At 32.5% G+C, this 50,496-nt stretch overlaps 2 protein-coding genes and 1 pseudogene across 2 annotated transcripts; all 3 read right to left on the bottom strand.

The window, feature by feature from the left end:
- Nucleotides 1-7,824: 7,824 nt before the first annotated feature.
- Nucleotides 7,825-15,506, bottom strand: LOC117922163 (pleiotropic drug resistance protein 1-like). The gene is made up of 24 exons (XM_034840199.1): nt 14,907-15,506; nt 14,587-14,707; nt 14,405-14,493; nt 14,196-14,280; nt 13,934-14,093; nt 13,741-13,817; nt 13,370-13,423; nt 13,178-13,268; nt 12,774-13,075; nt 12,385-12,666; nt 11,971-12,287; nt 11,702-11,862; nt 11,498-11,601; nt 11,256-11,412; nt 11,115-11,177; nt 10,879-11,006; nt 10,435-10,767; nt 9,777-10,067; nt 9,608-9,691; nt 9,373-9,506; nt 9,017-9,244; nt 8,759-8,930; nt 8,420-8,674; nt 7,825-8,319 (listed from the first exon to the last, which is right to left on the bottom strand). Exons 1-24 carry the CDS (start codon nt 15,230-15,232, stop codon nt 8,059-8,061), a joined length of 4,275 nt encoding a protein of 1,424 aa, XP_034696090.1. The 5' UTR covers nt 15,233-15,506; the 3' UTR covers nt 7,825-8,058.
- A 19,392-nt stretch (nt 15,507-34,898) lies between these two features.
- On the bottom strand, nt 34,899-42,090 carry LOC117922166 (pleiotropic drug resistance protein 1-like). The gene is made up of 24 exons (XM_034840201.1): nt 41,572-42,090; nt 41,274-41,394; nt 41,090-41,178; nt 40,880-40,964; nt 40,604-40,763; nt 40,413-40,489; nt 40,138-40,191; nt 39,946-40,036; nt 39,532-39,833; nt 39,153-39,434; nt 38,748-39,064; nt 38,479-38,639; nt 38,274-38,377; nt 38,029-38,188; nt 37,835-37,948; nt 37,568-37,731; nt 37,145-37,477; nt 36,673-36,963; nt 36,502-36,585; nt 36,266-36,399; nt 35,912-36,139; nt 35,654-35,825; nt 35,315-35,569; nt 34,899-35,213 (listed from the first exon to the last, which is right to left on the bottom strand). The coding sequence occupies exons 1-24, from the start codon at nt 41,910-41,912 to the stop codon at nt 34,953-34,955; spliced, it is 4,380 nt and encodes a 1,459-aa protein (XP_034696092.1). The 5' UTR covers nt 41,913-42,090; the 3' UTR covers nt 34,899-34,952.
- A 5,210-nt stretch (nt 42,091-47,300) lies between these two features.
- The window catches only part of LOC117922164, a 3,451-nt pseudogene continuing 255 nt past the window's right edge, over nt 47,301-50,496 (bottom strand).

Raw genomic sequence — 50,496 nt, forward strand, 5'->3', positions numbered from 1 at the left:
AAAATAAAAATATTTTTTTATATTTTTTTTAAATAAATCAAACATAATAAAATTATTTTTATTAATATTTTTTTTATTTAATCTTTAACTTTATTAAAAATTATAGAAAATTTTATTAAGTTGAGATAAATTTGTTCTTATTTTTTTTTTTTATCTCTTTCTCTCACTCGGGCATCAAGAAGCCCTTTTCTGAAGTTGCCCTCCAGCCGGGAAAATCCCCTTCTCTCACTCTGCCACTCTCAATCCTCGCAGGTACTAATCTAATCAAGAAGCCCTTTTCTGAAGTTGCCCTCCAGCCGGGAAAATCCCCTTCTCTCACTCTGCCACTCTCAATCCTCGCAGGTACTAATCTAATCATGTTATTATTATTTTTTTTCAACCTCCGTTTGATTCCCAAGAAAATCCATGCCCCATTCAATTTCCGAGAAAATTCATCCTCGTTTGATTTCTGAGAAAATCCATGCAAAACCCCCAAGAAAAAAAAATTGCTTTTCTTTTGCTCACTGTGTTTTCTGGATCCGTTTTAAGGGTCTCCTTGCTATTGTGCTATTGGATTTAAATTTCATGAACCCTGAATCAAAAATGAGAAACGGGAAAAATCAAGAAGAGGCAACGGGACTGTGCTAGAGATGAGATGAGAACGGGAAGGAAAAAAAAAACACGGAGAACAAATGATTTTTTTGTTGTTTAATTTGTTCTGTAAACAGTAAAAAAACGGGGAAAACAACATTTTGTTGTTCTCTAAACAGTGCCATTTTGATAACACGGGAAACAACAAAAACAAAAACGACTCTCTCAACCAAACGAGTTTTTGGTGTTTTTTGTTTTCAAGAACAGAAAACAGTTCTTGAAAACACTAAACAAACAGGCCATAGTTTTTTTTTTCTTTTGTTTTGGGACCACCTGGGATAGAGATTTTCGACTTTTTTTTTGAAGTGTGGGAGACCCCTTTCTGCATGAAATCAACTGCATCGGACGTGTAGCTAGAGAGGATGGTTGGTCATGGTGGTGGGTGAGGATGACGGATTGGCGGTATGGTGCATAGTGGAGTGGGTAATGGCTTGCGGGAGAAGGTAGGAACAGGGAGGAGATATTCAGCTAAGATTTTTTTTCCTTTGGCGAGGAGGAAAGAAAAGAGGGAGGCAGACAGGTCTTTCGGGGTGAGCTTGAAAAGGAAAAAAAGAGGCAGACTATGGATTTTCGAAGAGCTAAGAGGGAAAACGAGGGGACTTGTTGGTAAGAGTAGGAGGGGATATCATTTTTTTTTTTCTGGAGGTAGCAGAGTGAGGAGAAACGAGTCGGAAGGTGAGTACCCCGGGAGTCGGACTTTTTCAGGTATGATTGCTATAGACTCCTTGATTATTTTTGGCTGTTTGATACTCTTCTACATCTCTTGTTGATGTTTGAATGTTGTTTGATTTTCTTGGGGTGGATAATGAAGGTCACTTGTTGCTTGTTGAGATATAATCTTGAACCCATGTTTGACATTGTTAATCTTAGCATGTTTGTGAAATACCAAAGGATTATACCCGTGGTTGCACTTAATATGGTTCTTTTTTTTTTTTTCCCACCTAATCAGAGAGCTCACTAATGATCCATGAAGTGAAGCCTCTGAAAGTTTTTTTTATCTCACTCGTTTTCTTTTGTGCTCTGTTTTTTTTTTCATCTTTCTCTGTTTCTGGTACCTGTTCATGGAGTGCATTATTTTCTCTCACTTAACTTCTACTCCTCATCCCGCCATTCACAACCTTTGTCTTCATATCCATTTTTCAAACCTACCAAAAACATTCAGCCACACGCCCATTCTTCATACTACCCATATCCATCCTTCATGCTACCATCACCATGTCAATATTTTCCTTGCACTCCATACTTTATCCCACTACCCATCCAACTAATCCCCTCTCATATCTTCATACCCATTGAAACACTCCCCTCACTACCCAACAAGCCAAACTATTCCATCTTCCATCATCTACCAAGCTCATCATACCCCCACATACCATTTCTCTCACTACCCAAGCTTCATTCTTCCCAAACCCACTGCCTATAGCTGATACCTATCTCACCATATTCCCCTCATTTTTCCAAATCCATTAACGCACTCCTCATACCCTTTCTCGTCCATTCATTGCACCCATTTACAGTAGCTAACTTCACCACCATACCCATGTCAACCTATCTTCCATTACTCATCCCCCATACACATATCTCATACCCTCCCCATGTGCATGCAATTCACGTACACAACCCTCTCCATGCATGGAAAATATCCAACCCTTTCACATTTTGCTTCCAAGCCCCATTCATATCCATATCAATACTTAATCTACCCATATTCTCATGCACCACACGCCCATCACCACCTTTTCTCTCTCTACACCACTCCACATGCCCATCACCACCTTTTCTCTCTCTACACCACGCCATGCACTCCATTTCTTCCCACCTTTGTATGGCCATGCATGGCCACATCTTACCCATGTTCCATGCACGCCACAAGCATGTATATACTCATCCCACTCCACCACCTCATTACTAAACCCGTAAACCCATTTTCTCTCTCTATACCACACCACATACTCATTCTCTCTTCAAATGCCCTTCAAACTCACTCCCTTCACCTTTGCATGGCCATGTTAACCTCCATACCCGTATCACCCATCTCGTCATCCATCTCATGGCCCTCTACATCCTCCATAATACCCATGCATATCACCACCCTTCAATACCCAATTTCCTCATTCTCTTTCCTCACCACCTTTTCTCTCTCTACACCACATCATATACCCATCTTCGTTCATGACCACTACCCATCCCCCGCACCATGCAAGGGTCATCCTAAACCCTTCCCCGAGCCCTCCATTCGCATCCTTTTTCCGTCATATCTAAGCCCCGAGTAGCGTCGCTCCATTGGTGGTGAGGGGAAGACCTAAGGGATCAAAAAGTGGGGAGTTAGAGATAGGAATATATGCATGGGCACGGACTGCAAGATGTGTTTGATGGGTTTTGAAGAAGTTAAATATTTGAATTTGAATTTTTGGACGTTGTACTGGGCTTGCAAAGGGGAGTGTATCATTTGGATATATGAATATTGAAGGAGCCTGGACCATGTTGAGCTTCTTAGGCAAGCAATGGGCCTTCAGCCATGGGCCGTTCCAAATGGAGGAAAACTGATATGGATAAGTCGCGAATCATACATTAATGGTGTCCTTTTCGTTTTGATATTCTGCCTTAGGCCCGGTCTAGCTTGCATGGTCATCCTCCTTGGCCCATCTTCAAAGCCCACAAACTTTAAAAATTGATTATTGAAAATTTGGCTTCTAAATAATTCAAGTTCACAAGTCTTTTCACCGTTAAATTTTTTTTTAGGCTCTAAATTCAATTTCTCAATTTCCAAAATCCCAATTTTTCGTATTTATTTATTTATTTAATCATCGCTATTTTCATTATTATTATTATTATCTCATTTATTTATTTATAAAATTTTATCTCTAAATACTTCTTCAATTTTCCAATCTCTAAAATTTCACTATTCACCTTCGATCGTTTAAATATCATTTTGGTCATTATTATTATAATTCCATTTATTTATTTATTTATTCATTTCTTTTAAAATTTTCAATCATTAAAGTTCAATTCTCCAAAAATCTAACTTCCAAAATTAATTTTCAAATCTCAAAAATTCCACTATTTAATTCCGTTCGTTTAAATATTATTTTGATCATTATTATAATCTCATTTATTTATTTATTCATTTCTTTTAAAAATTCAAATCATTAAAGTTCAATTCTTTCAAAAATCTAACTTCCAAATTTAATTTTCAATCTCAAAAATTCCACTATTCACGTTCATTCGTTTAAATATTATTTTTGTTATTATTATTATTATTCCATATTTATTCATTTATTTCTTTTAAAAATTCCAATCATTAAAATTCAACTCTTCAAAAATCTGACTTCCATATATAATTTTCAATCTCAAAAATTTCACTATTCACATTTATTTGTTTAATGGTTATTTTCGTTATTATTATTATTTCATTCATTTACTTATTCACTTATTCATATATTTAAAATCTCATCTCTAAATAATCCTTCGAATTCCCAATATCTAAATTCAATTTCCAATTTCTAAAGTTTCATTCTTCATAATTATTTATCCAATCATTATTATTTTCGTTATTCTATTCATTTATTTATTCACTCGTTCATTTATTCAAAATTTCATCCCTAAATAATTCTTTAAACTTCCAATCCCTACGTTCAATTTCCAATTTCTGAAATCTTAATTTTCGCAATTATTTATCCAATCATTATCATTACGTCATTATTATTATTCCATTCATTTATTTATTCACTTATTCACTTATTTAAAATTCCGTCTTTAAATAATTCTTCAAAATTCCGATTTTTAAATTTAATTATCTAAAATTCCAATTTTCCAGTTTTCGAACTTAATTTTCAGTTTCCAATATTCCAATTCTCGCATTTATTCCTTTACTTATTTATTATTATCATTTTATTCGTTTATTTCTAAAAATTCTGTCTTCGAATGATTTCCAAGATTTCCAATTTTTATCGTTTAATTTTCATAGTCTCTATTTCTCAAATAATTTTTAATTCTGATTTCTTTCAAAATTTAATTTCCGAAGTCCCAATTTTCGTAATTTAATTTTTTAAAAATCCCATACTCTCAAATAATTTTCACAATTCTGATTTCTTTCAAATTTAATTTCTAAAATTCCCATTTTTATATTTAATTTCTAAAAATCCAATTTTCAAATAATCTCTAAAACTCCAATTTTCAAATAATCCCTAAAACTCCAATTTTCAAATAAATTTCAAAAATCCAGTTTTCTCTCGAACAGTTTTAATCTCTGTTTGGTGATGCATGTGATATGTTTTGTGATCTTTATTGTACACTGACCCCATTTTTCATGATAGCGCATTGCTCGTTCGTGGCCTAGGTACGCATCCACTCCCATTTTGGTCATTCTCTATACATGTTTTGATTTTCATATGTGCATGAACGATTTGAGTATCCATTGATTTTCCTATTGATTGTCACGTCAACTTCACTTTATTAGTAGAGACTCGACTTTAGGGACTTAGAGGGGTGCTACGGTTTTTACCGTACCTTCCCGATAAGTAACCTGACTCCCGAACCCGATCCGGTTTTTCACAAACCACCTTTTCCAAAATAAGGAGTCACACTTGGAGTTTTCTTTCTTATTTTGTTTACCCTTTTAAAAATAAAATAAAAATAAGTGGCGACTCCAAGTCATTTCTTTTTAATAAATAAAAATCATTTTCAAATAAAAATCGAGCTCGCCATCGAGTGGAAAACGCATGAGCCGAAATGCGGGGTCCACACTATGATTATCAAACTACTTCAAAATCAAAATCCTTAATAGAATCAAATCATCAAGATGATGTTAGTCTTTTTCAAAACATTGAAGAAAATCTAAGCCAAAGTTCCAATGACCAAGAAATATGCATAAAAGATAGTTGCAGGCTAAAGACCTTAAATGTAATCACTAAGGAATAAGAATTAATTTTAGAATTATTTATTAAGGTTAAAGATTCTTCAATAAAAACATAATTATGTGAAATTTGTAAGAAATCGATTTCTAAACTAGAAATGAAAAAAAAAACTATAAAACCTTATAACTTCTATGAAATCTTGACAAGATTTAACTATAATTCCCTAAAAAAGTGATTATTAAAGATCTTCAATAGGAAATAAGATGATGTTAGAAGTTAAAGAATTAAGACAATACACCAACATATGTTTAACAAACCTTCAAGAACAAATTAATTAGATAGTAAGTAATAAGAATTAATATATCCTAAAATCCTTATAAGTTAATGAAGATTTATCACACTTATATCTCAGTGTTATAAATAGGGTCATCTTTAAAAAATGCAATGTTTCCCTAACAGTTGTGATTAACAATGAGTTCATCGCTAAGATTAATTGTTGTCTTAATAGATTCAGGAGTAGCTTCTTTATGGCATGCTAATAGGTCAAACTTAAGATTAGCTACAAATTGTCTAAGGCTCATATCAATAATCAAGGGATATGCACACAACATTTAATTTGGTATAAGATTTAGGTGAAGAAATATTCTTGGAATACCCTTTTTAATTGTCTGCCCTATCACTAGAGTAGATGGTCAAGGTATAAGACTAAACTCTTAAATCAAGAGACTCTTTTTGAATTTGCATATCCTTGAAAAAGAAACCTAAATAAATTAAGATCCTTGATTATTTCTAAAAAAATACAGGTTAAGGATAATCATATCAATTTTTTAGTTCAAGAAGTTAGATCTAAGAGAATTGAAGAACAATTAGAAGTTAAAAAGACTCAAGATGCTATCCAATAATTCAAAGAAAAGTTGGCTAGAGAATCCCGTCCTAAATTCCATAATGTATTTTGGCATAGGAATGAACATGTTATAGAATTACCTTACAACCTAGAATTTAGGGAAAATGATATTCCCACTAAGGCAAGACCAATTCAAATGATTAAAAAACCATTGAGATATTATGAAAAGGAAATTTAAGAACTCTTTGATAAAAAATTAATAAAAAATCTAAATCTCCTTTAAGTTGTGTATGCACAAATTTTGTGAAGTCTTGCAAAACAACCTAAAACTATAGGAAAAATATATGTGATCAAAACTTTATATTAAAATTAATTGATTGTGCGGTATAGACTCAAATATAATATTCTTTACAAAAGAATATTTTTCCTTTGATTCATTCACTTTGATTACAATCCCAAAGATGATGACAAGAGTCTTTTCTTGAATTTTGAAAATCAATCCAAGGCCTAGAATGATTTTTTCTCGAATGAACTTGTTAAATAGTGAAAAAAACGTATATACTTTTATTGTATAAAAGTATTAAACACTTTCACATTTATTTTTATAATAATTATATAATGTAATTAAAAATAATAATACAAATTAATTAATATAATAATTTCAAAATAATAAAATACAGAAGACATGCATATAAAATTAAATAGTACAATTTTTTTCATTTTATATATATCTTTATATTTAAATATTATAAATGTTCTATTTAATAAAATTTAAAATATTAATATATATTTATATTTCTCTTCATCATTTAATTTGACATGTCAAATATAAAAATAAAATATTATTAAAATTTTTAATTATATATAATTTTAATTTCTTATAATTATTTAAAATTTTATATAATATATAAATTATTATTTATAATGTTACCGAGTCGACCAAGGTCCGACCAATGAATCATGGATTAGTAACTTTTTTGGTTCAATCACCAATCACATTGATCATATGACTTGAGTAATACAAAGATTCATGGCCCCACAATTGATTTTTTTTTATTATTATTATTTTAACCATGAAATGTGGGCCCCCATGTTGTTCTTAAATCTTAAATATCAAATAAAATGATGAAATATTTTTAAAATTTTAATTATTTATATATATTTTTTCACTTATTATAATAAATTTTAATTTTCAACCGCGATTCAACAACCATTCAACCATTGAATTATGAATCAATAACTCTTTGGATTCAACAACCAATCCAATTTTGAAAGCATTGGTAAATATAGGCATAAAACTATCGGAAATAACTCCCGACTTTCCAAGGAAGGCCTAAACTTCCCTTCTTGCTTGCTGAATTCTAAATTTAATAGCATTGTAAACGCTGCAGATTAAAAACACAGGTCTAGTTTTTTATAGTTCCTAAATTTTCATCCTATTATCATGTCTTTATGTCTTTGGTACTTAGAGCAGAGATTGAAAGTGGAGGCCCATACTGTTAAGTTGGTAACCAAGGATGAAAGAATAGCTCAAGGTTCTATTACTGTCTGGAATTTCAAATTACATAAAATTGGGACGACAAAGAAATTAAAGAATTTAATATCCTAACATCCTACGTACACAAAGAACAAAACCTTTTTTTCATCTTACAATCAAATGTTGAACTGAAAGGTTACATACATAAAATAACCAACCACCCTTGAAGAACTTGTGCTCCGAATGACTTCTTATCGCCTTTGGAAGTTAAATGCCTTAATGGCGTAGGCAAAGATGAATAAGAACAGCACCACAAACCCAACAACCACAGCTGCAACCACTCCCAGGAAATCATGTTTGAATCCAAAATAATCATCCAAGAATTGTTCCACCGTTTGATTTTTGTCAAGTAGTGTGTCCTGTATATCTCCAAACTGTGATGTAACCAATCCATACAAAGTCCATGCAACTGGACATATCCAATAGTACCATCTCCACCACACCGGAATTCTCTGTATTCATCAAGGAAGAAATGCAACAATATGAGTCATTTCTATATCCATGTGGTAAGGAAAGTTGCAATTTAAAGAATCACAGGTTGAGAGCACTTACGTTTCGTGGGACTATGAAACCTGAAAAGAGGTTCCATAATCCATAAAATGCCGCAGCAACGATGGAAGCAATATGTTGATTTGGCGTGGCAGCCACAGCCATCATGCCATAGAAGGTGAAGTACAACAAAGTGAAGAACATGAAGAACAGATACCAGAAGAATTTAGCGGCAGTCCATTCAAATCCAATCATTGCATAAACTATAACACCATACACAACAGCTTGTGCAAAGACATATGGAATCTCAACTAGAGCCTGCAACAAGAGAAGAAATTCGATTACTAAAATGCAAAACATATTATACATATACAAAGTCTATAGTGTAAGAAAACTAGTTACCTGTCCAAAGGCATATGGCAGGGCTGAATACATTCCTGCAGCTCTTTCTCTGTAAAAGACTGTTCGTTCAACTACAACGACTGGCTGGACCGATTGGGCGTTCTGAACCCCAAGGAAGAGAACAGCAGCATACATAGAACCCATTGCGTTTAACAGATCTTGTTGCCTTGTCCTGCAATTTACCACGTCAAGTATAAATTAAAGTTGATATAGAGAAACATACTGAGTTCTCAAATTTTTGAACCGACATCAAATTACCTTTCAGTGCCCAGATCCCAGAACATTGTCCCAAACATCAAGGCTATGAAAGTTGTGAAGAGAAATCTCACTGCCGTGTATGGTGGGTTGCGCCAGTATGACCAACGTTGTTTCCATAAGCATGCCAAAAATTGGGTGAAGAAGGGTTGGGAGTATTGAGTAGCGAAATAGAGGTCTTTTGTACCAGGGGCAGGTTGGCTCAGTTCTTTAATTAAATCTTTGTTTCTCCTGAAACATATCCCACTTGTTAGAAAAGGTTTCAACTACAAATTTAAGCTTTTCATGAGAAACATTAGGATGGATGTATATGACTTTTCAATCTTATAATGCAATTAGATAACCTATGGTTGAATCACCTGTATAGGTCTGAATTCTTGTATATTTCAGTAAAATCGACCCCCAAAGTTCCTTCTTGTGCTCCGGTGGTAACTTCCAGCATCCAGGTTGCAGGGTTATAACCATCTTTGATTTTACTGACTCCTTCAATTCCCTTTATGAAAGCAAGTGATATGTATTAGTAACTGCTTAATATGAATAACTCAAACTGAAGTATTCACTTCTTATAGCTTCTACTTTATCATGGCAGCTTACCTCAAAATAATTTATCAGATGGGAAGAATGTCTACCCAGTGGTCCCACATATATCTCTTGCCCTCCACGCTTCATCAGGAGCAACTGCAAATCCATTTTAAATATTTCAGTGCCTATATGCAAAGAGAACAGAAGAGAAACTATAATTCTATCCCTTAACATTTCCTACCTCATCGAAGGCCTCAAATATGTCAATACTTGGCTGATGGATGGTGCACACAACTGTTCTTCCTGTGTCCACAGTGTTTCTGACTGTTCTCATAACAATTGCAGCAGCTCTTGCATCTAGCCCTGAAGTTGGCTCATCCATGAATATTATTGAGGGATTTGCCACAAGCTCAACTGCAATAGTCAGCCTCTTGCGCTGCTCGGTTGAGAGACCATTTACACCTGGCAACCCAACCAGTGCATCCCTCAATGGGGTCAGTTCCACAAGCTCCATGACTTCCTCAATGAACATCTGTAACCATTAGCAATGATTATGAATTGTTTAAAAAACGTTGCAAACCATAGTAGAGATGGTAAAAAATTTGACACTGCTTGTGACTCTTCTGTTAGCAGGTTGTGAAGAGGTTTCCCTAGTCTTACTAAATGGATCGGTTAATAGATGCAAATGCTCAATAACACTCATTAGCTTCCATGAACTTCACCCAATTGGATTAAAAGTCAATGAAACTTGAACCAGCACTTTTTCCCAGGTGAAGGTCAATCCAAACTTGAACCTGACCTTACCTCAACCAAGTATGAAAAGTCAATTCTAGGGCTTTGCTTGTTTAGAGCACTAAATTGAACAAGAAAAATATGGAAACAATTAAGAAGACTCCTACCTTTCTGGTTTCAGAATTCACATCAGAAGGCAACCGCAGCCAAGCTGAGTAGAGCAAGGACTCGTGGACAGTAACATGAGGAGAGTGGATGTCATTCTGCTCACAGTATCCAGAAATTCGAGCAAAAGTCTCTTGCTTCTTTGGGTAGCCAGAAATAGTGATGTTACCCTCAATATATCCACCGGTTTTCCGACCAGCCAGTACATCCATGAGAGTGGTTTTACCAGCACCGCTAACACCCATCAGAGCTGTAAGAACACCAGGCCTGAAAGCACCACTCACCCCTTTCAGAAGCTCCAGTCTGTCTTCAAGGGCACCCTGACTTTTCATTTCCTGCAAGTTCATTTCAAACAACTCAGTTCTCATTTCTGGTTTATAGTACATTATGAAAAAACTTCAGTGCTGCTAAAACATATGTCATCATTTGAATAAATATGACTTTACCTCTGGCATGTCAACTGAGTATCTAATATCATCAAAAGTGATTGAATGTGGTTGGAATGGAAGAACCATTCCTTTCTTCTTATTATGATTAGCCTCAGCAATGGCTTCTACCATTTGCTCTCCCCGTTCTGCATGTCAAGTTTAAATTCAGTGAGCCATATAAAACATGTAGTTAAATGACAAGAATTGAGTCATACAAAGGCATGCATGCATGCACCATGTATGAGTTTCATCACCTGTGGTTGCAGTTTTGGCATTGTCAGACTCTTCTGTTATAACAGCTTGAGGCTTCTCAAATGCTGCGCAATTTGCACAATGTTAGTACACTAAGCTCATATTTTTAGGAGTTTCAATGCAGAGAAGGTACAGATACCCACGATTTAGGTAATTAAGGCAGAGAGTGTAAAAGATGTTGAAAACAAATATGAATCCCAGCAGTGCCCCAGCTCCTATCCAGTACCAGTGTGCGTCTGTGAAGAACCCACGAGACTTCAATACTGTGACTCCAAGGGATTCTGTTGAATCAGTGACATTCTGAAAAATGGAAATAAGTACAATCATCAGTTACTGACACACATAAATAAACACAAATATTCACATGGAACATTCGAGAACTTACTTTGCTCCAACTCTTCCCAAGGAATTCATTTACCACTATTGCATTCTGTGCATACATCAGAGGGGAAGACCAGTAACCCCAAATCCACCATTTCTTGACATTATCTGCAGCATTGACCAAATAAAAAAGTAAACAAAAATTCATTATCAGGGGTTATGCACAAGAAGGTTCTACGTTTCCTAAAAAAATATTTCCTCATCATACCATATGACAGGATAAAACCACCCAATGCCAAGAGCATAAGTAAAGCAAATGCCCCAAATGTGTTTGCAACAATCATGTTTCTACCGGCTGCTGCTATAAATCGAAATAATCCAGATGCCATCTGATTAACAAGCAAGAGGAGAAGATACTGTCTAAACAACCTGCAATAAGGAGATTTGTTTATTCTGCATTGATCATTTTGGAACAGAGAAAACATGTAAAAGAAATCTGGATAAGTTTCTGCAACTTCATAACTTTTTAACTTTTACCTTTCCACATTTGGATCAAATCCAATGACATAGTAAGTGATGAACACCCAAACACCAACTTCAACAAATGTGATGGGGATCCTGAGCACCCATGTGGGAAGAGCATATGCCCATGCAGGATAGAAGAGAAGGTCTCTTTGCTTGTAAAAGACAGGAAGTTTTGCAATTGCCATGGCAAGTTCTGCCATTCCATTAAACATGATCATGACAACGGTGAAGAACAAAGCACCCGTGTAAATGTTTCCATCATCTGTTGAATTTTTGTGCATCTCAGTTCTTAGGAAGAGTGTCATTGCAATCACTGCCATTACTGCAAGCTAAAAATAGAAATAAAAATAATAAATTACAATCACATATACAAAATTAAAAGCCATAGTTATAAGTAGCAATAATAATAATAATAATAATACTCACTTGGGTGAGTTTGAATATATAAACAAATGAGTTCCTCTTCATCAGCAAGTACTCTCTTGACATGTTGGCATCCAACAGTTCCTTCTTTCTAACACCATACTTTTTGGCCGTCAAAGCAGCTGGGTGGCTTTTGGCACTATCAAATGGCGATGCAAGCTCATCTGCTACTTTCCGTCCAATGTGAAATGACTGGAATGCCTCAGCAAATTCTTTGACTGTGACAAAACTGTAAGGCACATCTTTACGTGCCCAATACTGGGCCTGATCTTTTCTAGATGTTACCTGCAATGAATTTTAAAGTTCATGTTATAGCTCTGTTTTTTTCTAAAAATAAAAAAAGGGAAAAAGATAGAAGATACCAAAAGCTACAAAGCTAAATTTGCACTCACTTCTTGCAGGAAGTCTGCCACACCCTTCCTTGCAGGACATTTGAAGCCCATGGATTCAAAAAATTCAACCACATCTTCACGAGGACCCTGATAAACAATCTGACTATCAGATAGGAGAATGATGTCATCAAAAAGATTGTAAGTCTCAGGTGCTGGCTGGAGGAGAGAGATGACAGCAGTCCCATTGAGAATATGGATGGTTTGCTTGAGAGAATTGATGATTTGATAAGTTGTTGAGCTGTCCAAGCCAGTAGAGATCTCATCCATGAACAGTGCCTTTGATGGTCCGACCAGCATCTCACCTATTATTCATACATTTCACATAATTGAATTAAATTAATTAATGAACAAAAAAATCTAATTTGATTTGTTCTTTCATTTAGTTAGAAACCAAATTATCCCACCTGTTGTGACACGCTTCCTTTGTCCTCCAGAGATACCCCTTATCATCTCATCTCCTACCATGGTATCTGCACAGATGTCTAGTCCCAGAATCTGTAGATTTAAATGTAAAGAAAAACAAACAAATCATGAATTAGAATTGGGTTTTCTCAGAAATCTATATGCCATCATTGAAAGTTTTATGGTTCTAATACCTTCAATGTATAATCAGTGACAACATTTTCCTTCTGACCTTCTGTTGCTGCTGCCTGAAATATTGGAATCCAATGATGAAAATGTCAACCACCATGGAAGCAACTTCAGTACATTAAGAAATTTCATAGATAAAAGATTCTGACGTAGCATAAAATTCACAAATTAGATTGACTCAAGCCATTCATTTGAGTACAAAAAGAAAGAAACAAACTCCAGAACAGACAGAACACCGACAATACAAAGCCATTTTGCCCATCTATGTCAGAATTCAAAATTTAATTTCTGGAAAAGAGCAGTATCCATGTTCACTAAAAGCAAATAGCTCAATTTCTGCAGAGCTGATTAAAATTTCACTAAAAGTCTGTCTCACCTTCATGAAGACATCAAGATCAGGATCAGGCTTAATATTTGCTGCTTTCTCTCTTCTTGACAGCTCTGCTAACATGTCTGCAGATGGCCAAAAATAAGAGTCAATCTTCTAGGCTACGGAAATGTCATAAAATTGCATTCACAACCTGCAAAAAGCAGAGAAAATAAAAGCAAAGGCAATGGTTTAGACTAACCATATCGATCTCCAACACCCTGGCATCTTGCAGAGAATGCCAAGGTTTCCCTTACAGTCATTTCTCCTATATGGATATCATGTTGGCTGATATAGGCTGCAGTTCTCTGGGGTACAAACTCATTCATGCCATGGCCGTTGTATGTCACCCTACCCATAACCTAAAGAAGGAATTTCAGTTTTGAAATTGGATATGAGATTAAAGAAATAAAAAATCAAACATTCCATAAAGAATGGAGGAGTAATAATCATTTTCTTTCAACCTTTAGATTGGGATCAAGCTTTCCAGCTAATGCCAATAAGAGGGTGGTCTTTCCAGAACTTGGAGGACCTAAAAGCAAAGTCAATCTGCGGAAGAAAAATATGCACAAAAATCTTGAGTATGGATCTTCGGGACATTCTAAATTTGAAGAACGAAAAAAATCATTTGAGTTATCAATCCATTTTTTACTAGAAACAAATTCATTCTCACCTGCGTGGTTTGATGATTCCACTAACATCATTGAGAATAGTGAATTTCCTCTTTTTACTTGGAAGAATGCGCACAGCGTTCAGGATACCCTTTGGAAAAGAAGGGAAAATTAGATCTAAAAACAAACTTACTTAAAAGAATACTGAGTACATAAGTAATGATTAGCATTTGCATGAAGTTACCTCAAGTTTACTAAAAATGAAATTATGGAATGAAGGCAAAGCTCTGCTTCCTACAAAAGCTTCTGCATCGATGGTAAGATGCTCAAATCTAACTTCAATTTCGGGAACATCAATTCCAACTCTGAAAAAAGGGAAGAATCATGAAAACCCATTATCAAAAAATTCAAAGGAAGATGTTGCTTGGCTGTGGTGAAAATGTGGGAAACACTCATGAGGCATATTTCAGGTCAAGTTTTCATTTTTTTTCCTCTTTATGTTCTTCTGTTTTCAATGTTCAAAAACAAATGGCAAGGAATGCAAGAAAGGAGGAGAAATCTCACCTATCGATACGATTCTTGAGCTTCAACAAGAACTTCTCATTGTCCTCTTCAGCGACTTTTACCAACCGCTCCACTAAATTCTTCTTGTCCTGAAACCCAAGGTTATTGATATCAATTTCACTGGCCTCACCCTCGGATCCCATCAGCAAACCTCTCCTCAACCGATTGTAGGTGGGAAGTTTCTCGAGTGCGGCCCATTTCAAAGCTTCCTCATCATCCTCATCCCTCGAAGATCGGGAGAAAACATCCGCACCGGAGCTCCTCCATATCGAAGAACCGTTCCTCCTTAAACTACCACTGGCTCTATAAATGTCAGCAGTGGCCATTGCAACCTGAAACGAAGAACCCTCCTGCAAGACCAACCAAAACCCACAAAAACCCAGAAATCTTTCCTCAAAAGTCTGAGAAAGAAGCTCAGAGTTTTGAACCCTGGAGCCCAAAGAAGCTAAAAATCAGCTACGCGTCCCCTTCCTCCCTTTTCTCTGCATAAAAGTCTCTACCTTTGAACTGCTAATACTCGATGCCTTCAGAATGCAGGGTTTATATAGGTGATGGGTTGAACAGACCCTCAAGTTTTCTAACTTCTTGGTTTCCTATGACTTTTCCTTAAAAAAATTAGCGGGGAAATTGAATATATAAGCAGCTGGGTAACGACTCCACCGAGTTTGACCCGTCAAATTCTTAAATAAAACACTTCTAGAGTTTCCCAATGGGAACGCGATTTGTTTAAAGCTTCCCACCGGCCAAATGAACAAACTTTTTCCTTCCAACTGTTGGGTCCAGGAAGGTTCCTGGTGGACCCAAATCCTCCAAAACTATATTTGGCATTTTTTTTATTTTGCACATGTGTCTTCTGACGACTTTACGGAAATCCTTGGAGGATTGCCCTTCTAGACGTTCTAAAACAGTAATGTTATGGTCAAACCGAAAGTCAACCATGGAAAATAAAGGTTTTAACAGATAGATAACAATGATGTTTTTTTTTTGTGCGCATACCCTCTGACCTCACGAACACTCACGTTTCTAGATTTCCTTGACCTCGTGAACACACACGCACGTTTCTAGATTTCCTTGACCTCGTGAACACGCACGTTTCATTCTAGATTTCCATGACCGCGAGTATACGCACGGCCGTGTCCTTTTGATTTTTATATATATATATAAAATAACAAAAAAAAAAATGATAATAATAATAATATAAAAACAACAACAAAAACGAAAACCATGTCTACTTTTCTTCTTATTTTATTTTAAAAATAAATAAAAGTTTCGTTTTCTTTGTTTTTTCCTTCCTAATTTTTTTAAAAATAAAAATAAAAATCCCCAATTTTTTAGTCTTCCTCCTATCTTCTCTTTCTTTTGTTAATGACTCTAATTTCCAAACTTCGAATCTTACCTGTTCTTTTTCTCATTTTCTTCTACAACCATAATTCCATATTTAGTGGTAATGATAGTGAAAAATAAAATTATACTATATCTATCCATTTTTGTTAATATGATACTAAAATTTTGAAAATATTAAATAAAATTATCATAAAATTAATTCTCATACTAATTTATTAAAATTATCTTATAAATAAATATAGTAATGAGTACGAGTATAGATTACTTTAAGTGGAAAAATTTTCTAAATGCTCAAGAGTTTGATCATAATTTTATATTTCACATTATATAAATCAAATTTCCCTTTTAAAACACTCATCTTCTTATCTCTTTAGAAAAAAAAATTGAGTTGATCTCAACAATCAAAAATAAATTTAAAATTTTTTAAATTAAAAATAGAATTAAAATTTTAAAAAAATATATAAAATATTTACCCCAACTACATTTTCAACACTTTCTCATTACATATATGTAAACTCCAAATTTTGTTACAATTTTATTTTTATATTAATTTTAAACTCAATTTTGTCAATAAATTTTAAATCCTGATTACATGTGATTTTTGGTCCACTCACCCTTTAATCTTAATTTTTATTATTTGTATTTTTTTGTATTTTATTATTATTATTATGTTTTATTTTATTTTATTTTTTAATTTTTACTTTTTTTTTTCTTTTCTTCATTTTTTTCTTTTTTCTCTTTCTTTTCTCTCTCCTCTCTCCTTTTTCTTCCTACTCTCCAACTACCCCACCCATTCTCTCTCTCTCCTCCCATTCCCCTCATCCCATGACCATACCCCTATTGCCCTATTATTTTTATTTTTATTTTTTTTTTCTCCCTTCATTCTTCTACCATGGCCGGCACACATAGTCGGCCCATTTTTTCCCCCCATTCTCACCAGATTTTTTCTCCCCACTCCATTTCTCAGCTCTTTCCCCCATTTTTCTTTCACTCCACAAACGACCACAGTCGACTCCCCCAGTTTTCTTGATTTTTTTATTTTTATTTATTTTTATCTTTATTTTGACTACCCAAAGACCACATCCCACCGGATTCACTTCTTCCTATTTTTCCTCCCCCATTTTCTCCTCTCTCTTTCCTTACTCACTCCCACACGAGCCAACCCATTTCTACTCTTCCAATTTTTTTTTTTATTATCTTCCTTTTTGTCATTATTATTATTTTTTGTTTGTCTTTCAAAAATACCATCAACCCTCATTGTCCTCGACGAACTCCTACCAATCGCCGTCGAAGAGCCACTATCAGTCGGCAACCCCCTCTTATCCCCTTATTTTCCCATCCCACTCACTTTCCATTATTATTATTATTATTATTATTATTATTATTATTATTATTATTATTATTATTATTATTATTATTGTTATTGTTATTGTTATTATTTTTCTTGATTTGATTTTAATAGTAATTGTTGTATGAAATTTGGATTGTTGAATTAATATGAAATTTGGGTCAATTTATTGTTGGTGGATTAATTTGAAATTTGTTAATTTGGGTTTGTGGTTATATTGCATTTGATAATTAATTTGTGATATTTAGATTATATCAATTGCATATTGTTTATTTGGAATTGGGTCTATTGTTAATAGGTTATTTGTTTGGGCTAATTGGATTGAACTTAAGATATTATTTCCTTTGGTCATGTATATTATTAATGTGGGCTTGTTAATTGATATGAATTTTGGGCCCACAATGTGGGTGGGATTTGTTGGGTGACTTGAATATTTGATATGGACTTGACTAATTTGAATTGTTTAATTTAGACACAGGATAATTGTGGTGTATATTAAATTAGACTTGGATTACGAGATATTAAATTTTGGCCTAGTGGAATTTATTTTAATTTATCCAATTTTAAGTTTGGTTGATCGTACTTGTATTTTTTGTTATTAATTTGGATGTTTTGGATTGAGACCTATATTAATTTGAGCTCATTTTAATTAGTGAAATTTATGAGACTAATTTGAAATTTGAATTTGGGCTTAAATATTTGTTTGAGATTTTGTACATAATTTTGTTGGCTAAGTATGGATTTGTTGGCTAATTTGTTGTGAGTTTATTTTGGTACATATTTTATTTATCACTTTTATTTGATTTTATTTTTATTAGTTCTTGTAAATATTCGTTTGTATATATTTATTGAGTGTCTATAGAATTGAACATCGAACAAACTAGAAATTTTGTTTAAATGAGAGAAAGAAATCAGTAAATATGTTTTAATAAAACAATAATTTTAAAATATATATTTTTTTTAATGAAAGAAAGTTTTTTTTTTTTATTTATAAAAATTCAAAAAAATGCACTTAGAAAAATCCAAATGAGTTGTTTTTCGTAGGATTTGAAAATTTGTTTTTAATAAAATTGTCCAAAAATTTATTTGTTTAATAAAAATTATCCAAAATTTGTTTTGTAAATAAAGTTGTCCCAAAAATTAATTCTTAATAAAAATTGTCCAAAAAAATGTTTCTTTTAAATGAATTCTTTCTTTTTTTTTTCTTAATTAGATTAGAAATATTTTTTTAGAAATAGAGGATTTAAATTTATTTTTTTTCTTTTTAATTAAAATTTCTTTTGCAAATAAAGTTATGTCTTTTTAAATAGTTTGTATAAATCATTTTTTTAAAATGAAAATGAATCAAAATACTTTTGTAAATAAAATTGTAAAAATTCATTATTTTCTAGTAAAAGTAAGTAAAAATAATTTTTGTGTCCGAAATGAAATTTTGTAATAAATTCTTTTGATACAATAAGTGTAAATAACCTTTTTGAAAATTGAATACAAATGAAATTGAAAAAATAAATTGATTCTTTTTTTTATAAATAAATAAATTGAAATCATTCATTCAAAATCATTTTTAATAAAATTCTTTAAAGTTTCTTGAAAACCAATTTTTTTAATATCTTTTTTTTTTTTTTTTATTTAGTTCAATAAATCATTTTGCATAATCCTCTTGTCATTTATTTTGTGTATTCTTGTATTTAGATTTTCATAATTATTTTTGTGTATATTGATTTTCATCATGACTTGTACATTGATTATTTTTCTTGGTATCCATAATTAATTAATTAATTGTCATAATTCCCTTAATTTGTTTAGTAGAGGTCATGCCTGTACGGGCTTAGAGGGGTGCTACAGCTCACCATCATACCTTCCCAATAAGTAATCTAATTCCCGAACCCAAACTTGTTTTTCCTTTAGGAGTCACACTTAGGATTTTTCTTTCTTATTTTGTTTTTCCTTTAAAAAAAATTAAAATAAGTGGTGACTCCAAGTCTTTTTCTAAAAATCAAAATTTCACCAAATAAATAAATAAATAAAGAGTTTCGTCATCGAGTGGGAACGCATTGTGTGAAAATACGAGGTCCACAATATCTTTTGTTTATTTATTTATTATCATTATTACATACTAAAATTCCTACAAAACAAAATTGAATATAAATAAACATAAATAATAATAATAATAATAATAATAATAATTGTTATTATTATTGTATATAATACTAGTAATAACAATAATGATAAATAAAAAATAAATAAATAAACAAAAGATAGATATTGAGAAAGAGTTGAAAATGCATTAAGAGTTAATATATATATCATTTTTTATATTTTTAGGATTAAAGTTTTTTTTTTTTTTTTTTACTTTTTATTGTATTTTTTATTTTTAAAATCTTTTATTTTATTGTTTAGGCCAACCAACAAAATTTTTATTCAATTTTTTTTTTTAAAAAAAAAAGATGAGAAGATGAGATGTTTTAATCAAGAATGTTTGATTTATATAATGCAAAATATAAAATTATTATGGGAGGATTTTTCCACAGTGACTTGCACTCAATGTTATATAATTAATAAATTAATAAATATATTTATTAGTAAGATAATTTAATAAATTTATAAATATATTTATTAGCAAGATAATTTTAATAAATTAATATGAGAAATCAATTTTATGATAATTTTATTTATTATTGTCAAATTTTTAGTATCTAAATTTTTAGGAAAGATCATTAAGAGGATCTAGTTTTGCATGATTTTAATATTTGATCCCTAGTTTTATTACTAAATATGAGATTATGGTTCTAGGAAATTTTTTTTGCTAATGTTAGAAATTTGAAAATATATATATATATATATATATTTAATCAGTTACTAGTCATTATGCATTTAATGCATTGACAAATGATCACTTAGGCTTACATCCTTAATCAGTTGAGCAATCAATTTGACAGATACTCGACTAGTCAAAGCTTTAACTACTAGAAAAGAGAAAAATAACAAATGTCTCTTGATTTATCAAGTCTAACCTATTCAATCGATTCCTCAACTCCTTAATCGTAAATGGCATGGTTTAAGGTTTGAAACCTCCAATAACTTACGTTAACCTTCTTAAAACTTTTCAGGATAAATTTAGAAGTAATTTAGCTCAAGGTTTTAATAGAAAATAAAAAATCGTCCAATTCTTTGATATATATATATATATAAATGATCTTAATTTTACACAACATTTTAGGTTAAATTAAGTCTTCAAGGATCCTAAGTCTTCCATGAATGCTTGAGTTTTCTTTGGATTTTCAATAGTAAACTTAAAAAAAACTTAATTTGATTCAAACTATTAGTAATTTTAACTTTATTTTGTAATTATAAAAAACCTATTAGGAGAATCCTTGGGCTAATAGTCTTGATGTTTGATCTTTAAGATTATTTGATTCCAAAAAGAAATTGGAGGATCAAGGATTTTTGTTGGTTGAAGGAGAGTGAGAGGGGCTAGCCATGTCAAAAAACACACTTTTGATGCCTTTTAATAAGGGTTATTTGGTTAAATTGGTCAAAATAACCCCAATATTTGCAATTTTAACCCACCTGTCAAAAAGTAAAAAAAATAAATAAATAAATTGTTGATTGAGACAAAAATGCCCTTCCTTTCATTTACCTTCAACACTTACAACTGCTCATCTTCTACTTCATTTAGCTTTCTACAGAACAACTTCTCATCTTTTCTTTCAGAAACCGTAAAAAAATTCTCATCATTTTCTTCTACTTCATTCTCTTCTTTTGGTGTATAGAAAGGAAAGCTTATCTTCTATTCCGCTTCATTTACAGAACAACTCCTCATCTTTTATCTTCTTCTTTTATTTCATTCTCTCCATTTGGTGCATAGAACAGAAAGCTCATCTTTCCTTTAGAAGCCCTAGAAAATTTCTCGTCTATCATCTCATTCTCTGTTTCATTCCCAATCCTTAGAAAAATTATCTCATCTCATTTTATCCTCTCGTCTATCCTCTTATCCTCTCATCTTTTAGTCAAGTTATCTCATATTGTATCTTCAAGCACGATAAAAAAATAAATTCATTGAAGAGTGATAAGAGAAAAAGATTAAAAATGGTGGTGAAAAATAAAAAATCTCAATTGCGAATAGAAAAAGCAAAAATTGTGACTATGAACTTAACTGTGGTTAAGTTCTTTATTAATGCAACTCAACTATTGTTAAGTTCAAGTGAAAATTTTGACTATGAACTTAATTGTGGTTGAGTTATTTGTTAATGCAACTCAACCACTATTAAGCTTAGGTGAAAATTCTAACTGTGAACTTAACTGTGGTTAAGTTATTTGTTAATATAACTCAACCACTGTTAAATTCAAGTGAAAATTCTGACTATGAACTTAACTCTAGTTAAGTTATTTGTTAATGCAACTTAATAATAGTTAAATTTATATAAATGCAATGACTGTCAACTTAACCATAATTAAACTTAACCAATTAATTTATATGATAAAACTAAAATATTAATTTAAAATTTCAATCTATAATTCAAAAAAATTGCTCTAAGCATATACAAAAAAATAGGCTCACAAATCCCTTCATGACCCTATACAGAAAAATAAATAAATAAAAATGTAGATACATAGTTAAATCATCCTTAAAAAACAAATTCTATGGTAGCATTATTAAAGTGACTGATGAATTGGTTGTAAGGAAAATTCTTGGATGTTGATATTGCTCTCAACAATATTGAAACAACTATATTCATCTCTAGGATGTAATAAGATTGATCGTTTGCATGTTTTTCGATTATGCCCATAATCACCACATCTACCACAACATCTACTACTAATAGGATTGTAATAGTAGCACAACTCTACAATGAATGTCTTTTGGAATGCAATACACAAACTCAATTGGATCAAGTTGAAGAATATGATACTCAACTCTCATTAATTCATGATATGATATATTCTTCTTCACCGTAAGGTCTTTACCTTCACTTCCTTTAAAGTGGTACATGTTCTCATCTAATACCTAATTCCCTTTATACAAAAACATTATTCCTACCTCATCAATGACTATAAAAATAAATATTTCAAATTATCACATTAAGAATGAAATAGTACAACATATAATATACTTTTATTAAGTTTCAAATATAGACTATGTAATGAATCTTAAAACATATATTTATATTTTTATTAAATAACCCACTACATAATAATATGTCAACAATTCAATCTTAGTTTTCAGTACAGTTATATAAAAATAGACTTTTGCTTTGAATAGAAACACATAAACTCAACTTATGTTAAGTTAAACCTAACAAATAGTAAAATTTGTTGTTAAATGCAGCAATGCAACACTTCCCATAAATCAAATATCCAAAGGAACAATATATAACTACAATGGGTATTAATCATATGAGCAATACTAAAACCATAATAATTTTCCATGCATGTGATTTATTGTTTACCATCATTTGACCTTGTCATATGGATAAATCTTTTCAACTTCTTTTGGATGAACTTTTCACTTTTTCATAACTAATAATGGAGTCTCTATTTTCTACCTACAATGGTGAAGTGAGGTTTTGAATTTTTAGAAAACAGAAAGAAATAAAATGATAATCTAAAAAAGAAATTATTGGTTGCTTACATTTTTTTTTTTTCATTTTATCGTGATCAAGAATGAAGAATAAATGAAACAATAGTAAGAACTTAGGCTTGTTCGCTACAAGAAAACAAAAAGAATGAGCAACCAGTGATTGAATAAAAAAATAAAAACCTAATCTACTATAAAAATAGAACGAAAGGGAAAGTTATATTTGAGGGAAAAATGAGGGGTATTTTTGTCTCAATCAGGTCAACTTTTTTGTCTTTTAAGGGGTGGGTTATATTTGCAAGTATGGGTGTTATTTTGACTCATATAACCAAATAAACCTTTTAAAAAGGGTGACCATGGTATGATGACCCTTTCTCATTTCCTTTTAGTTTATTTTCATTTCATGGCCACTTATTAAGATGAGTGTTCTTCAATAGATCACCATATGTTCTTCCAAATACATCATTCCGGCCTGTCTAAGCTTTGAAGATTTTGTAACTCCAACTTGGAATCTCTTAGAGGCATTAAAGATTCTTATACTTCCCCAAAGGAAGATAATAGTTGCAAAGGAAGTTTCCTAATCTAAAATGAAATCTAAGAAGAGACCTTTCCCTTCATCTTTGAGGTTTGGACATGATGGAGGCAACATTTTGTTTGGTTGGGGAGAAAATGTAGGAAACACCTATCAGGCAAACTCACCTATCCATATGATTCTTGAGCTTCAACAAAAACTTCTCATTGTCCTCTTCAACAATTTTTACCAACCGCTCCACTAAATTCTTCTTGTCCTGAAGCCCAAGTTTGTGTATATCAACTTCAATGGCCTCACCCTCTGATCCCAGCAGCAAACCTTTCCTCAACTGATTGTAGGTGGGGAGTTTCTCGAGTGCGGCCCATTTCAAAGCCTCCTTGTCATCCTCACTCCTTGTAGATTGGGAGAAAATCTCGACATCAGGGATCCTTCATCTCATAGAACCAGCTCTACGAGTTTTAGGAGTCGACATTGCAAGCAGAAAGGAAGAACTCTCCTGCAAAACCAACAAGAACTGGGCAAAACCCGAATGGTTGAAATTATAATCCAAGCTAAAGTCAAACTAAAAGAATTTTAGGAATTTGATAAATATTAAAAATTGTTATTTATTTAGATTTTTATGTTAATTAAGACTTTTGGTATAATAGCAATTGGAGCCTTGGTACATTGGTTTATTATAAGTTATCATGTTGAAAAGAAAAACTGCAATAAAGTATTATTTTAGTAAAAATATCATTAATACCCAATTGTGTGGGTTGGTTTCTGGAAAGTACTAAGAAAAAAAAAATGTTAAGAAAAATGGTTTTTTTATGTTTAGTTTCATAATGAAAAATACAAAAGAAAATAAAATATAATTAAAATTTGTTAAAAATTTATATATTTTTAAATTATTTAATTTTTATATAATAAACGAAAATAAGTAAAATAACTTTAAAGAAATATATTAAAGTAATTTATTAAATTTAAATCTATTTTAATTTTCTTCATTTTTTTTCTTTCTTTCTACTTTTCTTCTTTATTTTTTTTGTCACATTTTTTTCTCATATTTTCCGGGAACCAAACATAGCCTAGAAAATTGGTGAGTGAAATCGACTATAAAAAATTTTGCACAATGACTCCATAATAATGTACACATGCCACCATTTTTTTTCCTCTTTCCACTTCCTATATTAAGACTTTCACGGTTTTCTTACACTTTCTTTAGCAAGTAAACAGAAATGTGAATTATTGAATGTTTTGTTAGTTTTTAAAATAATGAGAAATATAATACTTAATTTTATACATGTTTTCGGGCATGTTTGGTATGTGAGATATGATAGGATAGAGTATCTATATTTTATAATATCAAATTCCATTAAATGAAAAATGTATATTTTAAAATATAATTTTCAATGAGATATGATTTTTTATATATATATTAAATCCAATAGATATGATATTGTAAGATGACATATCCAATGCATTTCCTAAAATAAATTATTTCCATATATTTTTTTAAGATTATTAAATCCATTGGATATAATATTCTAAGGTAACATATCTAATGAGATAGGTAATGTAATCGTTATGCTTATATTTAATTTGTAAAATGAATAAAAAATAAAATGGATCATATATTACTTTATAATATATTTTGTAAATATTTTTTAGTTCTTATATTTTAACCATAAATTTAGCTTTACAATAAAAAAAATATTTTACTAAATAAGTGATAAAAATAAAAAATAATAAAAGAAAAATAAATTTATGATATATAGGATAATATATCTCACTACTTATTCGATGTAGAAGGAATAATTTGAGTAAGATTATATCAATGTTAACCTACATTATTTTCTAATAAAATTATTTACAAAAACATAAACACATTCATGCTTCAATAAATGGAATACATTTTTTAGTAATATAACCATACTTTAATTTTGAAAAAAACATATTAGTCTAATAATCGATATTTGTAATTGATAATATCATACATTAAAAATTATTAACGGTGAATAACTAATATATATGGACCATTAAAGCAACGATGAGCATACAACCTATGTAACCTAGTGTAAACTTTTTTATGGATCTGTTTTTTCTTTGCTTATTAAAAAATAAATTATTAAAGCAATAGTGAGCATAGAAATTAATTAAAACAATAACTATCACTCAAATGAAGTATTAAGCTCTATTGATAATTGTTTTTAAAAACACTTTTTATTCTCCAGAATTAAAAAAAAAAAAACAAGTTTGATAATTGTTGAGAATCAGAAGAATCTGAAACTGATGAGAAACACCAAGAAACAGAGGACACAAAGGAAAATGAATTGCAGAAACTGAAAAATCGAAAAACTACATCAGACTTGAGTCCTATTTATAATACATCAATGACACAATAACAAAGTAAAGAATAAATTGAAATAACAACTCTTCTAACTAACTCTTCTCATCTAACTTGCTTTCTATTTTAAGTCTTTCTTCTTTCCTTTTTGATTCCATGCTTTCAATATGAGATGTAACACTCCAACACCCCCCTCAAGATGAACATGGATGTTAATGATGTTCATCTTGTGAAAAGTATGATGAAAAGGTAGAGAACCGAGAGTCTTTGTAAAGATATTTGCGAGTTGTAATCGCGATGGAATATGGAAGAGCTTAATAACATGCTGCTGCAATTTTTTGTGAATAAGATGGCAATCAATCTAGATATGCTTTGTTCTCTCATGCTGAACTGGATTTGTGGCGATGGACATTACTGATTTACTATCAGTATATAGCAAAGCTAATTGTGAATGTTTGATATCCAGGTCTTGTAAGGCATACAAAAGCCATTGAATTTCACAGGTGGTAGTTGCAAGGGCTCGATACTCTGTCTCTGCAGAGGATCGACTAACTGTAACTTGTTTCTTTGATTTCCATGAAATCAATGAGTTGCCAAGAAAAATTGCAAAACCAGTGACACTCCTTCTAGTATCGATGCAGCCTACCCAATCACTATCGGAAAAACCCTTTAATTGAAAATTTGAGGAAGAAGGAAAAAAGAGACCTTGCCCTGGTGTGACCTTTAGATACCTCAGTACTCAAATGGCTGCTTGATGGTGACTAACAACAGGTTTTTCTAAAAATTGGCTGAGTACTTGTACATAATAGGCTAAGTCAGGCCTAGTGAGAGTTAAGTAAAGTAATCTACTAATGAGTTTTCGGTAACCTGATGGATCTTCATAGAAATTGGTATCGTTTGCTGATAACTTGAGGGTAGATTCCATAGGGAAGGCAGCAGGTTTGGATTTAGTTAAACTAGTGTCTTCAAGTATGTAAAATATATACTTTCGTTGGCATAAGGAGATACCAATCTTGGACCTTGCAACTTCCAAGCCAAGAAAGTATTTTAGTGGGCCTAAGTCTTTAATAGTGAACTTGGCATCTAAAAAGGTCTTCAACCTTTCAATTTCCAAAATGCTATCACTTGCCAATAGCACATCATCCACATAGACTAATAAGGTCATAAAAGAACTTTCAAATTTCTTAATGAACAGAGAACAATCAGAATTACCTTGAACAAATCCATAGGAAAGAAGGACCCGGGATAGTTTGGCATACCATTGCCTAGAAGCTTGCTTTAAGCCATAGAGGTTCTTTAAAATACGACAAACTTTCTGTTCACCTTGGACGACCAACCCAAGAGGCAATTCCATGTATACCTCTTCATGTAAATCACCATGCAAAAATGCATTATTGACATCTAGTTGATGAAGATGCCATCGTTTGACGGCAGCCACAACAAGTAGTAAGTGAATGGATGTAATCTTGGCCACAAGAGAGAAAGTATCAAAGAAATCGAGGCCTTCTTGTCGAGTATACCCTTTTTCCACCAATCTAGCTTTATGTCTTTCTATAGTTCCATCAGCTTTATATTTCACTTTGAACACCCATTTAAAACCAATAGTCCTTTTATTTTTAGGAAGAGTAACAAGCTCCCAAGTTTTATTTAACTCCAAAGCAGTAAGTTCATGTTGCATGGCAGCTTGCCATTTAGGGAGGTGAGAAGCTTAGGTGTATGATTTGGGTTCTAGAGAGTTTGTGATAGAGGTGAGAAAAGCTTTATGGGATGTAGACAGTCTACTATTAGAAAGAAAAGGGTGAAGAGAATAGAAATTACCTTTAGTGGGAGAACAGTCAGTTGAAGTAGATGTCTGAGTTGCATTTTGAGAAGAAGAGACATTACCACAATAATAGTCTTGCAGATATGAAGGTTTTTGTTTAATTCTGGTTGATTTTCTGAGTTGTAAGACTTCAGGGTCAGTTGAATCAGAAGTTGAATCCAGATGGGATGGAGAGGGAAATGTAGGTGAGTCAGATTCAAGAAGGGCAGGAGGTTCAAAGAGAGAATGAGAATTATTAGATGGTGATGCAGATCCCACATTGTGATAGGAATTGAAGAAGGATGTGGTAGAAGGTGAATCTGAAAAGGATTGCGAAAGAGGAAACATAAAGGAATGAGTTTCAGGATGTTGGGGCAACACTTGGAAAGGAAAAATTGTTTCATGGAATATGTCATTCTGAGAAACAAGGATCTTATTGGTGTTTAGATCTATGGGTTTATAACCCTTAATATCATAAGGATATCCTAGGAAGATGCACTTTATGGCTTGTGAATCAAATTTTTGTCTGTGACTGGTTAAAGTGGATGCAAAACAAAGGTAGCCAAAAACTCTTAAATGAGAAAGGTTAGGTGTTTTGTTAAAAAACATTTCAAAAGGGGTTTTATTTTGAAGTAGAGGAGTGGCAATTCTATTGATTATATGGGCAGCAGTAAGCACACAGTCACTCCAAAAAATTAATGGTAGATTTGCTTAAAACATTAAGGTTCTAGTAGTGCTTAGTAGATGTTGATGTTTTCTCTCCACAACACCATTTTGTTGAGGAGTTTCGACACAACTTCTTTGATGCAAAATACCATATTTATGATAGAATTTTGTGAGTAAGAATTTTGGTCCATTATCAGACCTTATAACTTTGATAGAAGAAGAAATTTGGTTTGCTACCATTTTACAGAAAGTTTTTATTAAAGATGGCACTTCTGATTTAGCTTTAATCATGTATACCCAAGTACACCTTGTGAAGTCATCGACTATAGTTAAAAAATATCAAAAACCAGAATAAGAAGTAGTGTTAAAAGGACCTCATATATCACAATGGATCAAATCAAAACTTTTATTAGAATTACTTTGTGATACAGAAAAAGGAAGGCTTCTTTGCTTTGCTAAAGAACATATGTCACAAACATTTGTATGACCAAGAGTGATAGCAGAGTCAATTTGTTTGAGGGAATGGAATCTTGAACTAGATACATGTCCTAATCTACAATGCCATATATCTAAGTGTTTGTGAATAGAAGACAAAACAAGATGAGCAGAATTAAATTGAAATGAATTGCAGATTTTAGCTTGTGATGAAGCTGGAATCATATGGTAAAGTCCTTTTTTAAGAGCAATCCCAATCATCTTCTCCATTGACTGGTCCTGTAAAAGGCAATGAGAAGCAGTAAAGGTAAGAGAAAGATTAGTCTTTTTCAAAACATTGAAGAAAATCTAAGCCAAAGTTCCAATGACCAACAAATATGCATAAAAGATAGTTTTTGGCGAAAAACCTTAAATGTAATCACTAAGGAATAAGAATTGATTTTAGAATTATTTATTAAGCTTAAAGATTCTTCAATAAAAAAATAATTATGTGAAATTTGTAAGAAATCTATTTCTAAACTAGAAATGAAAAAAAAAAAAAAAACCTATAAAACCTTATAACTTCGATGAAATCTTGACAAGATTTTAACTATAATTCCTTAAAAAAGTGATTATTAAAGATCTTCAATAGGAAATAAGATGATGTTAGAAGTTGGAGAATTAAGACAATAAACCAACATATGTTTAACAAACCTTCAAGAACAAATTAATTAGATAGTAAGTAATAAGAATTAATATATCCTAAAATAGGGTCATCTTTAAAAAGTGCAATGTTTCCCTAACAATTGTGATGAACAATGAGTTCATCACTAAGATTAATTGTTGTCTTAATAGATTCAAGAGTAGCTTCTTTATGGCATGCTAATAGGTCAAACTTAAGATTAGCTACAAATTGTCTAAGGCTCATATCAATAATCAAGGGATATGCACACAACATTTAATTTGGTATAAGATTTAAGAGAAGAAATATTCTTGGAATACCCTTTTTAATTGTCTACCCTATCACTAGAGTAGATAGTCAAGCTATAAGACTAAACTCTTAAATCAAGAGACTCTTTTTGAATTTCCATATCCTCTAAAAAGAAACCTAAATAAATTAAGATCCTTGATTATTACAAAAAAAAAAAAAAAAAAATACAGGCTAAGGATAATCATATCATTTTTTTAGTTCAAGAAGTTAGATCTAAGAGAATTGAAGAACAATTGGAAGTTAAAAAGACTCAAGATGCTATCCAATAATTCAAAGAAAAGTTGGTTAGAGAAGCCCATCCTAAATTCCCTAATGTATTTTGGCATAGGAATGAACATGTTATAGAACTACCTTACAACCTAGAATTTAGGGAAAATGATATACCCACTAAGGCAAGACCAATTCAAATGATTCAAAAACCATTGAGATATTATGAAAAGGAAATTTAAGAACTCTTTGATAAAAAATTAATAAAGAATCCAAATCTCCTTGAAGTTGTGTATGTGCAAATTTTGTGAAGTCTTGCAAAACAACCAAAAACTATAGGAAAAATATATGTGATCAAAACTTTATATTAAAAATTAATTGATTGTGCAGTATAGACTCAAATATAATATTCTTTACAAAAGAATATTTTTCCTTTGATTCATTCACTTTGATTATAATCCCAAAGATGATGACAAGAGTCTTTTCTTGATTTTTGAAAATCAATCCAAGGCCTAGAGTGGTTTTTTCTCTAATGAACTTGTTAAATGGTGAAAAACACGTATATAGTACTTATGCATTCTCTCATACTTGCAGGGAGATTTTATAAAATCTTTTTTTTCTCTGTAAAGCTTTGTTTCCTATGTGAAGTCCTTTTGCCAATCTCTCTTTTCCTTGAAAGAAGTCACCTTTATTTATAGGTGAAGATAGGAAATTAAATTTTGAATTTCAAGATTTGATTACTTCATTCAAGGAATTTGGTTCCTTGATTATTTTCATAACTTTTTTCCTTCCTCACTGAAGTTTTGTCAACAAGATAATATCTATTATTTGGTTGGAGATTTTTGTTCCCCTTTTTTTAGGAAACTTGTTAAAAAGAGAATATCTATTTCTACTTCTCTTTGATTAGAAGACTTAATTTCATAGTCTTCCAAATTTTACTACGTGTTACCTTCTGAGTTGCATGCCACATGTCTAAGAACTTGTCAAGCCTAAATTTTATTAAAATATGAAGTTACAATTTTGAAGTCCGATTTAATGGTAATTTAATCCACTAAAAATTTGGATAACTGCAAATTTCTCTATTGTTTATGTTAAAAAACAAACAAATTTTGAAAGAGGAACACCTAGGCTTGTGATTAATTACAAACCCCTTAATGAAGCCTTAAGATGGATTAGGTATCATATTGCAAATAAGAGAGACCTTCTTTGGAGATTAGTTAAGTCTAGGATATTCTCTTAGTTTGACGTGAAATCATGCTTTTTTGGCAAATCCAGATCATAGAAAAAAAAACATGTATAAAACAACATTTACAATACCATTTGGACATTATGAATGGAATTTAGTATCATTTGGTCTTAAAAACGTCCTCTCATAATTTCATAACATTATGAGGCAACTGTCCTAATGATGAACTCATTGTTAATTACAATTGTTAGGAAAATATTTCATTTTTGAAAGATAACCCTATTTATAACATTGAGATACGAGTCTGATAAACCTTCATTGACTTTTGAGGATTCTAAGATATCTTGATTTTTATTACTTAAGATCTTATTAATTTGTTCTTGAAGGTCACTTAAACTTATATTGGTGTATTGTCTTAATTCTTGAACCTCTGTGTACGTGCGTCCGTGCGTGTTCTCCTAACAATTGCAGCAGCTCTTGCATCTAGCCCTGAAGTTGGCTCATCCACGAATATTATTGAGGGATTTGCCACAAGCTCAACTGCAATGGTCAGCCTCTTGCGCTGCTCGGTTGAGAGACCATTTACACCTGGCAACCCAACTAGTGCGTCCCTCAATGGGGTCAGTTCAACGAGCTCCATGACTTCCTCAATGAACATCTGTAACCATTAGCAAGGATTAGAAATTGTTTGAACCGGCACTTTTCCCTAGAGTGAAGCTCAACCAATTTTGAAAAATATGGAAACAACTCGGGAAAGTCTCACCATTCTGGTTTTAGCATCCACATCAGGAGACAACCGCAACCAAGCTGAGTAGAGCAAGGACTCATGGATAGTAACATGAGGAGAGTGGATGTCATTCTGCTCACAGTATCCAGAAATTCGAGCAAAAGTCTCTTGCTTCTTTGGGTAGCCAGAAATGCTGATGTTTCCCTCAATATATCCACCAGTTTTCTGACCAGCCAATACATCCATGAGAGTGGTTTTACCAGCACCACTAACACTCATCAGAGCTGTTAGAACACCAGGCCTGGAAGCACCACTCACCCCCTTGAGAAGCTCCAATTTGTCTTCAAGGACACCTTGACTTTTCAATATTTCCTACAAATTCAATTCAAACAACTTGGTTCTCATTTTTGGTTTATTAGTTCAGTAACAAAACTTCAGTGGAGCTAAAACATGTAAATTATTTGCACAAATATCAAGTTACCTCTGGCATGTCAACTGAGTATCTAATATCATCAAAGGTGATAGAATGTGATTGGAATGGAAGAACCATCCTTTTTTTTCTTGTTATGGTTAGCCTCAACAATCGCTTCTGCCATCACAGATGAGGATGCGGATGAGATACTTCGCCCAATTTCCTCTCCACTCTCTGCAAGTTAAGTTTATATTCAGTTAACTGACAACAACATGTATGCGTACGTGCGTGTGTGTACTTTAATTTGGCATCTATCAGTGAATCAAATGTCAAATTTTCATCCATTTATTGAAAACTGATTTTGTTTTGAGGTTAGTAGGGTGCATAACACCTTCCCACTAGACCACTAGTCACATGGTATTTTTTTTCTTATTTTGTTTCTTAAAATAAGTAAACTAAGTGATAAATCCAAACTAAAATAAAAGCGAGTTTTTAAAAATCAAACATTCATTTTTCCATGGAGTCCGACTCTCTCCAAGGGATGCATCATCACCTCTATGAGAACTGCAGGCCCACACAGGTAGTGTTTACCATCCCTCACTGGTATTCCCTATACCCCGGTAACGTCAATTAACCCTTTCTAGAGCTAAGCATCCCCCAGCACAATATGGTATCCGCGACAACTGTCATTATATCCCTTAATTCTTGTGAAGAGCATTGATGAAAATATCGATAATCATGGATATATCAGTATTTCAATTTTACGGATATATCGAAAATATATGGACGGATATTTTGGAAAAAAATTTAGGTAATTTAAAGTTGATCAAAACTTATGAAAATATTGAGAAAAAACTCTAAAAATTTTATAATAAACCATAATATACATTTTAAAGTTGTTTTATAAAAAAAATAATATATGTGTATGATATAATTAATTATATTTGACAATAATATCGTATGCATCCATTAAAAAAAATATGAGTTTTATAAATTTATTAAATTAGATCAAATATTATTTGATAATAATATTATGATATTTGATTATAATATATCTCACTTTAAAATTATAATTTATTTAATTTCAATTGTATTAAATGATATAAAATAAATGATGATATATGTATAATTTTTTTAATATTTATATTTTTATATTTAATTAATATATAAATTATATAAAAAAAACGATTAATAAAATTATAATGACAGACTTTATATTTTTAGTGATTAATTAAATGAAATTTTAAAATAAAATAATTAGAATTAATTTGTTTAAGAAAATAATTTTTTATAGTTTTATTATATATTTGTCTGTGCATTGTATTTAACAAATGGGTAGCTAGCCCGGTGGTCATGGAAGGAAAGACTTGGTTTGTTTTTGGGTTAGGCGGTTGAGTCCGCGCCCGCATGCACAATTGCACATTTTTGAAGCTTTGACCGCACATTGACCAAACCGAAAAATCACTTCACTGGATTTTCGCTTGCCTATTTCGTGTCGCCAGTTGTCGACATAAGAAATTTTTTTCCTTTGCAGTCTTTTGTAGCATTTGCAGTCTTTTCCATTGGAATTTCTTTTTCCTTTACTTTTATCAGGATACTATAAAACTCTACCTCTGACTTGGTCCCCGTGTTTGGTATTGTACTATTAAAACACACACTGCGTTCAAATCCATTCAAATTGCAGGCTTTGTATGAAGAGACTTGGCTTTGTTCATGGAGATTACTTGAGTTCAATGCTGAGTTTGAGCAGCAAACCTGGCTCCCTTGAGTCCTAGAGTTCTCAATGTAACTTTTACAGAGTCAGATGATCCCCTGCATGTCTTTCACCCTTGTTTAGATGACGAGAAAATTAGAAGAAAAGGTTTCACAAACTCACCACTGAGCAAGGATTCATGCAGAATTTGTTATGGGATGATGCACACTAAGCAAGGCTTCCAAAATTCTGAACAATCAAAGCAAGTGATTCTACAATTCAATGTATGAGCACCAAACTTTCTTACATTGAATGAGTTGAATACTAGGAAAACTAATCTACTTCTCTCCATGGGTCAAGCATATAAGTAGAAATGGGATCTGACAGGGCAGGCATGGAACCGCTGGAAATAACTCTGACCCTTCTGAAGAAGGCCACACAACTTCCCTTTTTGACAGCTCAAGTCTAAATTTAAGAGCATTGCAAACCCTGCCCCTGGTACACACTTTGTTGGCTTTGAAACCAAACGATTTTCATGTTGATACCGTGTCTTTATGATTTCGGCTACTTAAAGCAGCTATCAAAAGTGGAGCACCATACTGGTAAGTTGGTAATCAAGATGAAAGGAATGCATAAGGCTATATTATTGTCTTGAATTTCAAATTTCAAATTACAAAAAAATTAGGAGAAAACAAAATACAATAAAATTGGGAGAAAACAAAATACAAGAATTTAACAAGATAAATACTACCCGCTATGACACTCTCTAACAGCCTAGACATAGACCAAAACTTTTATTCATCTGTGAAGAACTTGTGCTGTTATCGCCTTTGGAAGTTAAATGCCTTAATGGCAAAGGCAAAGATAAATAAGAAAAGCACCGTAAACCCAACAATCACAACTGCAACCACTCCGAGGAAATCATGTTTGAATCCAAAATAGTCATCCAAGTATTGTTTCACTGATACATTTGAGTCAAGTAGTATGTCCTCGATATCTCCAAACTGTGATGTAACCAATCCATACAAACTCCATGCAACTGGACATGCCCAATAGTACCATCTCCACCACACAGGAATCCTCTGTATTCATCATGGAAGAAATGCAACAAAATGAGACCGTTTCTGTATCCATGTGCTAAAGAAAGTTGCAATTTAAAGAATTATGGGTTGAGAGCACTTACATTTCGTGGGACTATAAAACCTGAGAAGAGGTTCCATAATGTATAAAATGATGAGGCAACGATGGCAGCAATATGTTGATTTGGTGTGGCAGCCACAGCCATCATGCCATAAAAGGTGAAGTATAATAAGCTGAAGAACATGAAGAACAGATACCAGAAGAACTTAGCAGCTGTCCATTCAAATCCAATCATTGCATAAACTATAACACCATACACCACAGCTTGTGAAAAGACGTAAGGTATCTCAACTAAAGCCTGAAAGAAGAGATGAAATTTGATTAATAAAACCCATAAAGCATTAGAGATATACGAAGTCTATAGCATAAGAAAACTAATTACCTGTGCAAAGGCATATGGCATGGCTGAATACATTCCTGCAGCTCTTTCTCTGTAAAAGACTGTCCGTTCAACTGCCACGACTGGTTGCACCGATTGGCCATTCTGAAACCCAAGGAAGAGAACAGCGGCATACATAGAGCCCATTGCATTAGATATATCTTGTTGTCTTGTCCTGCATTTGCCCATGTGAAGTAAAAATTAAAGTTGATATGGAGAAGCATACTGAGTTCTCAAAATTCTGAACTGACTTCAAACTACCTTTTGGTGCCGAGATCCCAGAACATTGTCCCAAACATCAAGGCTACGAAAGTTGTGAAGAAAAATCTCACTGCCGTGTATGGTGGATTTCGCCAGTATGACAAACGTTGTTTCCATAAGCATGCCATACACTGGGTGAAGAAGGACTGGGAGTATTGAGTAGGGAAATAGAGGTCCTTAGAACCAGGGGTAGGTTGGCTCAATTCTTTAATTAAATCTTTGTTTCTCCTGAAACATATGCCACATCTTAGAAAAGGCTTCAACAACAAATTCAAGCTTGCATTATGAACTTTGAGATGGCTGTATATGACATTTCAATATCATAATGCATTCAGATATCCTATAGTTAATCACCTGTATAGATCTGACTTTTCGTATATTTCGGTGAAATCCACCCCCAAAATTAATTCTTGTGCAGAAGCGGTAACTTCCAACATCCAAGTTGCAGGGTTATAACCATCTTTGATTTTACTTACTCCTTCAATTCCCTTAATGAAAGCAAGTCACATGTATTAGTAAGCACTTTATATGAATTAACTTAAACTAAAGTATTTGCTGCTTATAGCTTTTAATTTATCATGGAAGTTTACCTCAAAATACTTTATCAGATGGGAAGAACGTCTACCCAGTGGTCCCATATATATCTCTTGCCCTCCACGCTTCAGCAGGAGCAACTGCAAACCCATTTTGAATATGTCAGTACTTATATGCAGGAGAGCATAGAAGAGAATAAATCCTTTCTATCCATTAACATTTCCCACCTCATCAAAGGCATCAAAGATGTCAATACTTGGCTGATGGATGGTGCACACAACTGTTCTTCCTGTGTCCACTGTGTTCCTGACTGTTCTCATAACAATTGCAGCAGCTCTTGCATCTAGCCCTGAAGTTGGCTCATCCATGAATATTATTGAGGGATTTGCCACAAGCTCAACTGCAATGGTCAGCCTCTTGCGCTGCTCGGTTGAGAGACCATTTACACCTGGCAACCCAACTAGTGCATCCCTCAATGGGGTCAGTTCCACGAGCTCCATGACTTCCTCAATGAACATCTGTAACCATTACCAAAGATTAGAAATTGTTTGAACCAGCACTTTTCCTCAGAGTCAAGGTCAAGCCAAACTTGAACCTGACCATAGCTCAACCAAGTTTGAAAATCAATTCTAGGGCTTTGCTTGATCAGAGCACTAAATTCAATAAGAAAAATGTGGAAACAACACAGAAAACTCTTACCTTTCTTGTTTCAGCATCCACATTAGGAGGCAATCGCAGCCAAGCTGAGTAGAGCAAGGACTCATGGACAGTAACATGAGGAGAGTGGATGTCATTCTGCTCACAGTATCCAGCAATGCGAGCAAAAGTCTCTTGCTTCTTTGGGTAGCCAGAAATGCTGATGCTACCCCCAATATATCCACCAGTTTTCCGACCAGCCAATACATCCATGAGAGTGGTTTTACCAGCACCACTAACACCCATCAAAGCTGTAAGAACACCAGGCCTGAAAGCACCACTCACCCCCTTCAGAAGCTCCAGTCTGTCTTCAGGGACACCCTGACTTTTCATTTCCTGCAAATTCAATTCAAACAACTTAGTTCTCATTTTTGGTTTATTAGTGCTGCTAAAACATGTACATTATTTGCATTAATATGAAGTTACCTCTGGCATGTCAACCGAGTATCTAATATCATCAAAGGTGATAGAAAGTGGTTGGAATGGAAGAACCATTCCTTTTTTGTTGTTACGTCTCGCCTCAGCAATGGCTTCTGCCCTCACAGAAGAGGATACGGATGAGATACTTCGCCCAATTTCCTCTCCACTCTCTGCATGTTAAGTTTAAATTTAGAGAGCAATATAGAACATGGGTTAAATGACAAGAACACAGGCACACAAAGGCATGCAAGCACCATGTATGAGTTTCATCACCTGTGGATGCGGTTTGGTCAATCGGGCCTTTTCTATGGGACGATAACTCAATCTTTCCTTCAGTTTTGGCATTGTCGGACTCTACTGTTATAACAGCTTGAGGCTTCTCAAATGCTGCACAATTTGCAAAAATCTTAATACACTAACCTCCAATAATTTAGGAGTTTCAATGCAGAGACGGTAAAGATACTCACGATTTAGGTAAGTCAGAGCCACAGTGTAACAGAAGTTGAAGACAAATATGAATCCAAGCAGTGCCCCAGCTCCTATCCAGTACCAGTGTGCCTCCGTGAAGAACCCACGAGCCTTCAATACTGCTACTCCAAGGGATTCTGTTGAATTGGTAGAAGCATTCTGAAAAATGGAAATACATTCAATCATCAGTGACTGACACACATAAATAAACACAAATACTCACATGCAAAATTCAAGAACTTACTTTGCTCCAACTCTTCCCAAGGAATTCATTTACCACTATTGCGTTCTGTGCATACATCATAGGGGAAGACCAGTAACCCCAAATCCACCATTTCTTGACATTTTCTGCAGCATTGACCAAATACAAAAAGAAAACAAAAATCCATTATTAGTGTTTATCAACAAGAACGTTGTACATTTCCTGAAAATTTCTTTCCTCCTTATACCTCGTGACAGGACAAAACCACCCAATGCAAAGGGCAGAACTAATGCAAATGACCCAAATGTGTTTGCAACAATCATGCTTCTACAAGCTGCTGCTATAAATCGAAATAATGAAGATGCCGTCTGATTAAGAAGCAAGAGGAGAAGATACTGTCTAAACAATCTGCAATAAGAAGATTTGTTTATTGAGCATAGATCATTTTGGAACAGAGAAAACATGTGAAACAAATCTGGACAAGTTTCTGCAACTTCATAAGTTTTTAACTTTTACCTTCCCACATTTGGATCAAATCCAATGACATAATAAGTGATGAATACCCAAACACCAACTTCAACAAATGTGATGGGGATCTTGAGGAACCATGAGGGAAGAGCATATGCCCATGCAGGATAGAAGAGCAGGCCTCTTTGCTTGTAAAAGACAGGAAGTTTTAGAATGGTCATGGCCAGTTCTGACATTCCATTAAACATGACCATCATGACAGTGAAGAACAAAGCACCAGTGTAAATGTTTCCATCTTCTGTTGTGTTTTTGTGCATCTCAGTTCTTAGGAAGATTGTCATTGCAATCATTGCGACTATTGTGAGCTAAAAGCAGAAGTAAAAATAATAAATTACGATCAAATGTACAAAATTAAAAGCCATTGTTATAAGTAACAACAATAATAATACTCACTTGGGTGAGCTTGAAAATATAGACAAATGAATTCCTCTTCATCAGCAAGTACTCTCTTGAGATGCAAGCATCCAACAGTTCCTTCTTTCTAACACCATATTTTTCAGTTTTCAAAGCAGCCGGGTGGCTTTTGGTCTTGTCGAATGGAGTTGCAAGCTCATCTCCTAGTTTCCGTCCAAAGTGAAATGACTGGAATGCCTCAGCAAATTCCTTGGCTGTGACAAAACTGTAAGGCTCATCTTTATGTGCCCAATACTGCTCCTGATCTTTCCTAGATGTTACCTGCAATCAATTTTAAAATTCGTGTTCTAGCTTGGTTTTTTCTAAAGAAGGGAAAAAATGAGAAGATGCCAAAAGGTACAAAGCTATTAGCACTCACTTCTTGTAGAAAGTCTGCCACACCCTTCCTTTCAGGACATCTGAACCCCATGGATTCAAAAAAGTTAAGAACGTCTTCACGAGGACCCTGATAAATGATCCGGCTATCAGAGAGAAGAATGATGTCATCAAAAAGATCGTAAGTCTCAGGTGCTGGCTGGAGGAGAGAGATGAGAGCAGTCCCATTGAGAATGTGGACGGTTTGCCTGAGAGAATTTACGATTTGATAAGTTGTTGAGCTATCCAAGCCAGTAGAGATCTCATCCATGAACAGTGCCTTTGATGGTCCAACCAGCATCTCACCTATCATTCATATATTTTCAAATAATTGAACTATATTAGATTAATGAACAAAAAAATATCTTCTTTTTCTTTTTCTTTTTCTTTTTTCATGTTAGAACACAAATTATCCTACCAGTTGTGACACGCTTCCTTTGTCCTCCAGAGATACCCCTCACCATTTCATCTCCTACCATGGTGTCTGCACAGATTTCTAGTCCCAGAATCTGTAAATTTAAGTGTAAATGAAAATAAACAAATTATGAGTTAGAACTGGATTTTCTCAGAAATCTGTATTCCATCATTGAAAGTTTTATGGTTATGATACCTTTAGTGTATAATCAGTGATCACATTCTCCTTCTGGCCTTCAGCTGCCGCTGCCTGAAATGTTAGAAACCAATAATGAAAATCTCAACAACCATTAAAGCTAGTTTGGTACATCAAGATATTCCATGGATAAGATCGACAGAACATCAAGAAAACAAAGTCAATTTGCATATCTATGTGAGAGATCAAAAATTTTATTCTAGAGAAGACAAGTGTCCATGTTCTCCACGAAAAACAAATAGCTGATCAATTTCACAAAGTAGCTTCTGTCTCACCTTCATGAAGACATCGATATCAGGATCGGGCTTTATATTTGCTGCTTTCTCTCTTCTTGAGAGCTCTACTAACATGTCTGCAGATAGCCAAAATAAGAGTCAATCTCCTGGCCCATGCAAATGTCATACAACTACATCCACAACCTTCAAAAACAGAGAAAATAAAAGTGAAGGCAATGGTTTAGACTTACCATATCGATCTCCAACACCCTGGCATCTTGCAGAGAAGGCCAAGGTTTCCCGTACAGTCATTTCTCCTATATGGGTATCAAGTTGGCTTATGTAGGCGGCAGTTCTCTGGGGTACAAACTCATTCATGCCATGACCGTTGTATGTCACCCTTCCCGTAACCTAAACAAGAATTTTCAGTTTTCAAATTGGGTAAGAGATTAAAGAGCTAAAAATTGAATACGCATCAAAGAAGAAAAGGTATAAGAGTTTTTTTTTTTTTTTTTTTTCCATTCAACCTTTAGACTGGAATCAAGCTTTCCGGACAGAGCCAATAAGAGAGTGGTCTTTCCAGAACTTGGAGGACCCAAAAGCAACGTCATTCTGCAGAAAAAAAATATGCACAAAAAATTGAGTATTGATCTTCAGGGCATTCTAAATTTGAGAAAGGAAAAAAATCATTTGATTTATCAATCAATTTTTTACTAGAAATAAATTCAAATTCTCACCTTCCGGGTTTGATGATTCCGCTAACATCATGAAGAATGGTGAATTTCTTCTTTCTACTTGGAAGAATCCGAAGAGTGTTCAAGATATCCTTTAAAACAGAAAGAAAAATTATAATCTAAAAACAAACTTTCCCAAGAGAATACTTATTGATTAGCTAATGATCTGCATTTGCATTTTAGTTACCTCAATTTGATTAAAAACAGAATTAATGAATGAAGGCAAAGCTCTGCTTCCTACATGAGCTTCTGCATCAATGGTAAGATGCTCAAATCTAACTTCAATTTCGGGAAGATCAATCCCAACTCTGAAAAATGGAAGAGCCAAGAAAACTCGTTATTAAAAAGTCAAAGGAAGATGTTGTTTGGTTGCAAAGAAAATGTAGGAAACACTATCAGGCATACTTAAGATGAATTCTTTCTTTTCCACTGTTTTCAATGTTCAAAAAGAGGCGAGGAGCGCAAGAAAAGAAGAGAAATCGTACCTATCCATACGATTCTTGAGCTTCAACAAGAACTTCTCATTGTCCTCTTCAGCGATTTTCACCAACCGCTCGACTAAATTCTTCCTTTCCTGAGGCCCAAGGTTGTGTATATCAACTTCACTGGCCTCACCCTCTGATCCGATCAGCAAACCTTTCCTCAGCCGATTGTAGGTGGGAAGTTTCTCGAGGGCAGCCCATTTCAAAGCTTCCTCATCATCCTCATCCCTTGAAGAACGGGAGAAAACCTCCGCACCAGAGTTCCTCCATATGGAAGAACTGTTCTTCTTGAAACTACCACTGGCTCTACGACCACTGGCTGTACAAATTTCAGCTGTTTCCATTGCAACACGAAACGAGGAACCCCCCTGCAAAACTAACCAGAACCCACCAAAACCCAGAAATCTTTTCCAAAAAATCAGGAGAAGCCCAAATTTTGATCTCTGGAGCTGAAAAAACTCGAAGTCAGAGATGGGTGTCCTCCCCCCTTTTCTGTATGCACTTTGTAATGCTAAAACCTTGTTCTATGTTAGAAAACCATGAGGAATGGAAGGTTTATATACTGATTCGAAGGACAGAATCAGAGGCGGCCTAAATGTTTCAATTCTTATTTTAACATTTTCACAATTCTCCACTATCTTGTTTGTCAAGTAAATGGAAAAGTGAATTATTAAATATTGTCCTAACCGCCAAACTAACTAACTTTCCCGGGCAAAACTAACGAACCCTCCTGAATTCCAAATGTAAAACATTTATGGCATCTTGTCTATACTCTTGTTTAATGATATGATACTTTGGGTTTAGTTTGCCTAAATTAATAATGTAAGTTAATTTTTAACATTTCATTTATAGTCTAATTTGATGTTGATATGTTGAATTTGGATTACTTCTTTTAATCTCGGAATTTATTAGGATTAGATTGGAGTTGAGTTAATAGGCCTCGAGTTAATTTAAATTATATTCAAGGAAAGAGTTAAGTAAACTTTAATAAGTGAATGATGAAATCTTTTATTTCTAAATTATATGTAATATAATAAAATATATGTCTCGTTATTACGAGTTAATAAGTTACACGATGAATTCATCAACTAATTTTTATATAAAAGTAGAATATCTTATACAAAATGTATGGATTTACCTTATATCTTTAAAAATTATTTTTAGAAATTCTCGTGACATCATTACATATGTAAGCTTTATCAATTTTAATGAATAGTAAATTTATCAAAAATTAAATAATTGTATTGTCAATTCTAAGTTAGTCATTATTTTATTAAAGCTAAAAATATTTTTAAATTTTCAAAATCAAGCCTTCAATAACTCACAACTTTAAAAAAAATAAATATATATTTAATAAAATATCAATTACAAAGTTAAAAAAAGTTCATTTTATTATGTTTTTATTATCTATAGTAGAATTTAAATAAAATTAATTACAAATTAAAAAATAATAATTTTTTATTAAAGCTTTTTTGGGGGCCAATTTTCTTTACTCTTTTTTTTTTAAATTCCTAAGATGTGGGATGAGAAGGACCCAAAATTAATTAGATCATTATCCAAATTATTTTTATTTTTAAAGAATAAAAACATTATAAATGGTTAGAATTTAAATCATATTCAAGGAAAGAGTCAAGTAAACTTTAATAAGTAAACGATGAAATCTTTTATTTCTAAATTATACGTAATATGATAAAATATATATTTCGTTATTATGAGTTAATAAGTTACACAATTCATCAACTAACTTTTATGTAAAAGTAGGATATTTTATACAAAATGTATGAATTTACCTTATATCTTTAAAAATTATTTTTAGAAATTCTCGTGACATCATTACATATGTAAGCTTTATCAAAAATTAAACAATTGCATAGTCAATTCTAAGTTAGTCATTATTTTATTAAAGCTAAAAATATTTTAAAATTTTCAAAACCAAGCCTTAAATAAAAACTCAGCCCAAATTTTGTAATTGATATTTTATTAAATATAAACCAAGCCTTAATTGATATTTTAAAAAATAAATATATATTTAATAAAATATCAATTACAAAGTTATAAAAAGTTCATTTTATTATGTTTTTATTATATATAGTAGAATTTAAATCAAATTAATTACAAATTAAAAAATAATAATTTTTCACTAAAGCTTTTTTGGGGGGCTAATTTTCTTTACTCTTTTTTTTAAAAAAAAAAATTCCTAAGATGTGGGATGAGAAGGACCCAAAATTAATTAAATCATTATCCAAATTATTTTTATTTTTAAAGAATAAAAACATTATAAATGGTTAGAATCCAACCTTCTAGAAAGAAATGAAAGACTAGCAAATAAATCATACTAAATCCAACAATTAATTAAAGTCTCTTCTCAATTTATTTTTTGATTTCTTTTCATTTAAAAATAGTAACCACATAAAACATAGGCCAAATATATTCTAAAAATAGGTTGATTTCTCACACGTGTTACACGTGTAGAAGAAAGGGTACGGGTGGCCATGATCATGGGAAAGACATGATTGACTTTCAAAAGCTGCTAATGACTCCATGATACATGGGATATGAATTGTTAAAGATTGTCACAACTGCCCCTTTTGACCCTTCAAATTACTTCCACAGTCCATCATTTTGCAGCTTTCTTGACCCTTGTTTACCAAGTAACCCAATAGGCATAAGAATTGTTGAAGGTTGGCCCAACAGCCCCTTTTGACTCTTCAAATGACTGCCGCAGTCAACATTTTCAGCTTTAGCAACTCACTAGGAATAGGAATTATCAAATTAAGTAACTTTGCCACAAGCAGCCCCAACCCCCCACCCAACGTATTTTTTTGGCAATTTTTGTTAAATTTAATTTAATATTTTGATATTTGGATTACCTAAATTAGAAATGTAAGTTAATTTTTAGAATTTTGTTTGTAGTCTAATTTTTAAATTAGGATTAAATCTATTTAAGGATGGTGTTAAACAAATGAGGAAACCTAAACCTTAATTAAGTGGGTTATTAGAAAAAATATTATGGTATTAATTATTTCATGAATTTGTATATCATAAAATTAGTCAATAATAACCCCCTCATTATTATTCAATAAAAGTGGCCAAATCTATGATAAAGAATAAAAATATTAAAAACATTAGTAAAAGATGCTTTAGATTTTACTAAAAAAATAAGTTAAAAGACTTTTTCAAAAGAATTTTAAAAAGTATTTAAACTCCCCACTAAGATATTTTTAATAAATCGTTGTCTTTTTTTTTACCAAGTCAATGGAAATTTGAATTATTAATTGTTATCTAACTGTTAGACAAATTAATAACTTGTTTGACAATTGTGTTTTGAGAACTGATTTTTGTTTTTATGTTTTAAGTTGTTTTCACTTATTTTTTAAATTTTATTTTAAAAAATAATTATACAAACATACAAAATGATTAAAAATAAATTATTAGATATAAAAACCATTTTTAAAAAATATTAAAAATCACTTTAAAATATTTTAAATTTTCAAATAAATTTTTATTTTATAAAACATTAAAAAATAATTTTCAAAAACTATTCTTAAAAACTATTTTTCAAAATTATTTTTTAAAACAGATCTTAACTTTCTCTGCCTTAAGTGCAAATCTACCTAAATTGTAAATGTAAAATAATTTTTGGCAATTTATTTATAATTTAATTTTAAGATTCCATACTTTGGGTTTTGGATTACCTCTTTTAATCTCCCAACTTTTTAGAGTAGGATTGGATTAGCTGAATTTGACTCAATGCTTAGAGTTAGGTCCCGGGTGGTTTTCGACTGGCTCATACTCTCCTAAATTATAAAGTAAGTACATTTTTGGGTACATTTCCTTTTCAAAAAAAAAAAAACAAACAAAATATCTTATATGAAAAAATAATTCTTGTATAAAAGCTAGTTATTTACCTTGTATAAAAATTTAAGTAATTTTCCTTCCACAAATTTTCTAGGTTTTGAAAAGAATTTTTAGAAATACAAGGTAAATTTTAACTTTTTATATAAAAGTTGTTATATTTTATATAGAAATTCTTATTTTCAAAAATAAAAAATAAAAAATAAAAAATGTATCTAATCTCCACCTAAATTATTTTTCACCATTTTTTTATAGTATAATCTAATGTTTATGATTGAAATCTAGTGTTTGTAGTTGAGTTTGTATTAAAGTTTAGTCAACGTATTCATAGATGAAGCTAAACTAATGGCAGAAACTTTATTTAAATGAGCAATTAGAACAATTATGAGGGTAATAAATAATTGATAAATTTTCAAAATTTAAAATTTGTTAACAATTCCCCTCATTATTATCAAAAATGTATATACAATTATAGAGGTTAATTATAAAAAAGAAAAAAAAATATGATATATCAAATTGAATAAAAATAATATCAAACATATTGGTAAAAATATTTTAGTTTTTCGAAAAAACATCCAAAAAATTAAAAGGTTTTTTTTCAAAAGAATTAAAAAAATAGTTGAAATTTTCAATAAGAAATTTCTAATAATTTTGTTTTAACAAAAAAAAAAATCCTAAAAATATTTTTTTTAAAAAAATCAACAATTCCACTTATAAATTTCTTCTATTTTTCAAATAGCTAAAGATAAATTGAGTGAGGAAGCTATTTTTTTTTATGAAGTATATATAATATAGTAAAAACATCATATTAAGTTATATAATTTTTATAATTAAAGTTAAATTCAAATTCTCATAATATGAGTCATTATGTAGGATTAAATGAGATTTGATATATTTATTTTTAAAACATATTGATTTAACTCTATAAATGGTACCACCACCCATATAAATTAATATTAATTACAAATTTCCATAATACAAATCATTGCATAGGATCGATTAGATTTATTAAAAATTAAATAACATATAAATTTATATAGCTTTGTAGTAAATTCTAAATTAGTGATTATTTGATTAAATCTAAAAAATAAAAATAAAATGACCAAATCAATCTGCAAAAAATTCACCACTCAAAATAATTTAATAAAGTGTCAAATACTAATAGAATTTTTTGAAAAAACCTCATTTTTGTGCTGTTAAAAAAATGACATATTTTGATGAAATGTTTCAAGGAACCCTATCATCAATGAAGCAAACTAGTTTTATGGGGCCTAATTGACTGGAAGTTCTTATTTTCATTTGTCCAAATAAAGAAATATTCAGAAACTGAAAATCTTCTTTCCTCTCACAATTCTGAACAATCAAAGCAACTATTAATAAAAAAACACTCGGAATATGACAGATTTTGAACTTAATATCATCTCGATTCACCTACTCAAGAAATTTGATGAGTTTTTGAGCTTGGAAGAGTCAGGTCAAATCCACATGTCTGCAAATTTGGAAGGCAGTGATTCTACAATTCAAAGTATAACTGCTTCATTTGGATATGATCATCAGGATACCACTGTCTGAGAACCAAACTTTCTTACATTGAATGAGTTGAATACTAGGAAAACTGAACTACTTCTCTTCATGGGTCAAGCATATCAGTAGAAATGGGATCTGAAAGCGCAGGCATGGAACTACCACTGAACTTTTTGAAGAAGGCCAAAACTTTTCTTTTTGTTAGCTCAAGTCTAAATTTAAGAGCATTTCAAACCCTGCCCCGTCATACACACTTGTTGGTTTTGAAACCATACAATTTTCATGCAGATACCTGTCTTTATGGTTTCAGCTGCTTAAAGCAGAGACTGAAAGTGGAGCACCATACCGGTAAGTTGATCATCAAGATGAAAGGATTGCATAAGGTTATATTATTCTCTTGAATTTCAAATTTCAAATTACATACAATTGGGAGAAAACAAAATACAAGAATTTAACAAGATAAATATTACCTGTTCATAGCAGGGCTATCGATACTCTCTAACAACCTATACATAGAACGAAACCATTTTTTCGTCTTTGAAGAACTTGAGCTTTTATCCCCTTTGGTAGTTAAATGCCTTAATGGAAAAGGCAAAGATAAATAAGAAAAGCACCGTAAACCCAACAATCACAGCTGCAACCACTCCCAGGAAATCATGTTCGAACCCAAAATAGTCATCCAAGTATTGTTTCACTGTTACATTTGTGTCAAGTAGTCTGTCTTCGATATCTCCAAACTGTGGTGTAACCAATCCATACAAAGTCCATGCAACTGGGCATGCCCAATAATACCATCTCCACCACACGGGAATCCTCTGCATTCATCATGGAAGAAATGCAACAAAATGAGACAGTTTTGTATCCATGTGCTAAACAAAGTTCTAATTTAAAGAATTATGGGTTGAGAGCATTAACAGTTCGTGGGACGATAAAACCTGAGAAGAGGTTCCATAATGCATAAAATGCTGCAGCAATGATGGCAGCAATATGTTGATTTGGTGTGGCAGCCACAGCCATCATGCCAAAAAAGGTAAAGTATAATTGGCTGAAGAACGTAAAAAACAAATACCAGAAGAACTTAGCAGTTGTCCATTCAAATCCAATCATTGCATAAACTATAGCACCATACACCACAGCTTGTGAAAAGACATACGGTATCTCAACTAAAGCCTGAAACAAGAGATGAATTTTGATTAATAAAACCCATAAAGCATTAGAGATATACAAAGTCTAAAGCATAAGAAAACTTGTTACCTGTGCAAAGGCATATGGCACGGATGAATACATTCCTGCAGCTCTTTCTCTGTAAAAGACTGTCCATTTCAACTGCCACGACTGGTTGCACCGATTGGCCATTCTGAAACCCAAGGAAGATAACAGCAGCATACATAGAGCCGATTGCATTAGACAGATCTTGTTACCTTGTTCTGCATTTTCCCATGTGAAGTAAAAATTGAAGTTGATTTGGAGAAGCATACTGAGTTCTCAAAATTCTTAACTTACTTCAAATTACCTTTGGGTGCCGAGATCCCAGAACATTGTTCCAAACATCAAGGCTATGAAAGATGTGAAGAAAATCTCACTGCCGTGTATGGTGGATTGCGCCAGTATGACCAACGTTGTTTCCATAAGCATGCCATACATTGGGTGAAGGACTGGGAGTATTGAGTAGGGAAATAGAGGTCCTTAGAACCAGGGGTAGGTTGGCTCAATTCTTTAATTAAATCTTTGTTTCTCCTGAAACATATGCCACGTTTTAGAAAAGGCTTCAACAACAAATTCAAGCTTGCATGATGAACTTTGAGATGGCTGTATATGACATTTCAATATCATACAGCATTCAGATATCCTATAGTTGAATCACCTGTATAGGTCTGAGTTTTTGTATATTTCAGTGAAATCCACCCCCAAGATTAATTCTTGTGCAGAAATGGTAACTTCCAACATCTTTGATTTTTCCTACTCCTCCAATTCCCTAAATGAAAGCGAGTGACATGTATTAGTAAGCACTTGATATGAATTAACACAAACTAAAGTATTTTGCTTATAGCTTTTACTTTATCATGGCAGCATACCTCAAAATACTTCATCAGATGGGAAGAATGTCTACCCAGTGGTCCCACATATATCTCTTGTCCTCCACTAAAAGCAAACAGCTCAAATTCTGCAAAACTGGGGAAATTTTCACACAGTAGCTTCTGTCTCACCTTCATGAAGGCATCGATATCAGAATCAGGCATAATATTTCCTGCTTTCTCTCTTCTTGAGACCTCTGCTAACATGTCTGCAGATAGCCAAAATAAGAGTCAATCTCCTGGCCTATGCAAATGTCATACAACTACATTCACAACCTTCAAAAACAAAGAAAATAAAAGTGAAGGCAATGGTTTAGACTAACCATATCGATCTCCAACACCCTGGCATCTTGCAGAGAAGACCAAGGTTTCCCGTACAGTCATTTCTCCTATATGGGTATCAAGTTGGCTTATGTATGCGGCAGTTCTTTGGGGTACAAACTCATTCATGCCATGACCCTTGTATGTCACCCTTCCCGTAACCTAAACAAGAAATTTCAGTTTTCAAATTGGATATGAGATTAAAGTGCTAAAAAGTGAATATTCATCAAAGAACAAAAGCAATAGAACTTTCCCTTTTTTTTTTTTCCCAATTCAACCTTTAGACTGGAATCAAGCATTCCGGACAAAGCCAATAAGAGAGTGGTCTTTCCAGAACTTGGAGGATCCAAAAGCAACGTCATTCTGCAGACAAAAAAATGCACAAAAAATTGAGTACGGATCTTCAGGGCATTCTAAATTTGAGAAAATAAAAACTCATTTGTTTTATCAATCAATTTTTTACTAGAAATAAATTCTTATTCTCACCTTCGGGGTTTGATGATTCCGCTAACATCATGAAGAATAGTGAATTTCTTCTTTCTACTTGGAAGAATCCGAAGGGTGTTCAAGATATCCTTTAAAACAGAAAGAAAAATTATAATCTAAAAACAAACTTACCCAAGAGAATATTTATGGCTTAGTTAGTGATCTGTCTTTGCATTTTAGTTACCTCAATTTGATTAAAAGCAGAATTAATGAATGAAGGCAAAGCTCTGCTTCCTACATAAGCTTCTGCATGGATGGTAAGATGCTCAAATCTAACTTCAATTTCGGGAAGATCAATTCCAACTCTGAAAAATGGAAGGGACATGAAAACCCATTATTAAAAAGTCAAAGGAAGATGCTGTTTGGTTGAGAAGAATATGTAGGAAACACTATCAGGCATATTTAACTTGAATTCTTTCTTATCCACTATTTTCACTTTTCAATGTTCAAAATGCGGCAATGAACGCAAGAAAAGAGGATAAATCGCACCTATCAAATCGATTCTTGAGCTTCAACAAGAACTTATCATTGTCCTCATCGGGGATTTTCACCAACCGCTCCACTAAACTCTTCTTTTCCTGAAGCCCAAGGTTTTGTATATCAACTTCACTGACCTCACCCTCTGATCCCAGCAGCAAACCTTTCCTTAACCGATTGTAGGAGGGGA

This window comes from Vitis riparia, chromosome 9, assembly GCF_004353265.1.
Source record: "Vitis riparia cultivar Riparia Gloire de Montpellier isolate 1030 chromosome 9, EGFV_Vit.rip_1.0, whole genome shotgun sequence".
In the NCBI taxonomy this organism is placed as follows: Eukaryota; Viridiplantae; Streptophyta; class Magnoliopsida; order Vitales; family Vitaceae; genus Vitis; species Vitis riparia.

Coding starts and splice junctions, on each gene's coding strand:
- LOC117922166 (XM_034840201.1), bottom strand. CDS start 41,912: ATGGAAACAGCTGAAATTTGTACAGCCAGTGGTCGTAGAGCCAGTGGT. Junction 39,834..39,945: donor AAGGAAGCGTGTCACAACTG/GTAGGATAATTT, acceptor TATGAATGATAG/GTGAGATGCTGGTTGGACCA. Junction 35,826..35,911: donor TGGGATCTCGGCACCAAAAG/GTAGTTTGAAGT, acceptor GGGCAAATGCAG/GACAAGACAACAAGATATAT.
- LOC117922163 (XM_034840199.1), bottom strand. CDS start 15,232: ATGGCCACTGCTGACATTTATAGAGCCAGTGGTAGTTTAAGGAGGAAC. Junction 13,424..13,740: donor ATCTTGATGTCTTCATGAAG/GTGAGACAGACT, acceptor CCAATATTTCAG/GCAGCAGCAACAGAAGGTCA. Junction 13,076..13,177: donor AAGGAAGCGTGTCACAACAG/GTGGGATAATTT, acceptor TATGAATAATAG/GTGAGATGCTGGTCGGACCA.